Source organism: Electrophorus electricus, chromosome 1, assembly GCF_041902795.1.
Source record: "Electrophorus electricus isolate QZ-2024a chromosome 1, ASM4190279v1, whole genome shotgun sequence".
In the NCBI taxonomy this organism is placed as follows: domain Eukaryota; kingdom Metazoa; phylum Chordata; class Actinopteri; order Gymnotiformes; family Gymnotidae; genus Electrophorus; species Electrophorus electricus.
This window is the reverse complement of record NC_137497.1, coordinates 24,976,649-25,048,737: the sequence shown is the minus strand read 5'-3', so window position 1 is coordinate 25,048,737 and position 72,089 is coordinate 24,976,649. Positions and strand designations below refer to the sequence as shown.

The window sequence follows — 72,089 nt, the reverse complement described above, 5'->3', positions numbered from 1 at the left end:
CACACATAGGTGAGAATTGCTGTCACTCCAAGACAATGGCCCTGCAATGGCCAATAGAAATCAATATAAAATAGAAAAGGGGGGTCTAATGCTCTCATCAGGAACACTTTTACATCACTAACATGCATTTTGAGTTAACCAAAGGCTTGCATATTTTGGGTTTGCTTATGAGAACTGAATGTGTGTTTTTACGCAAAGAAGTGAGCACGCAATTAAAGAACTTTACTAACACTCCATATACCATTTAAACATGTCACAGTTGTTTTAATGGTAACTGAATTTTCTATGACAAAATCTGAACTTATCTTATACCGGAGGAATGTTTTAAAAGGTAACTTAAAAAGGCAGGCATCGTAATTTCTTATTTGTGAACCTTTATACATTTAATGTAATTTTATTTATCATTTAAATTTTTTATTACTTCTCATTTGTAGATATGAGAAGACCAAAAACAGTTCCTATGCTGAATGAATTGTTACAAGGTAATCTTTTCTAGAGTGTGTCTACCATATGTTAAAAGAGCTGCTTTATTTCTAAATAAATGCAGTGTGTTAATTTGTCACACAGAGGCAGAAGGGGTGAATCCGATATACCTCTCAACTGTCGTCAACTATTCGAGTCCTCTGGTGGAGCTCACAGGTTTTGCAGCAGACCTTGTACAACTAAAGAAATGCATACAGTCCATATAAACACACTCTGGTGGAGGGTAGCTCCATCACAGGGTGAAAGGTTTCACTTCACTCTGGCACTGGAGCTAAAATGCTAACAGCTCCCCTGAGGTGTTCAGACCATGGCTCAGAGACAAAAGATAAAAACAGACCAGCTGAACTGGTTTCTGGTAATGAAAACTGCCATGTACAAACTCCAAAAAAAATTCCAAATTCAGAATTAAACTGAAGCCAAATCATCTGAATACCTAGATCTGCAGGAAAGTCCACATACCTGGACTACTGGATTTGAACCTTTCCTGTACAAAGTGTTGCAACAAGACCAACCTCAAATAAGGAAAATATTCTTTATTAATTCTAATGTATCCTACAAGATATTTGATTGTGTGGACTATGAAGCCACAGTTTCCCTCAGTGAATGTAACAGGTTCCGCAACCTGAACAGTTCTGAGAGTCCCTCTTTAGAAATTTATGTGAACTTTCCATATGTCTTTGAAATGTTCTGAGCGCAAGCGGAGACAGAGTCACAGTATGGGGAATGCAGTTTATTAGAGAACACACGTAGTCCATAGATGTAATTCAAAGTACAAGCCATATATCCAGAAAATCATGTATGTTTATACAGTATATGACATACAGCTGTCTTTACTGTCTGTAAATATATTCTGTATATGACATACAGCTGTCTTTATTGTCTGTTTATTATCCACATCTGACCCCGTTTCATTGAATTTCCACCACAGTATGCATGTATATACTGTATATGATATACACCTGTCTTTATTGTCTGTCTACATATATACTGTATTTGACATACAGCTGTATTTACTGTCTGTGTATATAATGCATATGACATACAGCTGTCTTTAGTGTCTGTATGTGTGGATATACTGTGACAAAGCTGTCTTTACTGTCTATATGTATGATGTATATTCTGTATATGACATACAGCTGTCTTTATTGTCTATATGTATGTATATACTGTATATGACATACAGCTGTCTTCTATTGTCTGTATATGTTTATATACAGTATATAACATACAACTGTCTTTATTGTCAGGATGTGTGATGTATATACTGTATATGACATAGAGCTACCATTACTGTCTGTTTATACTGTATATTGCATAGCTGTCTTTACAGTCTGTATGTATATACTGTATATGACATACGGCTGTCTTTATTGTCTTTATGTATATTTATACAGTATTCGACATACAGCTGTCTTTACTGTCTGTATGTATATACTGTATATGACATACAGCTGTGTTTATTGTCTGTGTGTATATATTGTATATGACACTCAGCTGTCTTTATTGTCCGTATGTATAATGTATGGCCTACAGGTACCAATACTGTCGGTTTGTGTGTGTATACATTATGACATAGAGCTGTCTTTATTGTCTGTTTGTGTGTATATACTGTATAAGACATACGGCTGTCTTTACTGTCTGTATGTATGTACTGTATGTGACATACAGCTGTCATTATAGTCTTTATGTATGTTTATACTGTATATGACACTCAGCTGTCTTTATTGTCCATATGTATAATGTATGGCCTACAGCTGTTTATTGTCTGTATGTATGTTTATACTGTATATGACATAGCTGTCTTTACTGTCTGCATGTATATAATGTATATGACATACAGCTGTCTTCTATTGTCTGTATATGTTTATATACAGTATGTCTTTATTGTCTGGATGTGTGATGTATATATTGTATATGATATACCACTGTCTTTATAGTCTGTATGTATATTTATATGTAATGTTGAGCGATAAGGAGGCGGACTATGTGCGGAGAGGAGCGAGATTTATTATGCGCAAATCCAAAATCAGAGTTGTTATCGTAGTCCAGGCTCAGAGAACCAACACGGAGAGCACGGGGATACATAAGTAAACAAAATAAACACACGAAGGCAAACTGGGAAGCAGGCTATAACTAAGGCTAGGGAAAACTCATGGCTAAGAAACACGGAGTACAAACCAACAAAACCATAAAAATAAACATGCAAACATTCAATGAACTAAACACATACACAAATCATTCAAACAATGAACAGCAACAACCAAGGCACACAACAGGGCTTAAATGCATGAACTTCACCAAAACTAGAAACGAGGGACAGGTGTAAGCAATCAAACAAGGTGAGCAAAAAAACGAAACTATGGAACGGAACTAAACACAAGACAAGGAAAACACGGAACACGGAAAATGGAAGGGACTGAACGTGACATTACACATTATTTGACATACTGTATTTACTGTCTGTATGTATATACTGTAAATGACATACAGCTGTATTTACTGTCTGTGTGTATATACTGTATAAGACACAGCTGTCTACTGTCTGTATGTATGTACTGTATGTGACATACAGCTGTCATTATAGTCTTTATGTATGTTTATACTGTATATGACATACACCTGTCTTTATTGTCTGTGTGTTTATATGTATGTGTATCTGACTTACAGCTGTCTTTACTGTCTGTATGTACATACTGCATATTACATTCCGCTGTCTTTACTGTCTGTATGTATATACTTGTATTTGATGTACAGCTGTCTTTATTGTCTGTATGTGTGTATATATACTGTATATGACATACATGTATCTTTACTGTCTGTATGTATATTCTGGAAATGACTTACAACTGTCTTTACTGTCTGTATGTGTGTATATACTGTATATGATATATAACTGTCTTTACTGTCTGTATGTGTGTATATACTGGATATAACATACAGTCTTTTGCTCCCCCTCAAGACACTAACACTTTCTGAAATCTTCATACAGATTTTCTCTGTTGTTTTCTACAGGTCTGCAAAGATACACCATAACAGATAAACTAAGACATTTACCAAGACTCTGCTGGTTGTGTGGTCTCCTGTAACTCAGGTAAGGCTCTGACCTTAAGTAAAGAAATTAGGGTGCTAGTAACACCTACATCTTGCATTTGATTCACAGGGTGCACATGTACTGTCACACTGATACACATGTAAGCCACTCTGGAGAAGCGTGTCTGTAAATGTGTGTGAACAAATGAATCCTTATTAAATCCTCGATAAATCAGTTTTCTTACTGGGTAACTCCATCACAATTGTCAGATTTTCATAACTATTGTACCAAGGGTCGATTTCACACAGACACCTATAACAGAGCCACAAACATTTTCATTACATGTTTACATACTTCCTCACATATTTGTTTCTGGGTTAAATTTCCTGTGTTCAAGATCAACATTTTTTACTTGTAACTACTACTTCTTTTTGATAAACACATGCAACCTCTGAAATAATGTGGATGAACCTGTTTATTGCTGCTGTGTTTCGTTGAATGTTGCTTAAGATTGGTCAAGGACAACCAAGAGAAAACAACAGTCAGGAGAACAATTCCAATGTTTGAAAGTAATCACTAGGGGGCACTGTTTCACATTTTCATTAAACTGTCTCATTGAATTTGTGGTGAATTTGAGTAAGAATACATAATTTTTATATATATTTTTTGTTGAGCCTGTTTGAGTGTCACTGGGCTGTCAGACCCACAGGCTGTTGTGTTGTGTATTGTGAATCTAGCCCATGGGCTATGTGTTGTGTATTGGGTGGGCTGTGTGCTGTGTGTCTGCACCAGAACAGTGTAAATGCACTGTAAGGCTCATCCATTAGTATTGTGCAGGTCATACCTCAGTCTACAGTACTACACATACAGTCTGATTACACATACACATACACATAAACATACAGTCTGGTCCTCCATGTTGATTGGGTGTAGGGGTGCAGTGCCTGTATCCCTGTCACATCTGGTCCTCCATGTTGATTGGGTATAGGGGTGGATGGTGTCTGTACCCCTGTCACATCTGGTCTTCCATGTTGATTGGTTCTCCTTCCAGCAGCAGTCTGTGGGTCGCCATCTCGCCCTCACAGGTCTGTTCTCTGATCACTCCCATCTCACCCTCACAGGCCTGTTCTCTGATCACTCCCATCTCACCCTCCCAGGTCTGTTCTCTGATCACTCCCATCTCACCCTCACAGGCCTGTTCTCTGATCACTCTCATCTCACCCTCACAGGCCTGTTCTCTGATCACTCCCATCTCACCCTCACAGGTCTGTTCTCTGATCACTCCCATCTCACCCTCACAGGCCTGTTCTCTGATCACTCCCATCTGTTCTCTGATCACTCCCATCTCACCCTCACAGGCCTGTTCTCTGATCACTCTCATCTCACCCTCACAGGCCTGTTCTCTGATCACTCCCATCTCACCCTCACAGGCCTGTTCTCTGATAACTGAATATAAAGTTTGATTTTGTGTATCACACAACTTTGAAAATCATCTCATTGTATCACCCGGGATTTCACATCTTATTCAGTAACATTCCAAATGTTTTTTCTTAATTGTGAAAGCCTATTAACTCCTTCCCTACCAGTAAGGCTGTTTCATAATCAATGTTTTTCTGTCTGTAAATGTGTTTTTATACTGCCATCTTTTGGTCACTGATGGACATTTCAATGTCCATGGTGCCATTTGTGTAAAAATAAATAATCTATTATAGTTATGTGACATTAGTGATGGGCAGATCATCAATAACTGCCCCACTAATTTAAATGTGAATTTAAATATGTGTATTCAGAGTAAAACAAGCAGACTGTATGACCTCAGACTATCAGTGTTTTCATAACAGACCCACACAGTGGTAGTGAGAGATGACAAACAGGTAAAACCCAGTGAACACACATCAACACTTTACTCAGTCCTCTCCACATCCCTCACACAGCACACTTCACCCAACACACTCTCATTCACTCCTCTCTACATCACACACACAGTATACTTCACCCAACACACTCACATTCACTCCTCTCTCCATCAATCACACAACACTTCTCCCAACACAATCACATTCACTCCTCTCTGTCACTCACACAGCACACTTCACCCAACACACATTCACTCCTCTGTCACTCACACAGCACACTTCACCCAACACACTCACATTCACTCCTCTCCACATCCCTCACACAGCAAACTTCACCCAACATGCTCTCATTCACTCCTCTCTGTCACTCACACAGCACACTTCACCCAACACACTCTCATTCACTCCTCTCTACATCACACACACAGTATACTTCACCCAACACACTCACATTCACTCCTCTGTCCATCAGTCACACAACACACTTCACCCAACACACTCACATTCACTCCTCTGTCCATCCGTCACACAGCACACTTCACCCAACACACTTGCATTCACTCCTCTGTCCATCACTCACACAGCACACTTCACCCGACACACTCACATTCACCTTTCTCTACATCCCTGCACTGTGAACATAAAATGTTTGTGAACCTTCAGTAAACCAGACTGTTGCCCTTCTTCACATTGCAGGATGGACAAAGAAAAGCTTCTCTTCACTTTAAATGACCTGGAGACAGAAGACCTGAAGTTATTCCAGTGGCATCTGAAAAATGGAGTGGATGGTTTCCTGTGTATCCCAAAGTCTCAGCTGGAGAAATCTAACAGACCTGACACTGTGGACAAGATGGTGCAGAAATATGGCCCAAATGGAGCTGTGGAGATCACACTGATCATCCTGAAGAAGATGAACCACAACCAACTGGCTGAGACCCTGAGAATCAAACACAGTGAAAATAAAGCAGGTGAAATCATGTTCACTTTAAACTCACTATTTCAGGATTTTATATGCTCATAGCATTTGGTTTTGTTTTGTTTTGTTAGAATGAAGAGGAAAACAATGCTTAGCTAATTTACAAAGTAGAATGAGACAAAATTCAAAATAATTTGGTATATTAATAAACAAACATTGCAAACAATATGTTTTGAATAACAAATGTTCATTAGCAACAATGAGAAAAGTGTCAGTGTCAGTGTCAATCACAAATGTAGTCCAGTAATGATAAACAATGTGTTTGGCACAGACTGTATAACTTACAAAATGCATAATAACAAATGTGCAGTGTCTTTTCAAACATAGCAGTCACAACCAAAAAATGCACACAGGACTCACAATTAATAAAGTAGGTTTTGTGTTTTATATTTTCTGCTCTTTACTCTGATGTCTTCTCTCACAGGTGGAGACAAATTTGAAGTGTCGACTGCTAAAACTCCAGCAGGTAAATTCAACCCAGTCACACCTTTAGGCATGAGATTATATTACAACTTTAAACAACATGAATATCACATATACTACTGCTATCATTCATATACACACATCACATACACTACTGTCATCATTCATATACATCACATACACTACTATCATCATTCACATACACACACCACATACACTACTGTCATCATTCATATATATCACATACACTACTATCATCATTCACATACTCACATCACATACACTACTATCATCATTCACATACTCACATCACATACACTACTGTCGTCATTCATATACATCACATACACTACTGTCATCATTCATATACATCACATACACTACTATCATCATTCACATACACAGACCACATACACTACTGTCATCATTCATATACATCACATACACTACTATCATCATTCACATACTCACATCACATACACTACTATCATCATTCACATACTCACATCACATACACTACTGTCGTCATTCATATACATCACATACACTACTGTCATCATTCATATACATCACATACACTACTATCATCATTCACATACACAGACCACATACACTACTGTCATCATTCACATACACATGTCACATACATTACATACACTTCTGTCAGCCTGCAGTTATTAAACAGTCCCTCAGATACTGCACAACATTATAGTTCAGGTAATAATTAAATCTCAAAATTATTGCACAGCTTCAATGTTGTTACACCTGTTAATATAATCACATAGTCTAAAAGAATTGGAGTTTCCTAGATCTAGCTACTTAAATCTTTATTGAAGAAGGCACAAACTATTTTTTTTTTTTAAATAATTCTATTACATACCAGAACTGTGAAGGTTAAAGTACGTTAGTAGTGATAAATCTCTCCCCAGCCTAAACGCATCATGTTCATTTATGCTCTTTTCATAACAAATCTCATTCAGGGGAGACAAACCAAATAATAGGAGGAGTCCTTCTCTAGTTGACATCCAGCACAGCAGAAACAATACAAACAATAAAGAACAAAATACCTCTTCATTAACACACTGAGCACTGGTAGACACGCCACCTCTACCTTAGTGTTTCAGTACCTCTTCATTAACACACTGAGCACTGGTAGACACATCACCTCTCCCTTAGTGTTTCAGTACTTCTTAATTAACACACTGAGCACGGGTAGACCCAACACCTCTCCCTGAGTGTTTCAGCACCTCTTCATTAACACACTGAGCACTGGTAGACACGTCACCTCTCCCTTAGTGTTTCAGTACCTCTTCATTAACACACTGAGCACTGGCAGACACATCACCTCTCCCTTAGTGTTTCAGCACCTCTTCATTAACACACTGAACACTGGTAGACATATATAACCTGTTACAGCCCAGCATACATAAGACAGTTAGTGCACAAGTAAAGCCCTGCACACACTCCGTGGTTATAAACTAATGGAGGTAGCACTGACCAAAGAGAGAAGGCAAAGCAGAGCTGCAGAAAGTAAGAACTAAGATCCAGCTTGATTCAGTTAAGGACTCACTGAGCCATTACAGAATGTTCCATCTCATAACAATAATCAAATCTTTGATTCTCATTTGGAGTCTTTTTGATGTCTCCTTATTTGTTACTACTACTGATAGTTATTCTACTCTACAGTGGTAAACAAACTTCAGAGAGAACATGATATAAAGTTAACATTTTGAAACTACACTAAACAGGCACTTTTCTTATTCACAGGTTATATGAATCACAACTTTTTCTTCCCACTTTTTAACAGGTGGAAGAAAAAGTGATCTCAGTAGTAGGAGAATGAAAATAAAATATAAGGAAAAATTTGAGAAGTTGTATGAGGAGGCTACAATAGAATGTGATCGTGTGCCTATAAAAGACACTTACACTGAAGTTTACATGATCAAAGGATGCACAGGAGGAGTGAACACAAAGCATGAAGTGAGACAGGTGGAGGACTTTTACCCCAAAACAGAAGAAACACCAATCACACTCAGTGACCTCTTCAAAGTGCAGTCTACTGAAAACAAGCATGGTACTAAAGTCCTGACATTGGGAATAGCTGGAGTGGGAAAAACAGTCTCTGTACACTGTACTCTGTAAGAAGTTCATTCTTGACTGGGCTGAACAGAAGTGCAACCAGGACATAGATTTCATCATATACCTCCCATTTCGAGAGCTGAACTTGATCAAGGATGAAATGTACAGTGCTCTTTGTGTATGTGTGTCCAGTGATGGTTGGTGCTTTGCGTATGTATGTATGTCTAGTGATGGTTGTTGCTTTATGTGCATGTATGTCCAGTGATGGTTGGTGCTCTTTGTGTGTGTGTGTGTGTGTGTGTATGTATGTCCAGTGATGGTTGGTGCTCTGTGTGTGTGTGTGTGTGTGAGGCAGAGAGAGACAGAGCTCTCATCTGTGTGTGTGTGTGTGTGTGTGTGTGTGTGTGTGTGTGTGTGTGTGAGGCAGAGAGAGACAGAGGTATTATCTCTGTGTGTGTGTGTGTGTGTGTGTGGAATAGAGAAAAGCAGACAGAACTATTATGTATGTGTGTGTGTCTGTGAGAGACAGAGAGAAAGGGAGAGAGACAGAACTAGTGTGTGTGTGTGTGTATGTGTGTAAAAGAGAGATGGAGAGAGAGAGACAGACAGATCTATTAGTTGTGTGTGTGAGAGAGACAGAAGTAGTGTGTGTGTGAGAGAGGGAGAGAGAGAGAGAGACCTTATCCTTGTGTGTGTGAGAGAGAGTCAGAACTGTTATCTGTGTGTTTGTGTGTCTGAAATAAAGAGAGAGACAGAGAGAGAGAGACAGACAGATCTGTTATTTGTGTGTGAGATAGAACTATTGTCTGTGTGTGTGTGTGTGAGAGAGAGACAGAAGTTGTTATATGTCTGTGTGTGTGTGTGTGTGTGTGTGTGTGTGTGTGTGTGTGTGTGTGTGTGTGTGTGTGTGTGTGTGTGTGTGTGTGTTTGTGTGTGTGTGTGTGTGTGTGTGTGTGTGTGTGTGTGTGTGTGTGTGTGTGTGAAACAGAGTGAGGAAGAGCTAGAGCAGCCTGACTGACTGGGGTCAGCCTCTCACACACATAACTGACTGATGGGGTCTGCCTCACACACACCTGACTGACTGATGGTGTCTACCTCAAACAAACACCTGACTGACTCATGGGGTCTGCCTCACACACACCTGACTGACTGATGGGGTCTGCCTCACACACACTTGACTGACTGATGGTGTCTGCCTCACACACACCTGACTGACTGATTGGGGTCCGCCTCACACACATCTGACTGACTGATGGGGTCCCTGACTCAGCTATTGAGCCTCCAGAATTCTTGGTGCACCACACAGACAGAACTCGGGACCTCACTGGGAAAAGCAAAGGCAGAGGAGAATGTTTCATGATCAGTGACTCAGTGTGAGCACAGGAATGTAAACACTAGTAAAAGATTCTGCTCTCTGCATTCTGTCCATTCCTCCATAATCACTACTGCAGTGTTCATCCCACCATCATTACTATTGCAGTGTTCATCCCACCATCATTAGTACTGCAGTGTTCATACACTAATATTCACTACTGCAATGTTCATTCCTCAATAATAAATACTACAGTGTTCATTACTCCATAGTCACTACTGCAGTGTTTATTCCCCCAGTAATCACTATTGCAGTGTTTATTCCTCCATAAGAAATACTAAAGTGATTTATTCCTCTAAAATCACTACTGCAGTGTTTATTTCTACATAATCACTACTGCAGTGTTTATTTCTCCATTAATCACCATTGCAGTGTTTATTCCTCCATAATAAATACTACAGTTATTTATTCCTCTGAAATCACTACTGTGGTGTTCATGCCAACATAATCAATACTGCAGTGTTTATTTCTCCATGATAAACACTACAGTGATTATTCCACCATAATCAATACTGTGGTGTTTATTCCTCCATAATCAATACTGCAATGTTCATTCCAACATAATCAATACTGCAGTGTTTATTCCTCCATAATCACTACTGCATTGTTTATTCCTCCATAATCACTACTCTGCATGTTTTCCAACAATATTTTCTGTTTGTATATTAGTGTATTTGTATTTGTGAAACATTGAATGAGATCTATGTTGTTCTGTTTCCTGTTATGGTGTTAGGGGTGGGATATTTTGATATTTGGACTCTGATTATGGTAACTGCCATTCACTGGCTTATGAACCAACCATCCATTATTTGGTCATCCGTCTTAGGTTGCTAATGTATATTATTTGTCATGTCTTTGTCCATTTTATCTTTGATGAAGACTTGGTAATGTTGAAATGTTAGTGTGTTTTGTAAAATTAAAAGGCTGAAAATGTATCAGTGTGTTCCAGACCTTTCAAGCTCTTCTTAAAATTTTTATTAGCAGTTCAGATCTTTTAATTCATCATCCTCTGACTGAACTACATTATTTACTGTATTTACTCATTTACAGACTATCTGGCTGTGGTCTCAATGAAGAGTCATGCAAATCCCTCACATCAGTTCTACAAACAGAAAACTCACTGAAAGAGCTGGAGATGAATAATAATGACCTGCAGAATTCAGGAGTGGAGCAGCTCTGTGCTGGAATGAAGAGTTCACACTGTAAACTGGAGATTCTCTGGTGAGCTTCTGTGACTATTTTTGAATGTAAATAAAGAGTCGTTTTAAAAAGGTCAGTGTCAACTCCCTTATAGTACAGTATTAAACAAACATTGCCAGGCAAAACAATGCAAGGAAATTTACACTTTTATATTATATTATAAAGTTGTCTTCCTTAAATATTTCTAAATATCGTTTTATGTTGAAACCTTGCTGCATTTCATTAAATGACCATACTGTGGAGACAAAGAGTTATATTTGTGATGCATGAACAGATTTTCAAGTTTAGAAGAGAAATATAACATTGTAAAGAGAAGACACAGATGAGTCCTTGTCCACATGTACAGGTGTATTTATTATAATGCTGCTTCAACTAGGCACTTTGGCATTTTGTCCACAAGCTGCATTTTTGGTCACCTGAGAGCAGAAATTTTGCAAAATGTCTTACAGGATGAATATATTCAGAAACTCCAACAACAGTGTTGTAACATGAAGTTTTCTAATGTAAGATTTTCACTGAGTGATTTTATCTAGTTTATGTATGGAAACAATGTAAACATCAGTCATTCTAATCTCTCTGCAAATAAAAGCCCTTAAAATGTTAATTAAAATATTTAAATCTGAACCATTGAGGTTCGGGGCACATTGTAGGACACTTTTACAAGCACACATGATTCCCTTGGGTTTTTGGGTGGGAGGCCCTGTTCTCATTATGATTTACACCGTGTGTAAGTGATATAAAATATTAAGTGCTGGACAGAAATGAAACCTTTCTCAGGTAATAATATTTATATTTATGTAACCCACACCCTTGATTTATTGGTGATGAATCATTCAAATTGTAATCTTATGAGTTAATTAATGACTCCCTGATTGACTTCATGTGAATGTCATAATCTGATAAGGAATTAAACAGTATGTAGTTTATTATACACTATAATAGTGGTTTTACCATTGAATTAACTTGTGTACTCTGAAATTCCTCTGTGCTGTAAGGCCATTTTAGTGTGTCACCACAAGATGTTCACTGGTCCCATCTGTCCCCCCAATAAATATGTTCTGCAGGCCTCAACTGGACATTTGGTGCTAAAATTGTTTGCCAGCCATCAAGCCAGACCTCACACTGTTTAGTTCAGGACCAATATAACTACTGTTTATACACAGTAAACCAGACCTCACACTGTTTAGTTCAGGGCCAATATGACTACTATTTGAAATCTTATTTATTATACAGATTGAGACAAGTATGTTTCATTTATTGTTTCTAATGCTTCACCTCAATTGAAACGTGTGTGTAAGAGAGAGAGACAAAACTACTGTGTGTGAGAGAGACAGAACTATTATTTGTGCGTGTGTGTGTGAGAGAGAGAGAGAGAGGCAGAACTTTTATCTGTCTGTGTGTGTGAGAGAGAGAGACAGAACTATTATCTCTGTGTGACCACCACTGATAGAATGTGCTCCTCACTGGACCCCTTGCTGTGCTCCTTGTCTTTGTGCTTCCTCCATACAGGCGAACAAACACTGACCACAGAAAATACTTAAAACCACAAGATGTCTGGAGGGCTCAGAAGTTCAGAAACAATAGTGAAGGTGTTTTGCAGGGAAATTATATAAAATACAAATAGTGGGAGATTCAAGGCACTGTTCTGTTAAAAAAAGGAAAAATGTGTAAAACTATTTTATTTAATGCATTGTTCATAGCAACACTCTAATACAATGGTCATGCTACAGTTTTAATATGTTACACATTAATGTGTCCAGGCTACATCCCACACAATATAGTATCAGGGTCGTCTTTAGGGTTCACAAATTAAGAAGAACATTATCTTATGGTGTTTGATAAATGGTAAAGGAGTGTTGGAGGCAGCCATCTTCAGTTGCTGGTTATTTCAGTTACAGATGATTAGAGAGAGATACCAACCTTTATACATCTCTGTTATGTGCCAGTGTAGGGGGAGAGACCACAATAGACACTTTATTCTGAGCACAAACCATTATTACAAAAAAGTAATAGAGATCTACAAACATGCCATCTGTCTCTATGGGGAGTATAAGCCAGGATAAAAACCAAACCCAACACATGCTCCACCCCAAACCTGTCTTCATTAAACATAAACCAGAAGAGGGAAAAGAAAATACAGTAGTAGATGCAACAAGTTCAAATCCACTCAGTGAATGTACAGTAATCTTCTACACCCACGATATTTTATGTTGATACACACAACCACACAATAGACTACACTACCCAACACTGGCACAATGACCTGGGGGAGTTGTTCTAGGACAGAGCCAACTCTGGAAACTGAAGGTACAAATCTGTGTTCTATTAGCATGCCTGTATTCAGTCTGTCTATTAAATCTTATCAGGCTTTAGCTATGGAGTGTTTGTAGTTTCACTGTAAGTGTAGTGTGGTAGCAGCAGGGTGTGTTTGGGTGTGTGTAGGGCACCAGAATGGTCAGAAACAGTATAACACCATTATATGTAGTGAAGATAATGTTCCTAATATTTTTCTCAACTAAAACTGGGAGCACACAAAACAGCAGAAAACAGTTTGGTCTAGAAATACAGTAAAAACCTTGTGATTGTTGCCCTTGTGTCTATGTTGATGTATTAAAAATGTCAATAGGTACAATAAAAACACCACAAATTCTTAAAATTGTACCATTTGAAAAGAATAAAGGTAGTAATAACATGAATATCCAAGAAGCACTTGTGTCCAGCAGTAACAGAAATATCGAGTGACAAGGTTTTCAGTTTGAGTGACAGTAATTGTATCCAATCACATATGTGGTAGGACGGGCCGTGCAAGCAGAATATTGAATGATGTCAATACAGTGGCCAATAACATCAGGGGAGCTGTTTTAACTTACTGAGGTGAAGAGAACTGTAGTGGATCATGAAAATGACAGAAAATCTCAAACTGGAATTGGAGGATATTTGCTGCTATGTTGATTTCCAAGAGAAAAGGAAAATACCAGAAAGGGACAGACAAAAAGTAAAAGTAGATGGACTAAGACAGACAGACAAAGCCTGTATGAGTTTTTCACTGAATCTCTGATCGTCATTCATGGCTAACAGCTAACAGCTAACTAGCTAATGTTAGCAAAGACAATCTAACTGTGTTGATTTGTTTAGTTGTTTACTGTTCAGCACAGATTTCTAACCAGCTAACAGTCTCAACAATTTGACCAAACCGTCAATAAGCAAGATTGGACTTCTTGTCCTTGCAACAATCAAGTTACAGTCTTTAGGAGAAATGCGGTTGGATCTTCACGTAATTAAGAGCAGGAGGGTGGAGGGTGAGGGTGTGACGGGAGATTTGACGGGGATGTGATTTATAACATCTGGTGTTCATGAAGTACAGCTGTGTATTAATCATGTGTATCAGTCATGTCCCCTACATCAGTTTAAACACATTTAAAGCTTGTAGCTAGGTTACAGGTGGTTACTAGGTTACAATCACGCTATCCGCGCTTTAGCGATTCACGGTCAAGTCATCCGCGGCTTAAATTCTAAAGCGCCTATATGCGTGATTTTACGGTATTTCGCTGCTCACCGCAATCTAACTCATCCTAAGCAAAGAAACAGACTTGCATATTTTTAAGAACTTTGAGGACATGCACGTTTACTACATTTAAAAGTACAAAATACAGTTTACTTGATTGAACTAGTTTAATTGCATAATTAGATTAAACACAATTGGTAATATATTTACACAGCTTAATAAGCATTGTGGAAAATGCTTTTTCTACATAATGTTTCTCAGAAGGTTATTATAGATTTTGACTGCCAGCTGATACAGGGGTTATCACTAGTGAAATGTGGCAAACGTGCAGGGCAGGGGAACTCCAGGGCTGAAATATTCCACTGCCAATTGAATGGTGGCCCTTGGCCATCACCAGATCATTAATAAATCTATATTGAAGTTTTGCATACTTTTCAGAATTTTAACAAAATGCAAAAACAGTTCCACTACCACATGTGAGTAGAAGCCCTTGACTATTAGCAGAGTAAGTTTGGACACATTTCACTGTACAATGTCTTCATAAATGCATATTAAAGTCAAACTACCTTTAGGTGAAATAATGCACTAATTTTGTATAGACTGAATTTGCAGAGTAATCAGAAGAGTAAGTTTGGACAGATTTCACTCTACCATTTTTCATAAACTCCTATTAAAATAATAATACCTTTAGGTGAATTCATGTACTCATTTCATTCAGGTTGATTTTGGATATCTATTTCTCAGAAATGTCCCATAAAGCCAAGACAGTTCCATGACCACATAATCTCTTATGTGGTCATGGAACTGTCTTGGCTTTATGGGACATTTCTGAGAAATAGATATCCAAAATCAACCTGAATGAAATGAGTACATGAATTCACCTAAAGGTATTATTATTTTAATAGGAGTTTATGAAAAATGGTAGAGTGAAATCTGTCCAAACTTACTCTTCTGATTACTCTGCAAATTCAGTCTATACAAAATTAGTGCATTATATTTATATTTACTTTTACAGCATTTGGCAGATGTTCTTATCTAGAGCGACTTACATTGTAATATTTGTTGTATCTACTGTAGACTATATTGTATTGTCTGTTGTATCTGCTGTAGAGTATATTGTAATGTCTGTTCTATCTACTGTAGGGTATATTGTATTGTCTGTTGTATCTACTGTAGGCTATATTGTATTGTCTGTTGTATCTGCTGTATGGTATATTGTGATGTCTGTGGTATCTGCTGTAGGGTATATTGTAATGTCTGTTCTATCTACTGTAGGGTATATTGTGATATCTGTTGTATCTACTGTAAGGTATATTGTAATGTCTGTTGTATCTTCTTGTGAAAGAAAACACTTGTGAAAATCTGGCATCAGCTTTGCAACTTCCAAAAAAAAAGTATGCATGGCTTAGGATTCAGAAATGTGACAGTGTTTTTACTCCTGTTATCACAGCCAGATATAGAATTCTGCCAAGATTTTACTGGCATCATCTCATACAGTTTGACATGTAACAGTCTTATAATACCACTGAAATCACACAGTGTAAGTCCAGCTTTAGGGTTCTTCTGATGTAGGTAGTGCACTAGAGTTCTGAAGGGCTGAATAAAATAAGAGCTAAAATAAACAGACAGCAGCGATCTGGAGAAGAGTGAATAAAGCCATCTGCCATGGAGGACGTCATCTTGGAGATGAGAGTGGAGGAACCTCCCTCTAGCTGCCCCATGCAGGCTGCTCTGTAAGTGCATCTCACTCTCTGTCTCTCTCTACCTGTTTCCCTCCTTTCTGCAGACTGTCTGGTTGTTTGGTCACAGAGAAAGGCTGTTCTTCTCTGGCTTCAGCTCTGAGGTCAAACCCCTCCCACCTGATAGAACTGGATCTGACGTACAACCACCCAGGAGAGTCAGGAGTGAAGCTGCTCTCTTCTAGACTGGAGGATCCCCACTGCAAACTGGACACACTCAGGTATGTAGAAATCCCCTTAAACACACTGTGTTTGGTGTGAACACACACTCCAAATTTGAGAAGCACAAATCCAAGTGAAACATCATGAATTTGGGTGTGCATATATGTCAAATAATCACCCATAACAGCAGACACAGATATGAGGTTCAGTCACTTTAATACTTTTCATGTATGTGAGAGGAACAGCCAGTCCTTTATACTTCTGACCCACTTCTACAAAACAGACCAATTTATACTTCAGTATTACTCGAATACATACAGTGTCATACATGACACACATGTTCTTATTCCTCAAATACATATAGTTTTATACATGAGACACACACACGATCTTATTCCTCAAATACATAGTGTCATACATGACACACACGATCTTATTCCTCAAATACATACAGTGTCATATATGACACACATATGGTCTTATTTCTCAAATACATACAGTGTCATACTGTCATACAGTGTGCTGTTATTGTGAGTGTGTTATAATGAATTGTACACTGTGCTGTTATTGTGCGCGTGTTATAGTGAATTCTAGTACAGTGTGTGCTGTTATTGTGAGCGTGTTTATAGTGAATTGTAGTAGTGATGTAAGCCATCGCAATACATGTAAAGGTGTAATCAAATATCAGAATACATATAAATGTATTACGTAATGAAAACTGATGCACAGTTCAGTCCATATAAATCACTACAGTTCAAACTGTGTGATGGGTTCTGAAAAGGTGAATCCAGAATTGACAAATGTTTGTTAACAACTGTAGAAATCTGTAAAACAATCATGATGAATCTTGACAGTGAGTGTTCAGGTTCAGTGTTAGTGATGATGTACAATAACACTGCCCTCTAGTGGTGATGTGCAGTAACACTGCCCTCTAGTGGTGATGTGCAGTAATACTGCCCTCTAGTGGTGATGTACAGTAACACTGCCCTCTAGTGGTGATGTATAGTATTCCTGCCCTCTAGTGGTGATGTATAGTATTACTGCCCTCTAGTGGCGCTGTACCGTGATACTGCCGTCTAGTGGTGATGTACAGTAATACGGCCCTCTAGTTGTGATGTGCAGTAATAAGGCCCTCTAGTGGCGATGTACCGTAATACTGTCCTCTAGTGGTAATATGCAGTAACTGCTGTACTGCAGTATATCATAACTTCCAGCCCCAAAAACACCTTCATCCCTTTAATTGATAAATTTGAACTGAAATTCCAGTCTGATCTAAATAATTTTTGAACTTTCAATCTATGATTTAAATACTTTATACACACACACAGAGTGAGAGAAATACAGAGCACTAATAGCTTAGAGTATTAAAACGTTTCCTTGTCTGTTTTTGACACACACAGATAATACATTATATTGCCAAAAGTATTCGCTCACCATCCAAATCATTGAATGCAGGTGTTCCAATCTCTTCCATGGCCACAGGTGTATAAAGCCAAGCACCCAGGCATCCAGACTGCTTCTACTAACATTTGTGAAAGAATAGGTCACTCTTAGGAGCTCAGTGCATTCCAGCGTGGTAGCGTGATAGGATGCCACCTGTGCAACAAGTCCAGACCTTTCAGAGGAGAGACAGAGTCAGAGAACCCTATTTCTGTGTGTGGGTGTGAGTGTGTGTGAGAGAGAGAGACGGAACTGTATGTGTGTTTGAGAGAGAGAAAACAGATTTTTCAGAATATTTAAATGACTTATCCTAAGATATGATCTCGATCTCTCTCTCTCTCTCTCTCTCTCTCTCTCTCTCTCTCTCTTCTATTCAGTGAGCCTTACTGGCATGACCAAATGCAGTAACAGAACTGGCAGTATATAAACAGTATTACAATAAACATGAATGAACCTTTAATTAAGGAAATTAAGAATTCTGTTATTATAAAGAACTTGAAAAGAACTGAATTTGGTATTAAATAATAATATAAAGATGTGAAAAGAAAGGAAAATAAATAATAATAATAAGGATGGCAAAATATAAATAATTAGATAAATACATAAAGGTATTAAACTGGGAAGTATAGTGTGTGTGTGTGTGTGTGTGTGTGAGAGAGAGAGACAGCACTATTATCTGCGTGAGAGAGGGAGAGAGAGAGAGAGACAGAACTATTATCTGTGTGTGAGACAGAGAGAGAGACAGCACTATTATCTGTGAGAGAGAGAGAGACAGAATTATTATCTGTGTGTGAGACAGAGAGAGAGACAGAACTATTATCTGTGTGAGAGAGAGAGAGAGACAGAATTATTATCTGTGTGTGTGAGACAGAGAGACAGAACTATTATCTGTGTGAAAGAGAGAGAGACAGAACTATTATCTGTATGAGACAGAGAGAGACACAGAACTATTATCTGTGTGTGTGAGACAGAGAGAGAGAGAGACAGAACTATTATTTGTGCGTGAGACAGAGAGAGAGAGACAGAACTATTATCTGTGCATGAGACATAGAGAGAGACAGAACTATTATGTGTGAGACCGAGAGAGAGAGAGACAGAGAGAGAGAGAGAGAGAGAGACAGAACTATTATCTGTGTGTGAGACAGAGAGAGAGAGACAGAACTATTATCTGTGTGTTTGTGTGAGAGAGAGAAAGAGAGAGAGACAGAACTATTATCTGTGTGTTTGTGAAAGAGAGAGAGAACTATTATCTGTCAGAAAGAGAGAGAGACAGAACTATTATCTGTGTGTGAGAGAGACAGAGCTATTATCTGTGTGTGTTTGTGTGTGAGAGAGAGAGAGACAGAACTATTATCTTTGTGAGAAAGAGAGAGAGAACTATTGTCTGTGTGTGAGACAGAGAGAGAGAGAGAACTATTATCTGTGTGTGTGAGAGAGACAACTATTATCTGTGTGAGAGAGAGAGAGACAGAACTATTATGTGAGAAAGAGAGAGAGACAACTATTATCTGTGTGAGACAGAGAGAGAGAGAACTATTATCTGTGTGTGAGAGAGAGAGACAGAACTATTATCTGTGTGAGAGAGAGAGAGACAGAACTATTATCTATGTGTGAGGGAGAGAGAGACAGAACTATTATCTGTGCGAGTCAGAGAAAGCGACAGAACTATTATCTGTGTGTGTGAGAGAGAGAGAGAGAGAGAGAGAGAGAACTATTATCTGTGTGTGAGAGAGAGAAAGAGAGAGAGAGACAGAACTATTTTCTGTGTGAGACAGAGAGAGAGAGAGACAGAACTATTATCTGTGTGTGTGTGTGTGTGTGTGTGTGTGTGTGTGTGTGTGTGTGTTTCTTTAGGGTGGCGCACTCAGGGGAGATCAGAATCAAACCAGGACTAAGAAAATGTAAGAAGTAAATGTACACACACACACACACACACACACACACACTCACACACACACACACACACTCACACACACACTCACATACACACACACACACACACACACACACACACACACACACACACACACACACACACACACACAGTATTTGTGATCTCTCCTCTAATGTCTCTTCTTGTGTACAGATGTGTGTGATCTCACACTGGACCCAAACACAGCACACACACGTCTCTCTCTGTCTGAGGGGAACAGAAAGGTGATGCGTGTGAAGCAGCAGCAGTCGTATCCTGATCATCTAGAGAGATTTGATGTCTTTCCGCAGATTGTGTGTAGAGAGAGTCTGACTGGACGCTGTTACTGGGAGGTTGAGTAGAGTGGGGGAGGGGCTGTTATAGCAGTGACATATAAAGGAATCAGGAGGAAAGGAGACAGTGATGACTGTTTGTTTGGACGTAATGTAAAGTCCTGGAGTCTGTACTGCTATGACAACAGTTACTCTGTCTGGCACAATAATAAGAACACTGTCATCTCTGCCCCCTCCAGCTGCAACAGAGTAGGAGTGTATCTGGACTGGCCCGCCGGCACTCTGTCCTTCTACAGCGTCTCCTCTCACACCCACACACTCACACACTTACACACACTCCACTCCACATTCACTGAGCCCCTCTGCAGGATTTTGGGTTTGGGATTCTGACTCCTCAGTGTGTGTGTGTGAGGTAGAATAGCCTCCTGTGTCCTGGAGGAACACCTGAGTCTGCAGGCAAACACACAACTGGTGAACATCATAATACACACATGCCTGCTGAGTATAAAATACACACACACACACACACCTCTGTCACATACACACACACACTTTGCTCTTTCTCTCACACACACACACACGCACTTGTGGAATTTTGAACAAACAGCAAGTCAGACGTGATTAAGAGAGTAATTTAATAAAGAAAATAGGACACACAAAACACAGCTGTGTGAGAGCTAATGCTCTGAAGCAAAAGCTCTAAAGGGGTAGACTGACTCTACTCCTTATATCTAAACTTCAACCCCCTCCCCAGGGAGGGGTGCTCTGTGATCTTGTTTACGCATTCCCTGCTCCATTTGGTGATGAACATTCCTGCATATGCCAGAACACTTCAAAGGACAGACACCATTTGTATGACAACAAAAGCCTAATCCCTCTTTACGACCCCTGCAGGTCATAACACATGCAGGTCAAAAAGCAACATTCCAACAGTCGTTTGTTCACACAATATACAGAGACAGAGTATGCAGACTAAACCATTCATATAGGATTATATGATGGAAAGGATTAACATGATTATATATGAATCATTACATATGAATCACATGATAATACATGATCGAATAATATTTTCCATCACACACTCTACACCTTTCTTGCATGCAGTCTTGCACGCTTGCATGCTTTCACACACACACACAGACACACACACACACACAAAATACACCCCTATCTCTCACACACACTCCTCTACACACATAACTAGTGGACATCATAATACACACATTTCCTTACACACGCACACACACCTCTCTCTTTCTCTCTGCCACACACACACACACACACTTTGCTCTTTCTTTCACACACACAAACACACTATACACTATACACTCTCTTCACACATGCGCACACACACACACACACTACACCCTTGTGTGTGTGTCTCTTTCTCTCTCACACACACACAAAGACACACACGAACACACACACAAAACACCTTTCTCTCGCGCTCTCTCACACACACACACACACACACACACAAAATACCCTAAAATACACCTGTATCTTTCTCTCACACACATACAGACACACCTCTCTCACACTTTACTTCTTTCTCACACATGCACGCTACACACCTCTCTCTGTCATACACGCTATGCCACTCACTCACAAACACACAGTACATCTTTCTGTAACACACACATAATGACACACACACACACACACACACACTCACACACACTACAAGTCTCTTACGCAAATGTATGCACACACACACACACACACCACCTCTCTCTTGGCTCCTAATAGTCTGTGAACCCCAGTTAAAATAATTAAAAAGTGTAGCCATACAAATGATTTGTTAAACAGTAACAAACAGCAGCTGTAGTTTATAAATTATTTACATTCCATATATAAATTATCTGTAGTATTTTTGCAGCCAATAAACTAAAATGTTCAAACTATTTAATATACACGAATATCTATAAATGTCTACAGGTCATTTACAAACTGTCACGGTATGACCCCTCCCCTCAAACATCTCCCGTGTGTGTGTGTGTTCATCAGTGTGGCCACACTTTTCCTGTGTTCCACACCTGCTCCTTGTTGTTTCATTAGTATGCGTGTATATAAGTCTATGTGTCATGTTTTGTCAGTGCTTGGATATGTTAGCCTGCGAGCTATGTGGTGTCTGTATATGTACAAATAAATGTATGTTTCTGTTTAAAACGACTCGTCCCCACATTCTGCTAAGCCTCCTTGTAACAAAAAAAGACACACTTTCAAGTAAACTTATCATTTTAAGTTGTCTGTTAAGAAATGTATAATGCTCACTAGAAAACATATACTTCATGTCCATTACCATATATATATTTAGTAAACAGATACTTCATGTTTCTTACCATAAATATTTAGTAAACATACTTATTTCACAAAGCCACTCTGCCTGTTGTGGATAATTTTGACCTTGCCAAAAATTCCCGTTAGCAGATGTTTTAATTGCAAATATCTTTACATTTGTGATCTGGGCAAGTTCATTATCTGCACCATCTGGTTGAAAGATTTTAATGAGACTTTATATATCATACATATCTTCTATCTTAGATATATATATCTAATTTACCACAATCAACGCACTCCTTTCACATAACGGGATTTTGCAATACATAACCTTGGGTGTAGCCAAATGTTAGAGGATTCAAATAGGGATTATATTTAAATATATGGCTTTATTCCACATCTTTATTCCACACGTTTTGCAAATCTGAAACCACAGGGTTTGAACTACTGTACCATAATCATTTTATTGAGAAACAGTGTAAAGGTGGCAGTGGGGCTGATAGTAAATTCCATACCATGGGGGAGACCTTTAAGACTGGAGCATCCAGTGAGCCAAATGTCTAAAGCTAAAAGTGTAATAATAAAATAAAGGTTTTAGTAGACCACCACTCACAACAGCTTGCTGTAATTTTCCCAAAAGCATACAGGGAATTTTCCCATTTCAAATGAATGTCTTACACAGAACATCAAACTGTTTAAAATATATCAGAGTGGAAGTGACTGTAGAAGATAATTACATTTGCATACAGTTCATTTTAAGAATATTAATCTTCCTCTAAACAGATTGATTTAGGGATGACCATCTTCCAATATCTGCTTTTATTTTCTGGAGTACCAGACCAAACTTTTCTTTTTGTAATGACTTCTACCAGCCCACTAGTCTTACCACACCAGGCCCAGATCACCCTCTCCTGAGTACTGATAGGAAACACCTGTTTATCTCCATCTGCTTCCTGTAAAGCCTCCTGTTCTCCCAGTCCACTTTGTGAAGTATTGCCATCCCAGTGTGCATACTGAGCGTTTTCTTCCCGTTGTTTCTTCTGGTTAATGACCTCTGCGTCCTCCTTAGACTACGCCTCACTCCTAGCCCTTTGGCTCTCTCTGGACTTTGCCTACCCTGGAATGGATTGACTACTCCCTGCATTGAGATCTCCTGGTGACTGACGTAGACTCTATCAACTCCTCACACAGCCCCTACCCATATTGCGATCCTAAAAAAGTCTTTTGCGTTTGGATCCAAACTCACCTGTGTCCTGGCAATCCTGATACTTTTACAATATCCGGAAAAGAAGGAAAAGGATACCCAAGTATTGTATACCTTGCTTGGGTCACTAGAAGCAGCCTGCTTGAAAAAATGAGAGAGGACAATATTGTGTTAAGGAAAGGCCTTCTGATTTTGACCAATTTACAGTTTAGTAAAAGATTCAATAATTATAAGAAGCACAGGTACTGAATTAACTGGGTCAGTTACAAATAAAGTATCACCCAAATAAAGCATCAACTTATGAATTTATATTCACACTGTGATACCAGGAAAGAATGTGAGAGTGGAGATCCCTGTGAAGTTCCTCTGGAGAGCTTAAAGTAAACTGAAATATATCCATTAGTGTGTCCTGCTGCGTCAGGTTTAATATAAAGTACTTTAATCCACTTAAGTTTCACCAAATTCAAAAGTCTCCAGCACCTTAAACAAGTACCCCCACTACACACAATCAAATGCCTTTTCAGCATCAAAAGAGATCTCAGCCACAGGAATACTGGCATCAGATACCGCCCACATTATAGTAATAACATACCCAATATTATCAGAGGAATTTCTGTTTTGAATAAAACTGACCTGGTCCTTATGGATCAATGACACAATTACTCCATCTAATCTATCTGCCAAAATCTTGGACACTATTTTAGAATCAAGAGTTATTAAGGCGATTGGCCTACAATTACCAGGGTCTTTGTCTTTCTTTAATATTAAGGTAATTAGGGACTGAAACTCTGCTTTTCTAAATTAAAATCACACGTATAAATAGTTTGTCTTCATTTTTGAATTTTGAAAGATTCAGCTGGGAAATATTGTAACATTAGAAATGAAAAAAGATGAAGATGAAGGTTAGAACAGGGGAAGTTGGGTTGGTTCCTAATTTTCAGGATCAGTTTGCTTTGCGTATATCATGGTCACTGACAGGTTTTCTTTTGGTGGGTCTTACCAATCACAGGGCCCACATCACTGAGTGAAGTGTCTGTGTGACGCAGGTGTCTGGTGTGTGTGCTCACCATGGCTGGCACATCCCTGCCCTGCAGGTATCGGTCATGGTTAAGGTCAACAACCAGACTCAGTACCATTACAGCCAGGACTCGCCGGTGGTGTTTGTGGGTGGGCTGCCCCACTCTGGCACCACATTGCTGTGGGACATGCTCATGATATGTAACACTGTTAATGAGTGTGTGTGTGTACAGTTGGTTATGTGCTGTGAGTGATGTGTAACACTGTTACTGAATGTGTGTGTGTGTGTAGGGTTGGTCATGCGCTGTGAGTGATATGTAACACTGTCCATACAATCTCAGGTCTCTCCTGTTTCACACCTTGTTTGTGATGGATTTGATCTTGTTTTCTCAGCCATAATCTGAGAAACATTTATCACTTCTTTGGTTCTGCAATACAATAATTGAGTTTTAAATCAAAACTTTACATTTTTAAAGCAACATTACATATTTATTTAGTTTGTCCTCTAACATAAATCCACTGATCAATTTTTTTTTCTTTCAATGTGTTGTTTTTACTTGCTAAAAATTAAAAATAATAATTATTTCACATAGACACCCCCAAATTATCAAACACTTAAAACACCTCAAACATCATTAAGCAAAGTATTCATTTTGTGTCTGTTGTTACTGTAATGAATTGTGTTCAAACTGAGACTTAACATTTCCTTATTCAAAATATAAAAAATATCAAATCAGACTGTAATCGACAGTTTCAAGATAAACAGACCATAGATGTATGTAAAAGATTATATTTTGGTAACAATGTAACAGATATCAAAATACAGTAATAAATTTAAACAAAAAGTTCCATAAAACATGATTTCTTCTTGTATTTCAAAATAAACAGCATGACATCTTATATGCCAGAGATAAAAAAGACATGACAGGTCTTTACCCATAAGGCACTGCAAGGGAAGCGTTTGGATTTACAGAGGCACAGAGAATAAACACCTCATTAATATTCATGAGAAAAGTTTAAAACATGTTTGTAGTACTGACAGAGGAATGAAAAATAAATTTTGTAAAGACAAACATTAAGCAACTCCTGGCAGCCAATTCCATTTTGTACTGACAACATTTGTTTATCTACCCCTTCCAAGCTTTCATTAATTTTAATCACACTCATGTATGCAATCCTTCTATCAAATTTTCATCCCTCCATCATTACTCAGAAATGAATGCACTGATATTTTATATCTCCCTGAATTTTAAGGCTACAGCCACCAGGCTTGGCAGAGAGACACAACAGTGGACCTCAAGCACCAAACTGCATATTATACCAACAGCACTTGTCTGTTTACTCCTCCTCTCCTCTCCTTTCATTAATCCCTTTATCAAATGTCCATCTTATTACTCATAAAATAAATGTAGTTAAGTACATATCTGCACTTCATAAAGAAAATTATACTGATAGAAATACAACTCAGTGTTTACAATCTTTACTTTATAATTACTTAATGCCTGTTGATTCATCTTCCTTCAATATGTTTCTCAGCTCTAACTCTAGTGATCTTGTCATGAGCCAGATTACAGACACTGGTAACTAGCAGCTGCATTTAATAATAGCCAGCTGGTGAAACAATAAACACCACAGGGTCTGTCAACCTTGCTCAAAACCAAATGACATGAAGCAGACCTGTTTCCATAATACAACGCTTTGAAATGAATGCAGCATAATAGCACTGGGAAAACCAACCAAAACAACTGACCATAATCACCAAGACCACAAGGAGAAGTTTTGAAAATATAACCTGAACAATAAGGGAGACTCTTAAATAAAACATGTTGACAAATGGCAACTAAACTATTTAAACTATTCAAAAATACAGACAAAATTGCTGATTTTTTCATGAGCTGACAAAAGTATTTACATGTGCATTAAATTACATCACAGGATCTCACAGTAATACTTACATAAACATCTTTCCATTACTGTGCAGATGCTCTTATAGTGACTGATACATATTCATCAGTATGACAGCATGTGTCCTCTCTGAGGATCAAACCATGATTCTGGAGATGCTGTACCAGCTCTACCAGGTGAGTTCAGGAGTGCTAACGTCATACAACTCTGATCATGTATGACTGAACATACATTGATCTTTGACCCCTGAATGGTACAGAGAAAGGCAGTGTGGGTACATACGTGTATGTGTGTGTGTGTGTGTGTGTGTGTGTGTGTATACAAGAGAGCCAAATCATTTATCATCTCTCAGACTCTCCTGGTTATTATTGGGAGATCATCTCTGCTCTTCAACTGAGTGGTTTAGTCCATTCATATTAACTCCTCTGTTGTCATGGTTACTGTTCCATTCACTGTACTTCCTTTCTGGAGCTCCTGAATTGTTTTCCTCAGTTGCACAATCACCAGCACTGCTGCCACAAGCCCCGCCCCCGTCAGAGCCAGGAGCACTGTCAACACCGTCACTGTTGAGCTCTGATCTGGACATGGCTGGACTTCTGCAACAGACACACACACACACACACAAAGAAACAAAAATGGTCAGAAATTATGAACCACTATTTATACAGAGTTATAATTATATGTGTATGTATCAGAGTGAACATGACAGGATCGAGAGGGATTGTGGGATTAATTTACATATTAACACACAGCATAATTACTACAGTGAACAGTGGTATTGGGGGTAAAGTATTTGTAGATTTATTGAGGGTCGTATGTAAAGGGTTGAACATCAGGAGCAGACAAAACCAAACTAAAAAAAAAACATAAGCCACACTAGAATTAAAAATGATTATTTTAGTTGGTTACATTTATTTAGTGCCTTTCTCAAACTCAAGGACGCTTTGCAGGCAGACATCAGCTTTAACATTCAAATCACTCACAAACAGATGAGAAGCAGCAGCAAATTTACACACAGTGTTCTCTCTATCAGAAACCACAGACCCCTGGGGGACTGAACCAGGTGTAGGGGAAGGGGAGGAGGTTTAGACCAGGACAGAGTACCAACCATCACTGAACACACACACACACACACACACACACACACACACACACACACACACACACACACATCTATATTCATGCACAACTCACATTGATACAGGACAGTTTATAGTATCCAGTCATCCTAACCTCCATGTTTTTGGGAGGACCCCAGAGGAAATCTACACAGATTCAGGGAGAACACGGAAACTCCACCCAGAGAGGGACTCGGAGGCTGAGAGGCAAACATGCCAACCATCAAGCCCTGCTGCCCAAAACAACCAACTGTCCCAACTGAACACAAACAAAATTAAGCACAATAACCCTCCCTACTCCCAAAAAAAAAAAAAACAGAAGTAAAGAACTGAGCAAATAAAAAAGGTGTCAAACTCCAAACTTCCCAACTACGATCCACACAGGACTACTACAATACACTATACACAGAATAATATTTACAACAGTGAACACGACCAGAAAAAGGGGAAGCGATAAGTCAGAATGATTCAACAAGCAGAGGCCCAAAACCACAACAATCGGCAAACAACGCTCACTGAACAAACACAAGCAGCCACAGCAACAGTGGATATGAATCGCAGCCTGTTGCTTCTTCCCGGGCTTCCCCTTATGCGTGCGGTAGAATGAGGCAGCAGCCCAGGACAATTCCAGCACAGGACAGAAGACTTGATCAGGTGGAGAAGGAGCATCAATGAAGGGGAGGAGCCACAGGATGTAACATAAACGTAAACAAACACAAATAACCCTACCCATAACACAAACAGGGTTGTAACACCTTCAAATACCAACACTTCAATTTTCCTGACTCATCACTCAATAACTCATGATTGTTTTGGTATGAGTAAGCAGGTATCACACCAAGTGCCATAAAACATCAGTGGCTGGATCCAAGAGTGTCCATGTGAGAATCCACCACAAAGAGTCCAGTGAAAATCAATCGGGTCCACATGCTCTTATTGGGGATATGCTTAGATAAACAGGACCTCAACTAAGACCAAGACCTCAAACTATGACACTCAGTCCACGCTGTTTACACGATCCTAGCATTCATAGTCAAACTAATACTGAACCACTGATGTGCATGTAAACATAGTTACTGATAATATGCACAACCCCCTCCCCAACATAGTAATTCTAGGCGACATTAAAATCACAGTAACCACACTTACCTTCCACAGTAACTGTGTATGTCTGTATAATCTCTTCATGCTTAGTGTCTCTGATGCTGTAAACTCCACTATCAGATGGTGTGGTTCCTTGCAGCTCCACAGCAGAGATGAGCGACACTCTCCGAGTGTATTCAGGTTTACACTTCAGTGAGTGTCCAGCCACTGTGCAGATCTGTCCACTAGAGGGAGCAGCTGCACCTGTGCTGGTATAAATCACCTCCACTGACTCTGATATGAGCAAATCCAGCACCAGAGGTTCACCAAGCTTAATCTGAACTGAAGCATTACAGGCTGTGGGAAAAAAAACAATTAGAAACTTCAATGTAATATACAACTGATTTGACCATGTAACCTCAGAACTGCAAATCTGATATAAACATTTAGCTCCTTCTGTTTTTCCCCCACATATCTGATGTTTGTGAAGTTTACAATTCTATGTTCTACCTTATTTACTCCATATAAATAAAGTTCTGTCTACATTAATAATGGTTTAGTAACAATAACTGGGTAATCCATCGAGGACACTTACCCTCTATCTGTAGACTCACATCACAGATGTCTTTACCACTACAGGTGCAGGTGTACAAGGACCTTTTAGTGTAATCAGCATCAGTGATGGTGAGGGAGAGATCTCCCTTCAGGTACGGATCATGGGACATGTGAAATCCCTCCTCTGACTGGCAGGATGTCTGGTTACACTAAGCCAGAATGTCATGTGGTTTATGGGACACAGTCCATGTGAGCAGACCAGAACATGTCTGAGTGCAGGGGAGAGTAGCAGCATCATGAAGATTTACCTTTACTGAAGGAAAAGAGCCTGAAAGAGATGTTAAGAAAAGAGAGTTTAAAATGTTACACTGGTGCTTGAAAGTTTAGGAACTCTTTAGAAATTTCTATATTTCTGCATATATATGAACAAAAACTTCATCAGATTGTCAAGCAAGTCCAGAAAGTAGAAAGAAAAACAAATCAAACTAATTAAACCAAATATTAGACCCAATATTAGTCTATAATAATATTATTTATAGAGGAAAATGACCCAATGTTTCATATCAAGGCAATAAATAGTGTTTATAAGTTGATATTTATTATTTAGAATGTTATTTTTATTTTATCTGTCATATCCATGCATGATACAGCATATATAATACATCCCACACAAAAAATAATTCCCTACACAACTGAACCACAGTACCACAGTGGCTTTTAATGAAAAAATATCAGATTGGTATTGATATCAGATGACATTCAAATGCAAGACATCAGTATCAGATCAGTAAAGAGAAACTGGTATCATGCTCTCTCTATAAATACAGTAAAACTAAAATTATCAACCATTCACTCAGGCTACTTAAATATTCTTGCTTACTCAAAGATGCATTTCTAAGTAAGAGCAGAACTGACTGATACTGCTCATTAGTATGGCTGCAGGGACATCTGTGCCTTCTATGTCTGTGTCTACATGACCATTCTGGTGATCTTTTAATGAAAGGCTTCTGAAATGCAAGTCTATTAGCAAAGTGACAGGAAATCTGTCCAATTAAATTTATTAATTTTATGTTTCTCACTACGGGGGCAGGCCTATAGCAGCCTGAACCTTCTCAGTGTTCTGAAGAAAGGGTTACAACATTATTAGTAAAGGATCACTGTGTTCATGCTGCCTTAGCCAGCTGACTATGAATGGGGTCTATGAGTGAGACAGACACTGTAGTTATACAGTAGGTACGACGAGCCACATATCCACAGTGAGTTATACAGTACAGTTCTCATGAATAGCAGCAATGCAATAAATATGTTTACAATCCTTTTAAATGTTAAAAAAATTGGATGATATTGTTTATGCTGTGCTGCGCAAAATGAATTATTAAAAACAACCCTCAGGATTTATAAATTTAATTAATTTTAATAAAAATTTTATTAAATATAAAGAAGACTAAATAAAGATAAAGCTCAAGCCGGTACAATAGTCCGGTTAACACACCAAAGTCAAGGATAAAATTCTGATGACCTGAGAGAACCTGTTCTATCCACTTACCAGCTATGACTGTCAGCAGCTGTAACAGCAGAACACAGTGACACCTGCTCAGCATGACTGAGGAGACAAAACAGAACCCAGTCAGTACTGTACAGAGGAGACAGGAGGACCCAGTCAGTACTGTACAGAGGAGACAGGAGAACCCAGTCAGTACTGTACTGAGGAGACAGGAGAACCCAGTCAGTACTGTACTGAGGAGACAGGAGGACCCAGTCAGTACTGTACAGAGGAGACAGGAGAACCCAGTCAGTACTGTACAGAGGAGACAGAAGAACCCAGTCAGTACTGTACAGAGGAGACAGAAGAACCCAGTCAATACAGTACAGGTAGGATTAGTCCAGGGTCCAGAACATCACAGTCCTGCCTGCCAGTACATTGTGTCACTGTTCAGTTCCCTTATTCCCAGCAGTCATGCTGTGTTTGATATTTCTGGCAACACTAAAGTGCTAATCAGACGGGACTAATTTTTCAGTCATGTGTACGTAAAGCAACTTTACCACAAGACCTCTAGAGTGTATGACAGACTCGCACACAGGATCAGAAACCTCGGGATAAATTACAGACATGTCAGTGGCTACTGAATTTATGTATTACCGTCTCACTAAAAGATCCACGTGTGAAATGCAGCTTTAGTTGAAAGAAACCACAGAATATTTCAGACATCTTCTGCACAAATTCTGGCATTTAATGAAACTGCTTATAGTAATAATGACTTGGGTTTGAACATTAGCAGGTTAGGGAAATTTACTTAAAACCTCTGAGAAGTCATTTGCCTACTAGAGCACTTCCGTGACTGGAGAAAAAAATGCCAAAATTCTGATATGTGAACCCTGGATATTCGCCCGGGATTTAAAAACCCATGAGATTACAGCAAATAGCCGTTTATAGCAGGAAAAAGGCGCAAGAATTCTTGCTGACGCTGCAGTAGGTAAAATGACTGACATGGCGAGAGTAAAATCACTGAGGAACGAAGAAAATAATTATATTACCACACCTTGCCATGTCAAATGAATCCTGTCTGAATATTCTTAACACACATGAGGTTCTGAACCCTGGTTCTGCGGACCCACCGCCCTGCACAGTTTCCCATCTGATCCAGCTCATGAAAGACTTGATGACCCAGAAAACCTGAAACTGTCTGCCAGTGGATATACTGTTACCAGCCTTAAATGTTCATGACAAACACAGAAATAAACCTGAAACAGTTTTTCTTTTGGCTGATAAGCTGTTCCTGGCAACATGCAGAATCAATTACTCTGTAATGCACCTATAAAACAGGAGTATTGTAACGGTCAGTAATTTGCGGACTGTCCCCTTAAGTTACGTTTACGTAAAAGGCGTGTGTACGTTGCCCACGCGGAAGAGTTGGTTTTGTACTGTTCGTGACGGGCGTTGCCGGACCCAGCTCTTCATTTATCGTTATTTACTTCTTTAGCAACGCGTTATGAGCTTTGGATGTTTTTACAACTCATGTTTGAGCTGTCAACAATACTCCAGGAGCGAGCCTGTGTCACGTGGTGAATAAACCAGCAAGTTTACTACTAAACTGAGTGATTCTGGTCCGCATCTCCTCCAGGTGCTTCACAGGCTTCTCTCTACCAGTTCCAAAGATCTGCTAATCTGGGTTGGAGTATAATTTAAACAGGACTAACTCCAAGCGTTACAGTATGTACTAAAGTAGACAGTTACTGTAGGTGCAAGGCAGGTGTTCATAACTCGTTGGTGCAGAAGTGGAGAATGAAGCGTCTGAGACACACGGGGCTGGTTGGTCTGATACTCACAAGTCCATGACTCATGGAGAGGAGCCGAAGCGCCACAACAAGCAGCTACTCGCGTCTCCTCTCAGCTTCTCACACAAGCGCGATAATGTTTGTTAAGACTCTGGTCTGGTGCACGAGCTAAAGTCCCTAAATGAACACATGAACCCGTTCAACAGTCCGCGAGAACAACCAGAGTTCTTAGCAGACATGCAAACGCCTAACTGCGTTCATAAATCAGACTTTCTGGCAGCTAGCGCGCATATTTGGACGGTAATCAGAAGTACATCGACATATAAACACTTTTAAACTCACCGCTAAATGTCGAACTTGAACCTGAAACTTGGCGAGTGATTCAAACATGAAACACGTAATGTTTCATGTTTTCCTAACTATCAAAAAAAGGTTCATTACTCGAAGCTTCATGATACAGTTTACTGATGTTTCACAGCCATGCCACTGCCATGACAGTGCTAACACTTTGTTGAAAATGGTTTATAACCTAAACAAATGCCTGGTTAGCAGTGTTCAGAAACTGACCATTGATGATCTGAACTCTGTAAAATGCAGTTATAAGCTTGAACAGGTACATAACAGTACACATACAAAAATATTAACTAGCTAAAGCCTATTTGTATTTGGGTAAATGAAACAATGTCTCAGCCCTTTGTTAATATTATGCTTTTATAATCACTGCGTTAAAATAATGGTGTGTTTCTCTTTCCATAGGTTCACAGATAGAGTGAAACTTCATATTTCCTAACGTGACGGACGAGGTACATTATTTACACATTAAACATATACGTATTAACACTACTTGGATCAAACAGCGACAACTTTGACGATACAAAACGAGACTTATATACAATCATGACAACTACACACAACAAGGATCAGGTGCACAACACAAGAGGGCGTGGCAATACGAACACACAGACATACACATGCACGCAGACTTGAGGGGGGAGGGGCCGTACCGTGACACCTAAAAGTAAGATGAAGCTTTCATATTAATCTGTGACTGTTATAGTATTTAGCTATAGCTGTTAGTAGTGATATTGTAGCCTGTTAAGGTAACTTTTTGTCAAATTTCTTATTTTGTTTGTCTTTTGTTACACTGTTTGCAGGTTTAACAGCTGGTGAGACACTTGACGGTTTGTGAAAGTGCAATTTGATACAAATTCATAATTCATAACGACACGTGGGCCTAATTATGTACTGTATGGAGTGACCTTAGTATGACATGATGGAAATGAATGTGTTTCTGTTCTCATGCTTGTTTGCAGGTTGCCATTACACCTGCAGTCAGTAGATCAAGATGTAATAAATGAACTTATAGGTGTATATGGAAGCACCAGACAGCTCACTCGTTCTTTCAGTAACTGTTCAAAATACACTCTTCATATAAAGCAGGGTCATATGAGTTGAAAGAAATCACATAAAATGTTTACAAGCATTTAGTATCATTTAGTTAATAGACATTGTTTGCAAGATAAAATGTATTTTTTTAGACATTTCATAAGTTTAAATATTTCTCTTTTGTGTTTGTATGTCCATAGGTCTGTCAGTTCCATTAAAAGTAAGTAGAAAGTTTCTGCATAACTGGGGTTCCATTTCTGCATAACTAGGGTGGTTCTGAAGTTACTGAGATTGTTCATTATATGAAAATATCAGTGTACTTGAACGTGTAAATGAACACTACATATATGAAATTTAAATGCTTTTATCATATGAGCATTGTTGTGCACAGACCAATGGATCTTGACCTGTACTCAGTGCAAGACATGTTGGTTAGTCAGCTAACTTCAGAATGCATAGTCAGCTAACTTCAGAATGCATAGTCAGTTAACTTCAGAATGCAGTCTTTTTACAACTGGTCATATGTCATATTGGATTCTGTTTAAACACATGTAACTCAAGTGATCCCTAATGCATATGTATACTCAGGGTATTTGCTGCTAAGAAAAGGGTAAACACACTAAGAACATATTAATTAATAACGGTTAATGCATAACATAATTATGAAATTTTGGTCCACAGTCAAGTTCCTCTCTAGGCTAGACTTTAGCCTGAGTATTATTGACACTTACCTCTCTATTTTCACATGAGCATCTATATTTGATAGAGACTACAAAGCACTTCGTAAGTCATGTATGTATGCTGATGTCCACATTTTTATTTCTGTAGTTTCAGATTACCTCAGTTTTAAAGAATTAAATTTGTGGCTTGGCCTTTTTTTCCATCTTAAACACTTCATAAAACTGTCGTGACGTTTTACCATCTAAATGTACATGTACAGGGATAATGCAAAACCTTCAGTATTCAGCCACCAGAGCAACTGTGGCCAGTCTGAATGTAAGATGAATTAAATGAAGTAATTTGACTGAAGCATTTCTGTGAAGAATTTTGGCTCTTATACAATGATGACATAGTGTGGGGAAATTATTTGGCTCTTACACAGTGACATTAGAAAAAAGACAAATGACAAGTATAGAAACACTGAGGGTAACTGCTAACTGTCACGGAACGCTTGCCTCCGCAAGTCACGTGGTTTGGCCCGCCACGTGCAGCGGGAGGATCTGTGTTTGTGGTCACGCCTGCACCTCGTCTTGTCTAAATGTATATAAACCCATGTCAAAGTGTGCTGTGCATTGGTCATTGTTGATGTAGCATATCGATGTTTGTTTGTTAGTGTCCAAATGTGATATTAGTAACCTTGTTTGTCTAGCTTGTGTTAATGTTAAAGTCGTTAGTGTTAAGTGTGTCTATGCTGGTTGTTAATGTTATTTGTGAGTGCCACCATCGTCTTTGTTTTGTGTCATTAAATGTTTCAGAAGCCGAGAGAAGTCTGTGCTTCCTGCTCCACGCCCTTCCATGATGTTACAGTAATGAAAGGGGGCAACTTGGTGACATTAGATATAAAGCTGACTACAATATGTCTCAACAGCTAAAATATCATGTTTAAATAGCATTTATGTAGGGTAGATTTAAAAATCAATTTATTATTTTTTATATGACCTAAATCATGGACTATATTAGTATAATAAATGTGGTTGCTAAGGTGTTACGAATTTGCTTCTATAGTCTCGATAGGTGGTTGCTATGGAGTCCCTAGATGGTTGTTTTGGATGTTGCCAAGTGGTTGCTATGGAGTTGCTATGGTAAATGTTGAGGGATATTTTGTTGTGGGGGTAAATTTGGTTGAGGGTTAATTGGCTGAGTGGTAGTTGAGGATAAGGGCTTTAGTGTTTTTTAATGTTGATAACATGATAAATACTGTGAAATAATGTCAAATGCAGTTTACATAGAAAATGAAATCCTGAAATACTATTGAGCCATTCCCAGGTAGTTGCTATGTGGTTGCTGTGGAGTCCCAAGTGGTTGCTAGGTGGTTGCTATGGTTCTTGCTAGGTGTTTCCTATGGTATCCCAGGTGGTTGTTGGGGTATTACAGAGTGGTTGCTATGGTCTCACTAGGTTGTTGCTGTGGAGTGTCAAGTGTGTTGCTATGGCTGTGGGGTTAGTTGAGGATAAGTGGGTATTTACCTGTTGTGGTTGAGGGCTTTTAGTGTAATGTTGTAACTGTTGTTGAGGGGTTTTTAAGATGTGGGGGGAATTTGTTGAGGGCAATTTGGCTGATTTGGATGTTATTGAGGGACGTTGGGGGTAATTTGTGGTGATGGCTAATTGGCTGTGGGCTGAGGGGTTATTTAGCTGTTGGATAGTTGTTTTTGGATTATTTATCTGTGGAGGTACTTGTGCTTAAGTGCTATATGGAGGTGGTGGTAATTAGGATTGGGATAATTGGCTGAGGCAAAGGGGGATAATTGGGATAATTGGCTGAGGCAAAGGGGTTGTTTAACTGTTAGGGTAGTTGCTTTTGTGAGCTAATTGGCTGTGGCGTAGTTTATAATAAGGTGTCATTTACCTCTTGGGGTGGTTGTAGTTGAGGGGTTATGTTGCTGTGGGGAAATCATGCCTGAGGGCTGTTTAGCTGTGGGGTTAATTAGGGTTGATTAGTAATTGGCTGTGGAATAGTTGAGGCTGAGGGCTATTTGACTAATGGGGTAATTGTTCTTCAGGGGTATTTAACTGTTGGGGAAGTTGAGGGGTTATTAAGTTGGTGGTGAAGTTGGTGAGGGCAGTTTGGATAATGGAGTAGCTGTTAAGGGGCTGTGGGGGGCTATTTGGCAGTTGGGGATATTTAAGTTTGAGGGACATCAAAGGAAACAAAGAGGCAGCTCTGAAAGTTCTCTGAGAAAAGAAGTGGCAGAGAAAGAACAGAAAGCTTTTACCATGAAGAAAGCCTGAAGGAAGCAGATGACAGCACCCCTCTCCTCTTCTCCTCCTCTCATTCACTCTTTCTCTCTCTCTCTCACACACACACACACACACACACACACACATACATAACTTAGTGCTATTTATGATCCAGGTTATGAAGTGTTAGTTATGATCCAAGTTTTGACTTACTGGGTGTTTTTAATTAAATTTAGGTGCTGGTCCTTTATGGGGCCTGGCTGATTGAGCTTGTGAGTGTGTGGGTGCACCTCAGTGTGTGCTGTGTGTGTTTATCTGAGTGTGTGAGGACCAGAGAGATGTGAGTGCATCTAACTGTCTACTGTGTTGTTTCCCCAGTTTCACCAGTGTATGCTGTTTTGGTGTTATGGTATGAGATTTTGAGTGTTGACAGTATTTTATTGTAAAAATCCTTTAGGCATTACACTCATACTGTGTACAACATCTGCACCTTTATCAGTCCAGCACACAGAAAACAGAATGAAAAACCTTTCACAGTTTCCAAAGAGTTCCCCGTTTAATGTGTAGATTTGTACAGAGAGTTTAACACAGTGAGGTTATGATTGCATTGTGTGTGTGTGTGTGTTCATGAGGTAGTGTATACTGTGAGAGATGTGTAACGTGTGTGTGTGTGTGTGTATTTGTTTTATACTCAGTAAGCATGTGTGTATTATGATGTTCACCAGTTGTGTGTGTAGAGGAGTGTGTTTCCCTGCAGACTCTGGTGTTCGTCCAGGACACAGGAGGCTATTCTAGCTCTCTCACACACACTGAGGAATGAGACCACCAAAGTCTAAACCCTGCATAGAGGGGCTCAGTGAATGTGGAGTGGAATGTGTGTAAGTGTGTGAGTGTGTGAGAGGAGACACTGTAGAAGGACAGAGTGCCGGCAGGCCAGTCCAGATACACTCCTACTCTGTTGGAGCTGGAGGGGGGAGCAGAGATGTCAGTTCTCTTCTTATTGTGCCAGACAGTGTAACTGTTGTCATAGCAGTACAGACTCCAGGACTTTACATTGAATCCAAACACACAGTCATCTATGACTCCTTTCCTGCTGATTCCTTTATATGTCACTGCTATAGCAGCATCTTCACTCCACTCCACCTCCCAGTAACAGCGTCCAGTCAGACTCTCTCTACAGAGAACCTGATACAAGTAATCAAATCTCGCTGGATGATCAGGATATGACTGCTCCCACCCCACACGTGTCACCTTTCTGTTCCCCTCAGACAGAGAGAGAAGTGTGTGTGCTGTGTTTGGGTCCAGTGTGAGATCACACACATCTGCACACAAGAAGAGACATTAGAGGAGAGATCACAAATACTGTGTGTGTGTGTGTGTGTGTGCACGCACATGTATTTTTACATATGTGTGTACATTACACTGCACACAATGACTGCTGCTTACAGTTTCTTAGGCCTGGTTTGTTTCTCATCTTCCCTGCATGCTCCATCCTAAAGAAACAAACACACACAGAAAGGAGTTTAGAAAATTTTAAATTCTGAAAAATCTAGTCTCTCCTTCTTACTGTCTCACACAAACACACAGAGATAATAGTTCTCCCTCTCTCTCTCACATACAGAGAAAATAGTTCTGTCTCACAGACACACACTTTTTACAGTATTTAGTTTGTTCTCTCTCTCTCACACACCCACACAGACAAATAGACATGCGCACACAGACACAAGTATTGTCTATGTGATGTGTATCAAATATACATGTTTAGTTCCTTGTCTGAATTCTCATGGTTTTGTTCTGTGTTTTATCTGATCCTATAATAAACTGCAGATAAATAATCATGTAGAAGTGAACTGCAGCATGTCGGATTCATTTCTCCAACACATGTTGTACATTCTATAAAATAAGGGGAACTATTCTTTTGGAATGGAATATCGTGTGCTTGTTGAGAGAGAACCCTTGCTAGTGACCTGGTGGAATGAGTTGATTCTGAGGTGTGTATGAAGTGTTTTGGTAGTTTTAGTACATTTTGTTGGTAGGTTAACTGCTCTGCAGAGCTACATGTTGGTGTGAAGAGTATTGAAAAGTGAACTCAGTGTAATCAGCACTGTATTCTGCTACCTGTTCCAGCTGCTACCTGTGACTGCTATGTTCAGTATAGCATGTCACTGACTCCTATGCACAACCCATTTTACATATTCCCAGTACTGCGTACTGGTAAAAATAAATGCACTGTCTGTTCATTGTGTATTGGTCCTGTCCTGTATTCATTTATTGTATGGCATTATTGCACTCTATCGTGTTGCTTGCACTTGTTTTGTTTTATGCTGCACCATGGTCCGGGAGGAACATTGTTTCGATTTTACTGTGTACTTGTATATATCTGAAATGACAATAAAAGCCCTTTGAACCTTCGAAATGTGTGTAATCAACTGTAAAACAAGGACATAGTAATCACTGATGTGAAGCACATCTGTGACATATTAACACTGTTGGATTTCTTTCTAGTAGCGCCACCTTGTGGAGAATTTACTGCTTACTAACCTATGAGTGTGTGAGTTACACATTATTCTACAATTCACTATTACACACACACACACACACACACACACACACACACACACAATAACAGTACACTGTACTACAGTTCACTATAACATACTCACAATTACAGCCCACACACTGCACCACAATTCATTAAAACACACTCACAATAACACACATTGTACTACAATTTACTAAAACACTCACAATAACAACAAACATTAATAGCACACTGTAACAAACAGTAATAGCACACTACAATTCACACACCAAAGTGCTCACATCAACAAATTTGCAGTGCAGGTCATTTTGAATAACACTTAAATAAATATTATGTTTAAACTTGGTCATTGAGGAACTGATACTTCCAGACTAATGTTGAAGAACACTGAATAAACCGATTGGGCAAGAAACGGACAAAATCTGACATATATCTAGTTAAATTAACTTTCTACAAAACGGATAGCACGATATTGTTAGAAATGAATACAGACAGAAGCAAAAATAAATTATATATCTAGATATAAGTCTGTACCCTGTACCTGATCCTTTCTTATTGTATCATGCTAGTCAGCTGTTAACTGTAATAACAAGCTGATGTCTGTCAGGATTTTAAGACATATTCACAGAATATGTAGATAATTACACAATTATAAATATTGACACATATTGATGTGGACAGTGTCAGATGAATCAGTCTGACTAGAATTTCCTGTTGAGATCCTACAATGCTTGCTAGTCACCTTGGTTTTGGTAATATTAGTTAGTTACTTGATAACGATAATTTGCCAATAATGCCATTTGACAGTGTGTATGCTAATAAGATTGAACAGGACCAGAAATGTTATTTGATTAAAAGAAAATCTAGCCACAGAGCTAGATGGACATAATTGGTGTTACAAATTCACACGAATAGCTAGCTAGACTGCTGAAGGACTATACTCTAATCTGTCAGAATCGAGTCAGCTGTGAGAAAATGTTGGTATTGTCACGTTCGCCCTCCCTGGTTGCAGTTCCTATGGAAACTCTATCTATTTTGTTAACTTCCTGGTTTTGTTTCCTCATGCTTCCTCGTTTTATTCTGTTCCACCCCCTTGTTAGTATCTATAACTATTGGTTATTGTGTGTGTTAATTCTGGTTTGTTGGATTACTGCCTGTATATTTGGATTACCCTCCTTGCCTGTTCCCTGTCAGTTTTGTTTGCCTCATGGACTGCTTTGTGAATTGCGATCTTTGCATGTATACTGGACTACATTTATGAACTACCCCTGTTCTCAGTTAAACTGCATCCACTATAATGCGTTCCACTCTATCTCCGTTCGTGCTCAGAACCTGACAGATACTGACAATATATCCACATTTCTAACAAAAATGTCAGTTTTCCAGGGTATAATTATGTTATGGTAAGAAACTGTTTTGAAAAATGTCTTAGCTACCTCAGTTGAGTGACTTTCTCCTCTTGACTGAATTGAGTAAATTTCTCCTCCATGTGAATTCCTCCATGTGCATGATTCTTATAACCTGTGGATAAGGAAAGTATGTTTTAGTGTAACTTCAAAGTGTTAACTTTATCATGTTCTCTCTGCATTATTTTACCACTGCAGAGTAGAATAACTATCAGTAGTACTACCAAATAAGGAGACATCAAAAAGACTCCAAATGAGAGTCAAAGTTTTGATAATTGTTATGAGATGAAACAGTCTGTAATGACTCAACGAGTCCTTAACTGAACCAAGCTGTATATTAGTTCTTACTTTCTGCAGCTCTGCTTTGCCTTCTCTCTTTGGTCAGTGCTACCTCCATTAGTTCATAAGCACAGAGTGTGTGCAGGGTTTTACTTGTGCACTAACTGTCTTATGTATGCTGGACTATAACAGGTTATATATATCTACCAGTGTTCAGTGTGTTAATGATGAGGTACTAAATAAGGGAGAGATGATCCAACAAGTGTACAGGGAGGGAGAATGCATTTTAATGCAATTTCGACTGCCCAGTGAGTCATGCCATGAATGTGCTGAATATGGTAACCCTTTTTGGGGTGCCAAGACATATAGTTCACCACATAAGCTCAAACCAGATACAGAACCAGATACATGAAGTCTTTTAGGCTTCATCACACTACAGAGACAGTGCTGATTAAAGCATTTAATGACCTCTTGTTGGCTTCTGACCAGATTTGTCTCTTTGTTTGCATTGCTTGATCTCAGTGCAGCATTAGATACTGAAATTCACAGCATTTTATTGTGGAGTGCTGATGTTCTGGGCAACGCTCATATCTGTTCCCTTCTGGTTCCTTTTAGCTATGATGTCATAGCTAGAGCTACCATCTTTGCACATTATATTAGCCTTTCCTACACACTTTACTATTTGATCAGGCCTAAGTTACTGAGGGTCCTGCCCCTGACCCTCTCCCACAGTGGCTCCTCCTACCCTGACTCCACCTGCTGTGGCTCCTCCCATATCCCCACAATCACTTCCCCTTCTGTGGCTACAAACATAGATTAAGACTTCTAGGAACCCAGACTAGGACTTCTAGGAAGCCAGAACAGACTTTCTTTGGTTACTTATTCTGATTACTCATTTTGTTTCTTTGTTGTTTGTCTTGTTTCTGTTGTGGTGTCGGATGTCGACCAGGGGAGGATGGACCCGCCCACTGAGTCGTGGTTCTTCTCAATGGTTGTTCCTCATGCTCTTAGGGAGATTTCCCTCACTACTGTCATGAGTTCACCTTCACACTTCTGATACGTCATTGAATCGCTTAAAAAAAATTGTTCATGCCTTCTTCAATAAAGATTTAAAAGATTTAAATAGGGACCTGCAATTCTTTGTAATGATATTGATAGGTGTAACATTGAGTTGTGCAGTAATTTTGGGATTTATTTATTTATTTTCTCATCTATAAGGTTGTCCAGTATCTGAGGGACTGTGTAATAACTGCAGACTAGTTATGAGAACTGTGCTGATTGTCACATAATCCTGCACAATTATGGGGTTTTGAAACAACAGTATTGTGTAATAAGAACAGAACTGACAGTAATATGTGTATTATTATTATTATGTTGCATTTATATAGCACCTTTCTCAAATTCAAGGACTCTTAATGTATGTGTGTATCTGAATGATGGCGGTAAAGTGATGTATGCATGTGAATGTGTGATTGAATATTCTTTGTGTGTTGATTCCAAGACAAATTTACATGTTGGGACAATAAAATATATGAAAAATGTTAAAAATAGAATGGAAAACAGGTCTTGGTTGTTCTTGGTTGTTTTGGTAGAAAAACACCATAGACACTTCAGATAATACAGTAAAGCTCAACAGTGTAACTGTTTCACACAATACAGTAGAGCTCAATAGTGTAAAATAGACCTGGTGTTAGTGTGATGACTACAGTCCAATGAGAGACTGCAGTGATGTCCTGGGAGGACTGGAGGTTTCCACACTGAACATTTCCAGTGTGTTAAGCGCTTACTAAACATGTTCAACCACTAAATGCAAGAGCTTGTTTTCTCTCTCCCATGTGAGTTATTACTCCATTATAAGCATGGAGATTAGAAAATTGTAAGGTGGTCTCAAACCCAGGTTAGCTGGGTGATGATACCAACAGCCTACTGGGTGAGCAACCACGCTCTAAAAATTGTGGGCCTGTGTGCCGAACAGTTAGAGCTTGGATCAGGTAAAACAAAAGGAAAAACTAAACACCACGCCGAGCATGGAAAAAAGGGAGAACAAAGGATGTCAGGGGAAGAAATGGCAACCCCGATGCACTGGGGAAAACTCAAACTAAAACTTCCCAAACATAACCAGAAAACAGGCAGGACTTGAATGGCTAAGGGAAGCCTCCGGAGAGAGACAGACTCGAGAGGAAAAACTGGAGAGAGGAGGGGATGTGTCAAAACACAGACACCCTCGCAGGACAGAAGTGAGGTGTAGCACAAGAGCTCACAGACCTCAATACCTTAAATTACCGGCTAGGAGCTTAGCTCAGAACTTTTGCAAAAACCCAGCACTGAATGACTGGGTCACTGGTTTATATAAGGTCTAGCTCAGCTGTTGGGTGTTAAGCCTGATTATTGGTGTGGTTGACTCGAGGTCTCCCTCTGGTGGCAGGAGGGGGCCTCAGCCTGGTGCCAACCCTTACAAAAATGTTCCATATTTAATACATTTGAAGTGTGAGTATTAAGGGAAAATATGGTAAATTGATAAGAATCTAAATTTTGCAGGTTGTGTAAAGTAATATTTGTTTAAAACTAATATATTTGTATTGTTTAAACTCGTAATATATTTACATGCCTAAAGGTGTGACTGGGTTTAAATTTACTTGCTGGACTCATTGCAGTCGACTCTTCACATCTGTCTCCAACTGTGAAAGAAGACATCATTACTCTTTGATTCTACATAGTGAATACGATTTCAGCTTCATTATTCTGATTCTACATATGATTTGTTATTTGTTTGGTCCTCATTTCCTCAACTAGTTGCTTTTAATCTTCAGGATGGCTAATGCAATCTCCACAGCTCCATGTTGGCTGTAACTCTGCACCATCTTATCCACAGTATTCAGGTTTGGACTCTGATACTGCAGTGTGTCCTGACAGGAAGGTGTTCAGGTTTGGACTTCATAAACAAAACATCAGTGATGCTAAAACTTGCTTAAGTTCAATTGTGGTCTCTTCTACGGTCTTATTGTGTGACTGGGAAGAAGGTCCTCCATGGTTGTCATTGGTCATTTATGAAGTTGCTCAGGACAACACGTGGTTTTAGCCCTAATGATCTGGTGTTTACTCACAACAGCCATTTTAGTGGATGAATGGTCTACTGATAAGCTCAGTGAGGATGTACTGGACTGTGTCCATGGTGTTTGGTTTAGGTTGTATCGAGATGGTGCTGTAGCCCAAAGGAAGTTGGAGAGGTCCCAATTCAAAATGCAGCATTGTTTCAGTGGTACGGCTAAGCCTTGTAGTTTTAGGATAAAGTGGTAGCTGATACAGTGTTTATTTAATGGGACATCTAAGCCTTGGGGTTTTAGGATAATGTGGTAGCTGATACAGTGTTTATTTAACTCTGACTTTTCTTTTGTAAGTCGCTCTGGATAAGAACGTCTGCTAAATGCCATAAATGTAAAAATGTAAATGTAATGGGACAGCTGAACCTTGGAGTTGTCGGGTAATGTGGTATCTGATGCCCTTTCTAGAGTTTGTGTTAAACCTTCTCTTCCTTCTGTTTATGTTCTTCTTCTAGATCACCTAGATGCCTTTATAGGTGGCTTTAACACTGCCTTTCGTATCAATAAAACATGTAATTATTGTTCAGCCTTACTTTGTCAGATTTATCTTGCATTCTTGAAAAGAGCTGGCCATAGCAATATACATAAATCAGTGTGAAGGTGTCCGAGATGTCATTTTGATGGCCTAAACTGATTGTCTGTGCTATGTTTAGTTTTTATGCTCCATTACCGTAAAGTTTATAGTGTGCAGTGAAGAAATTAACTTGGCCTTGAAACACATTTCCATGTAGAACAGGTGCACTGACAGCGCCTCCAGTTTGAGCTGTGATGTTCTGGCATGGTCCAGTTTGACCTCCCACAACTGCTTCTGGTCAACACACCACACACCACAGAATCCATTATCACACATTGCAGTACAACATGGTAGTCTGGCTGCACCTCTGAGAAAAGGAAGTCCCCCCCCCAGTGACTCATTGCTTCCACCCTGGAAGCTCTCTACAGAACCTGCAGCATTACACAAAGCCATGAACATGCACAGAGACTCAAGCCACTCCAGCCAAAGCGTCTTACCCTCTCTGACAAATGGCAAGTGCTTCAGAGACCCGTACACTCGCCAGACCAGATTGAAGAACAGTTTCTACCCCAGTACTGTCAGATTGAAGAACAGTTTCTACCCCAGTACTGTCAGATTGAAGAACAGTTTCTACCCCAGTATTGTCAGACTGAAGAACAGTTTCTACCCCAGTACTGTCAGATTGAAGAACAGTTTCTACCCCAGTATGTGTATGTGTATGTATGTATGTATATATATATATATATATATATATATATATATATATATATATATATATATGTTTGTGTGTGTATAAATTAACAATGAATTGTTTTCCACTACACTCTTTGTCTATTGAGTTCACTAACAAAGCAAAATCATATGCTATGAACATATAAAATCCTGAAATAATAGTTCAATACCGAACATGATTTCAGCTGCCTTATTCTCACTGTGTTTGGTCCTCAAGGTCTCAGCTAGGTAGTTGAGGTTCATCTTGTTCAGGATGAACAGTGTGATCTCCACAGCTCCAACTGGGCCATATTTCTGCATCATCTTGTCCACAGTGTCATGTCTGTATGTATTCTTCAGCTGAGACTTTGGGATGCGACTGTCGTCTTCCACACTGTTGGTCAGATGCCACTGGAACTTCTTTAGGTCCTCTGCGTTCAGATCCTCTAAAATGTACAACAGCTGTTCTTTAATGTTGGTCATCCTGCATCATGAAGAAGGGCAACAGACACCAGGTTACTGAAGGTTCACAAATATGTTCAATGTTTTATGTAGAGAGGAGTGTAAGTGTGTTGGGTGAAGTGTGCTGTGTGAGGGATGTAGAAAGGAGTGAATGTGTGTTGGGTGAAGTGTGCTGTGTGAGGGATGTAGAGAGAAGTGAGTAAAGTGTTGATGTGTGTTCACTGGGTTTGACTTGTTTGTCATCTATCACTAACACTGTGTGTATCTGTTATGAAACACTCTGACAGACTGAGGCCATACAGTCTTGGGTAATGCAGTGAGATGATTTTAAAAGTTGTGTGATGCATGTTACATGAAACTTTATTTCCAGTTATCAGACAACAGCCCTGTAAATGAGACAGGAGTGAACAGATAAAAGGACTGTGAGGGTGAGAGGGGAGTGATCAGAGAACAGGACTGTGAAGGTGAGAGGCGAGTGATCAGAGAACCGGACTGTGAGGGTGAGACAGGAGTGATCAGAGAACCGGATTGTGAGGGTGAGATGGGAGTGATCAGAGAACCGGACTGTGAGGGTGAGACGGGAGTGATCAGATAACAGGACTGTGAAGGTGAGAGGGGAGTGATCAGAGAACCGGACTGTGATGGTGAGAGGGGAGTGATCAGAGAACCGGACTGTGAGGGTGAAATGGGAATGATTGTCCACCCCTACATCCAATCAACATGGAGGACCAGATGTGACAGGGATATAGACACTGTCCACCTCTACACCCAACCAACAGATGAACAGGCACAGATGAAAAGCAAACACAGATGAAAGAATGACAAATTTTGGACACAAATGACAGAAACAGATTAATTGTGCTTGTTGTAGTTTAGATTTAATTTATTTCTTATATTGTAATATGAAAAATAATGTAATGTTGCCATCCTAGATGACTTTCTGAAGATGATTTAATAAAAAAGTCAAATTGCCCCATCAAAGAGGATGTGTGAAATGATCAAGTTCATATATTCAAATCCAAACTAATAAGGTCTAGTTTTTCTGAATCTAGTTGCATGATTGTTTCCTGCATGAGGCCCATTGTATCCATTCCGATTTGAAACATTCTAATATAGCTAGATATATTATATAATAATAATAATATAATCTTCAGTGATTATAGAAAATAATCACAAATTGCTTTAATGAGGAACTCACATCTCTTCCCTTTTTCTGTCACGGAACGCTCCCCTCCCACGAGTCACGTGGTATGGCCTGCTGCGTGCAGGAGGGTTCACCATAGTTTGTCTGTCTATTTAAACCCCCACCTGTGTGTGCCTCATTGTTGATCATTGTTACTATTATTGTCATTGTTAGCATTAGTGTCATCGTTAGTGTATTGTTGCTTACATATCCACTGTTAGCATGATCCAGCGTTTAAGTGTCATGGTTATTGTCTACACTGTCTGTTGTGAGTGTCTTGAGTGTCATATATGTTTAATGTTATTAAATGTATCACCAAATCGAGGCAGTCTGTGCATCCTGCTCTATGCCCTGTGGCACTCGGGCCAACGTTACAGTTTCAGTATGAAAGCCTCTTTCTTACTGAAGGTCATAATTACTAGCAGAGAGAAACACACAAGATTATAGCAATATCTACGAAACATGGGAACAGTGTTACCTTTACCACGTTCAGTCTGCAAGTCTTCAGGAAGAATGTCTGGCTCTGTCTTCATCAGGATGTCCAGAGTTTACAGAACATCAGCAGAAAACATTAATTCATGTCAAAACACTCACTACAATCATACCTGTACACACACACACTGATCTTTACTAGAGTCCACCTGTAAACACACTCTCTGTGTTCAGATTATAATGGTGAAGAAAATCTGGTTGCACCTTTATTCTCTTTAAAAGGAACCAAACCAGTATGAGCACATTTCAGTACCATTACATCATAAGGGTAGAAGAACAAGTCTTGTGAATATCATATCTCACTCTGTGTGTGTGTCTGTGTTTATACCATATCTCCCTCTGTGTGTGTGTGTCTGTGTTTATACCATATCTCCCTCTGTGTGTGTGTGTCTGTGTTTATACCATATCTCCCTCTGTGTGTGTGTGTCTGTGTTTATACCATATCTCCCTCTGTGTGTGTGTCTGTGTTTATACCACATCTCCCTCTGTGTGTGTGTGTCTGTGTTTATACAATATCTCCCTCTGTGTGTGTGTGTTTATACCATATCTCCCTCTGTGTGTGTGTGTGTGATTATACCATATCTCCCTCTGTGTGTGTGTGTCTGTGTTTATACCATATCTCCCTCTGTGTGTGTGTGTCTGTGTTTATACCATATCTCCCTCTGTGTGTGTGTGTCTGTGTTTATACCATATCTCCCTCTGTGTGTGTGTGTCTGTGTTTATACCATATCTCCCTCTGTGTGTGTGTGTCTGTGTTTATACCATATCTCCCTCTGTGTGTGTGTCTGTGTTTATACCACATCTCCCTCTGTGTGTGTGTGTCTGTGTTTATACAATATCTCCCTCTGTGTGTGTGTGTTTATACCATATCTCCCTCTGTGTGTGTGTGTGTGATTATACCATATCTCCCTCTGTGTGTGTGTGTCTGTGTTTATACCATATCTCCCTGTGTGTGTGTGTCTGTGTTTATACCATATCTCCCTCTGTGTGTGTGTGTCTGTGTTTATACCATATCTCCCTCTGTGTGTGTGTGTCTGTGTTTATACCATATCTCCCTCTGTGTGTGTGTGTCTGTGTTTATACCATATCTCCCTCTGTGTGTGTGTCTGTGTTTATACCACATCTCCCTCTGTGTGTGTGTGTCTGTGTTTATACCATATCTCCCTCTGTGTGTGTGTGTTTATACCATATCTCCCTCTGTGTGTGTGTGTCTGTTTATACCATATCTCCCTCTGTGTGTGTGTGTCTGTGTTTATACCATATCTCCCTCTGTGTGTGTGTGTCTGTGTTTATACCATATCTCACTCTGTGTGTGTGTGTCTGTGTTTATACCATATCTCACTCTGTGTGTGTGTGTCTGTGTTTATACCATATCTCACTCTGTGTGTGTGTGTCTGTGTTTATACCATATCTCACTCTGTGTGTGTGTGTCTGTGTTTATATCATATCTCCCTCTGTGCGTGAGACTACAGGCCATTTCACCTACAGTCACATTCACTAATATCAATCAAAATGTATTTATATAGCACTTTTTAAAACAGATGTTGTCACAAAGCAGCTTTACAAATGTCCAGGTCCAAGCCCCCAGTGAGCAGCCAAGGGTGACAGTGACAAGGAAAAACTCCCTAGAGCATGAAGAAGAAACCTTGAGAGGAACCAAGACTCAAAGGGCCCACCCTCCTCTGGCCGACAACAGTCACCACAATAATAACAATTGTACGAGAAAAATAAATAAAAATGGAAAATAAAAATTAATTAATGTGTTCTAGAGGTCCTAGTCTTGTCCCGATAGTGTGCATGTCTCCGAGACTCATCCCACAAGAAAACATCCATTAAGGGCAACAGAGTAGATGGGGTGGAGGTGTGGTGGGCTACAGCAGGGGGCATCATGAGGTGGTTGGAGGAGCCATGGCAACTGAGACAGGTAGAGGCGCAGTACCATCATGACATCCCACAAGAGAATGTCCATTAAGGGCAACGGAGAGCAGCTCGCTGGGGTGGAGGCATGGTGGGCTACAGCAGGGGGCATGAGGGGACATGGCAGCTGAGACGGGTTGAGGCTCAGTACCATAATGATATCAGGGGTAAGTGAACCTCGGCAGAGAGAGAGACTAGATTATTAGGCATGTCCAGGTACAAGAGTGTGTAAATTGGGGAACTATAATGTGCAATGATAGACTCCGGCAGATCTAGCTATGACAGCACAGATAAAAAGATAGAGCCAGAAAGAAACACAGGCATGAGGGCACCCTGGAACATCAGCACTCTCAGTCAACAAACTTGAATGACAAAAGAGAGGTGAAGTGACAGTATTATCCTGTGTATTATTATTAATACTGTGTATTATTCTCTAGTGCACTAGTGTAGTTATTATACAATAATGCACTGGTAATAATACTGTGTGTTATACACTAATGCACTGGTAATTATACAGTGTATTATTATCTAATGCACCAGTAATTCTACTGTGTATTATTATACACTAATGCACTAGTAATTATACAGTGTATTATTACATACTAATGCAATGGTAATTATATTATGTAGGCTGTTGCAGTGTAGATGTGTCATATGTCTTTGTGAAAGAGATAAATGTAGAGATAGACAGAGAAGACTGACAGAGGATGAAACCACATTCTTTGGCTAGTTCAAATTCAGACTGAGAGATTGCAATTCAGATAAGATCACTTTGTACCACTTAAAACCAGTTCAGCTGTGTTACAGGAAGGACAAAACACTTTTCACAAAAATAAAATACACCTTAAAAAGTTGGGATGTGTAAGGTGGGCTCAAACCCAGGTCAGCTAGGTGATGACATGGACAGCCTACTGGGTAAGCAACCACACTCTAGTGATGGTGGGCCCATGTGCAGAACAATTAGATCTTGGTAAAACAACAAGGAAAAACTAACCACCATGCCGAGCGTGGAAAAAGGACACCTCAGGAACAATGGCAACCACGATGCACTGGAGAAAACCAAAGTAAAACTTCCCAAAGAAAACCAGAAAATGAGGAGGAACTTTAATGGCTTACGGAAGCCTCAGGAGAGAGACAGACTTGAGAGGGGAAAACTGGAGAGGGGAGGGGACGTGTAAAAACAAGGACACCCTCGCAGCACAGAAGTAAGGTGCGGCATGAGGGCTCACAGACCTCAATACCTGAAGTTACCGGCTAGGAGCTTGGCTCAGACCTTTGGCAAAGACACAGCACTGAGTGACTGGTCACTGGGCTTATATAAGGTCTAGCCCAGCTGTTGGGCATCAAGCCTGATTAGTAGTGTGGTTGACTCAAGGCCTCCCTTTGGTGGCTGGAGGCGGCCTCAGCTTGGTGCCAACCCTTACAGGATACCTTTATTGTATATACAGCGGGTGAAATAAGTATTGAATACGTTACCAATTTTCTAAGTAAATATATTCTAAAGGTGCTACTGACATGAAATTCTGACCAGATGTCGGTAACAACCCATCCAATCCACACATGCAAAGAAATCAAACCATAGATGTCCATAAATTATATATACAAACCATAATTTGTATATATAATTTATGAACATCTATGGTTTGATTTCTTTGCATGTGTGGATTGGATGGGTTGTTACCGAAATCTGGTGAGAATTTCATGTCAGTAGCACCTTTAGAAATATATTTAATACTTATTTCACCCGTTGTACATGGTCCTTGTGTTTGATCTGAAAGATCAGGTAGTGTGTGAACATCTGCGTCAGAGTCTTGGGGATCTCTCCAATCTCTGCTTCACCCAACATTCTCTCTAGAACTGTGGCTGCAATCCAACAAAAGACTGCAATGTGGCATATGATGTAGAGGCTTCTTGATGACTTCATGTGTGTGATGATTCTATTGGCCAGGCTCTGATCACTGATTGTCTTCCTGAAATATTCCTCTTTCTGTGGTTCACTGAACCCTCTTACCGCTGTTACCTGGTCAGCACATTGGGGAGGGATCTGATTGGCTGCTGCTGGTCAAGAGGTTATCCAGAGGAGAGCAGAGGGAAGCAGATTCCTCTTGATGAGGTTTGTCAGCAGCACATCCACTGAGGTTGACTCTGTTACATCCCACATTTTCCCATTATTCTGGAAATCTAGAGGAAGTCGACACTCATCCAGACCAAAGATGAACAGAATTTTGTAGTATGTATAAAGTTTTGGTTTTAATTCACGTTTCTGGGAAAAAGCAATGAAGAAGCTCCACCAGACTGAACTTTTTCTCCTTCATCAAATTCAGCCCCCTAAAAGGAAGTGGAAATATGAAGAGAACATCCTGATTTACATTTCCTTCAGACCAGTCCAGTATGAACTTTTGCACAGAGACTGTTTTACCAATTCCAGCCACTCCTTTAGTCAGCACAGTTCTGATGGCTTTGTCTTGTCCTGGTAAGGGTCTAAAGATGTCACTGCATTTGATGGGTGTCTCCTGTGTTGCTGGTCTCCTGGACGATGCCTCAATCTGTCTCACCTCATGCTCATTATTGACCTCTCCACTCCCTCCCTCTGTGATGTAGAGCTCTGTGTAGATCTCATTCAGAAGTGCTGTGGTTCCCTGCTGTGAGATTCCTTCATGAATCTTCTAACATTTTGTCCCTCAGTTTGGATTTGAGCTTTCTGTGGCAAGCAGAGAACCTGCTTTTACCAGTTCTGATAAAAGAGGAAGACAACAGAACACATGCTAATCTCTTTTAGATTCAGATTCATTCATAAAAGACCCGTTACAGGATGTACAGGAAAAGAGAGAGTTATAAATACATTGTTTGTTTATTCCCCCTACATTGGGCATGAAAATTCAGTTCTTATCTTAGAAAACTCAAGGACTGTAAGTGTTAGATTTCAGGATTATAACAGTGTGTGATGTATTAACTTGTTGTCTATTGTTGTCAATAACACTGAATGAAGTGAAGGACACGTGGGTTCATGGAGAAAGTGTCATGATGTTCAGAGCCCAGCTGGAGAGACATAGCCACTGGCAAACAGACACCACACCTGCCCCGTTACCAATCACCTGAAACACACACCATACCTGCCCCATTACCAAGCACCTAAAACACACACCACACCTGCCCTGTTCCCTGTCACCTGAATATTAGTCATGAGCGCCTGTTCCTTGTTTGCTTCTCCTCTGTCTCCTGACATCCCTGTTTGCATAGTTTCCCTCTCGTGTCTCTACTTCCAGTTCCATTCCTGGGTTTTGTTTTCTCCACCCATCATCTGTTCCTGAATTCCAGTCCTTGTTTTGGTTTTCACTGTTCTTATGTTCACCTGCATCTGTTTAGTCCTTAATTGTTTTGGTTATTTAAGCCCTGTGTTTTGTCTCCCATGTTGTCGGTTATTCTGATAAGTCAGGTTTGTTCTGTGGTGTCTAGATTATGCTCGCTATACTGTCATCACCCTTGCCTGTCCGTTTGCTCAGTTCGTGTGTTATTTTGCCTCAGTGTTTTTCCCTTGCCTCTGTTTATTTACCCCTTCTTGTTTTTGTTACCCTCGCTCAATAAACCACCTCCTGCATTTGCATTCTGCCTCTCGCCTTGTTCCTGCTGGATACATTACAGAATAACTGACCTCTAATGAGAATGCAGCAGGGGGGCCTCGTTAAGTCACGTCATGTTCCATCCGCTTTAGTTCAGCCACCTTCACGCCACACTACAAGGGACACTGGTTTATTCCCAGAAGAGGAGTTTGATTATATCAAAGCTCTGCACTCTACACTTAAGGGATGGAATGCCTTTGCATTTGCTCTCAGTTATGGTAACTCCAAGTGAGTATGATGGGGAGGACAAGTCAGCTGGGAGATCTATTATGCAGTGCTGTATATACTTTCAGCACATGACCTGCCCTAATCACCCTGAACTAGTGAAGGTGCTGTTCATGAAAACCTTTCTTTGGGGTAAAGCACTGGAGTGGGCTGAGATAATAATCCATCACAGAGCTCAGGAGGCTAGGACTGTGATAGGGTTCTTCCGGCTGTTAACAGCATGATTTGCTGCAACCCCACTGAACCCACCTTCTGTATCTACTCTCCTCTCAGCCACCCAGCCAGTCCTTGCCTCCGGCGTGGAAGACACCGCTCATCCAGTTCCTGTTCCAGGCAGGAGAGACGCCACCCGTCCTGGTCTAGTTCCTGTTCCCGGTGCGAGAGTCGCCGCCTGATGTGATCCATTTCCTGTTCCTGGCGTGAGAAACGCTGTCCATCCTGATCCAGTTCCTGGCATAGTGGATGCGACCCGTCCTGTTCCTGTTCCCAACATAATGGATGCCGTCAGTCCTGCTCCTGTTCCTGGCCTAGTGGAGGCCGCCCGGCCTGTTCTCACTGCCCGAGATGTCATTCAACCTGCTCTTGTTTCCTGTGTCAAGTCTGTTCCTGTAGCTGTGCCCCCAGACCCGCCGCTGACCACCACAGCTGCACCCCCAGACCTGCCTGCAGCTCCACTAAACCCAGAAGCTCTGCCCCCGGACCCCACTGCAGCACTGCTGACCATTGAAGCTGCACCTTTGGACCTCCCTGCAGCGTAGCCGGGTCCGTGGACCTCCTGGGCCTGTCATTGACTGAAGTAGCTGGTCCCCTGGTCCTTCCTGGCCCATTGTTTGCGACAGCTACAGGTCGAGCCCTACCAACCACAGCTGCTGTACTGCTGGAACCCTAGCCAGACTCTGTTCCTGGAGTAGAGGATGTGGCTCTGCCAGTCCCTGTTTCTGGCATGGAGATCATCGCCCTGTCAGTTCCTGTTCCTGGAGTGGATGAGGCCAAAATCATTAAAAAGTGTAGCCATACAAATGATTTGTTAAACAGTAACAAACAGCAGCTGTAGTTTATACATTACTTGTCATATATAAATTATCTGTAGCATTTTCACAGCCGCTAAAGTGAAAACTATTCAATATACATGAATACCTATAAATGTCCTAGGCCATTTATAAATGGCACCCTTTCAAGTAAACTAATAATTTTAAGTTGTCTGTTAAGAAATGTATAAATGACTTGGTAATAATTTAGAAAACATGCTGTAGCCCCTTATCTAATGTTGCAAAAAATCTCAATATATAGACATTTACAAAGGTTGATAAACATTACTACTGCAAGTATTAAGTACTAGCTGTAACACATTTTTTATTTCCCTGCCTCCATTAAATGACAAAGCTAATAACACCATCTAAAGGATTTGACCAAAATGTACCAAAAAGACAAGAAAGGAGCCACAGTATTTTGTTTTGTATAGTAACAGAAGTTCTGCATAGGAACAGAAGTTATTTACTGTTTTAATCATCACTATTTCCTGTACATTTCAAAAGAGCAAGTACTTCACCTTGAATTTCACTAATGTGACACTAATGAACAACCCTTAATTACATGACAATTCAGAATGACTATACATTATTAATCTATTTATAACACATTTGAAATTGCATCTTAACTTTATTTGAACATGTCTAACATAAACAGTAAAATGCACACATTAAAAACAGACTTAATGTCTTCAGACTAATGTGCTTGTTAATAAATATGCATAGTAGGACTTCTCATTCATGGAGTTTTCCAAGATCATGAATGAATTGTCCTGGAGGGCCATTATGGTGTTTTGTTTTGTTTTTTTGCTAGCTGTTCATACCATTCAACTGAAAGCCTCCAGTTTCCTTGTATGTTCTCCAGGCCCTCTCTATATGCTGGGTGTGAGTCACTGTAGGAGCATCCATGTATGATATACTGTGGTTAACTGTGTAATGTCTGTAGCCAAGCTGAGACAGAGCCTGCCGGTAGACATGCCACTCACCACTGAGGATAATGGATCCCCTCCTTACATGCTGAATAATAAGTGGCACTAGTTCCCTTCTGGACCTTCTCTGAACTAGGTGAAGAACTGGCTCTATTTGTTTAGTGTGGACAGCATTTTCACCCAGCATCCCAGAGACCCACTGCCTCCTCCACAACGCCCCAGCCATCCATCCTCTTCCATACGGTGTAACATAAAAAGTAAAGGATTATTACATTAATTAAGAACTATTAACAAGATGAAAAAATTAAAGGTATGAAGCATGAAGACTTGTGTGTCCATTACACATTATTAAGACTATACAAAATTCTATACCCACATAAAATATGCACCTGCATTTCTTCTATGCCTGAAGTTACTCTCATCTATGACAGTGAACTGTCTGCATCCTCCTTTCCTTCTTCTGAGTTCTTCCATCGCCACCACACAAGCCTCTCTCACTTTCTTAGACAACTTTGACAAGAAACTTGAGAAAACCTGAAGGGACATAATAGCGCTAAATTGATTAAATAATTTAATAATTGTATTTAAAACTTCCTTACTAAGACATTGAATGTACTCAGTAAAATTGTGAAGTTTATTTGTTACTTAAGTTAATTTGGTCATGTGAACTGTTCTGCTTATTTTGCTTTTTTTAATCAAACAATTTACTTGGTTTGAATGAAACCAATTAACCTGCTTGTTATACATGGATTTTTGAGGTTGCACCATTAAAATATTTTTACACTGCAGAAATTGTCTAGATGTGCTGAACAAAAATCTCCGTTATTTGATAAAGTCTACGTTAGCTAGATAGTTTAATTTAAGATAAAGTTACAGTGAAACATCTAAGTAAACTCGTTATCTTATCATTCATAGCAGTCCCAGCAGTCGCTGTTGCGTAGTTTCATTTTGTGGTGACAAAGATCGCATTTCATCTTTCTTTGTGGTACTTTCTTATTTTGCAGCCACTTTATTAATTTTAAATGTTTTCTTTTTTATTTCTTGCCCTCCATCAACTTCCTCAATTTCTTCGGCATTTTGGCCCAATTAAAACCGGATGCCTCCCTTTTACATTTGTTATACTGGAATTTATGGCATTCCAGATTATCATCGAGCAATACAATGGATAATAATAAATAATAACAATACAATGAATAATGCATATATAAAAAATTATATTGTGCATGCTTATATTCAGCAGACACATTACTATTTTCTGGACAAACAGCTCTTTGTGAATTTCGTATAAACCATCAACAGTAAAGGTGGAGCGTTCATGGACGTTGGAGTTCATTCAGGTCTGCGCCTCTAATGAGGAGACGCCGGTACAGGTGTGTTTGGAGTCGGATGACAGCACAGCACCTGACACTCGTCCTCACAGTACACAAAGAAGAAGAAGAGAGTTCACAGTTCAGAGAGAAAGCCAGGGCAAAAATCATCATCAAAAAACTAAACAAAACAGCCAAGACACTGGAGAGAAATAAAGATGGAGAGGCTGGAACAGGTCAATGCTGTACTGTAGCTACAGTGCAGCTAAACTAGCGTTAGCTAGAAATCAACATTATCAGATGTGTTTTCAGTAGCTTTCTTGAATACTAACATTAGTGGGTTATGCTTGAACAACGCCCTGGTAGTTCACAGTCTTTATGACCTTTAGTACATTTTATTCAGTATGAGTAGAATCTGAACACATCCGCTTTGTTAGATTACTCTGAAAGAAAGCTGTCGTACGTTAGCCAACTAGCTAGTAAACTAGCGCGACTGGAAAAGGTGCCGAACACCAGCTGACTGTCTCCGGATTACAGTGGAGATCAGCACAGCCGGTTTCTCCTGTTCTTTGAAGTTTAGCCCTTCGATCCGTTTTCGGTATGTTTTACGCTCTGGTTCTTTACCTGTCTTTTATTCCCCGTCTATGTACGTCAATAATGTAAAAGTGAGATTTAATGGGTGAAATTAGCAGGCACAACCGACCGACCGAGCTAGCTCGCTAAATCGGTCGCTCGTCTCGGTCATTTATGTGTAAAATACAGAGTGTCTCACTATCTGGCTAGATGACATTAAAATGGCTGATTAAATGCATCGAGTTAGCTTGCATGCGCGTCCTAAGTGGTGCTTTACAACTCGAGATCGACCGTATTGCTGTATTGTCTATCGTATGTATTGCAGACGTGCAGCGGTGTACCGCGTTCATTGTAAGTGTTCACTAAGCAAACCGCGACCGTGTCGGTACTATTCTATATGTGGCACTGATGTGTGTGTTCTTCTTTCTACAGTTTGGGTATTGACTAGGGATTCAAGTAAGTAGCCTGTCAAAGATTTATGTGTGCGCATGTCGTATTTTGTCTCCACAGTCGTGTGTGCGCACGATGTCTCTTCGTCTCGTTACCTTTTGGACAGAAATGGACTGCTCAGTGGCCCAGCGTCAGCCACCTTGTCCAGGCCGTGTGCCTGGTGCTTTGTCCACTTCACCTGGCCGGTCAGACCATCGTCGGGGTCAGGGTGAACAGGTGGGTTGTCGTCATGAGGGACTACGGTGTCATCTGTGACGTAGTCCTCGGCAGCCCCGGCCTCGTGGCCCAGACCCGTATTCAACTTTTTGAGTTGAATCAGCAGACACTGACCCAGTGCTGAGTTTACCGGGTTTTATATTGACCTTATTGGCACTGTGGACTATAAAGGCTGAGCACTAATAGACTGGGCTGCATTTTTCGTTACGGGTACAATGCCAGGAACAAAAAGCAGGAACAGGATGTTCTGCACCTGAGCATTGGCCAGTCCAACACTCCCATGTTGGCCCTGAAACCTCGCCCTCGCCCTCCCGCACTGAGTAAGCTCCCGGAGCGTCAGACTCACGGGCACCCTGCTTTTGACTTTAACATTTGGGTAGGCTTCGCAGCGTGTCCAAGGCCAGCCTCCTCTTCCTCCCAGTGAGACCCTAGCACTAATGGATATGTAGATGTCGGAGAGTGATGTCTTATTTTGGCACAAATATATTTTACCTGGTTTTTCAGTGATAGACACTTCTGACCTTTTTTTCAAAAATGCCAGTAACTCAGATACCACAGGTGCAAACTAAAATTAATTTCTTTACTCATAATGTCTTTAATCATATAGTCAATGTGTCAGCAATCCCTCTTCTGGCCAACAGAGGTCCTCCTAATCTGCAGTGCCATGGTATGAAACATTCATTGAAGTTTAGATTTTTAAGGAGTTCAGTTAACTCACTGACTCAGTAGCCACGTGTTCTTGTACTATCTTAGTGTTTTTGAAATGATCTTACATATAAAATATGCATGTTACACCATATACATAAAAGACACATTTTACATGCTTTTTATGTGTAAGACTCATCATCTAATTATAGGAGAAATATAATCTACTTGTGTGTTAATATTTTTAAGTAGCTACTAGTATAAGGCCAGAATGGGAAATGGTAAATATTATATACTTTAACAAGCTTTAATATTACTATGCTTCAGTGTAACCAAAACCATATCTCATAGCTAGAAACACTACCAACCACAATATGAAAGTCCTCTGTTGTGACAGGTGGATCCTTTTGAGTTTCTCTCTGCACTGCACTGGCCAAATCTGTCAGCTTCTTCTGTAGCAGAAAACAAACACAATACAACATCAAGTTGACAAGACATTGAGAACAGCAATTAATGACTGAGAAAACAATTTGACCATGGATGTCTAAGCATTACATAAGCCCAATTTTGTACTGATATATCAGCCCTTATTTATCTCTGACCATCTTTCAGACTGGGTCACAATCATACTTCCCTTTGTTGAGTTTTAGCCAATTAAGCCACAAAAAGTGAAGCTAAACAAAATAGAAAAAAGACCAGTTTGTTTCATACTGTTGAAAAGTTCACAGATCAGGTGCAATGTCTACAACCAGCTTAAAACGTTTGACAACTGCAGAAAAACCTATGTTGTCAAGCTCAGTGAGGCCCACAACCGAAATACATATAGAGATATGTGTGATGTGAATAACAGTACACAGGCTGATTTTTGTGAATTTTCATTGGAAGATACTGTACATAACATATATGTGACTGACAGATTCTTTAAAGAATGATTAGAACATTATTTGATGCCAGTTCTGTTGCCCCTTGTCTGGTATTCTCTGCCTTACTTCATTGTTCTCACATGTTTTTCTCATTTGTAATTGTGTATATATACCTTGTGTTTGTACTTGTGTATATATACCTTGTGTTTGTGTATATACGTATATATACTGTGTTTATATTGTGTATATACACAACCTATGTATATACTGAGGTAATAAAAAGTGTTTACAGGGAAAAGAGGTTTTTAACATTGAATTAGACATATTAATAACATAAAACATATGGGAGTATAGAGATTCTGTGTCCTCTCAGTGTAACGCGAGTGCCTAAGGGTGTGGAGCAGGATGCACAGACTCTCTCGACGTGGACAAACATTTATTTACATAAAACATAAAGACTATAGTGGCATTCCATATAACACAAACAGTGACCATAGAGACACTTAACACTAACAATTTTTAACATTAACACAAGCTAGACAAACATGGTTACGTATGTTACATTTAGACATTAACTCACGAACAACATGCTACATCAACGATGACCAACAACACTGCACACACTGATGCAGGTTTAAATACACAAAGACAAACAAGGTGCAGGCGTGTGCAGGCGTGGATACAAACAAAGATCCTGTCACTGCACGTGGCGGGCCAAGCCACATGACTCGCGAGAGGCGAGCGTTCTGTTACAGAACCCCTTCCCAAGGGGCGCGGTTCCCCACGCATTCTTCCAGTGAACACGAGTCTCAGGACACCGTGTACATGTACACACAAGCAGCCGCCTGGGAGAAAGGCAGCTTCTCTGTCTCTCTCAGGGCAGTCCGGTACGCCCCCAACAACGTTACGCCTGTAGATGTACAAAAGTTGTAAACACAAACAAACAATAGCGCCCACACACAAACATATAAGGCGCTGTGACATGGTGCCTGCTGTCTGCGCAGGCACCTTGTACGTGTCCGTGGCCTCAATGGACGTGGGGGTGCACGTCCACCTCGGTTCCAGACGTGCTACTCTAGGAGCATCCCAGCGACGGTTTGCCTCCGGGGCTTTGGGCAGACCCCTCCAGTCTCGCTGGTGAGTCCGCTGAAGGGAAGGGACACAGGCTTCAACTCTGCCCACTGGAGATCCCGATGGGTCCACCCAACCGCCCTCTTTCTGGTTGTTGTGGTGCATTTCGGTCTTCCTCGGCCCAGGCTCAAGCCCCCCCCCCCCCCCAAGAAATTCTTGGGAGTGTTCCCCTCCACTTCCGGGGTGGACACAGACACCAGTCACGGTCCTCTCCCCAATCTCCTGGGATCCATGCAGCAGGGCGGGGGTGCCTACGCATCTCCCGCTAGGAAGTCCGTCTTTAGCTGAGGTGGTTGGTCATTCTGTAACACATTGGCCCGAGTGCTGAAGGACGTAGAGCAGGATGCACAGACTCTCTCGACGTGGACAAACATTTATTTACATAAAACATAAAAGACTATAGTGGCACGCCCTTGTAACACAAACAGTGAACATAGAGACACTTAGCACTAATGATTTTTAACATTAACACAAGGTAGACAAAAATGGTTATGAATGTTACATTTAGACATTAACTCACACACCTCCTGCTAGGAAGTCTGTCATTTGCCGAGGGAGTAAGCGTCCTGTGGTGGTTTGTCATTCTGTAATGTTGCTGCTGGCCTGAGCGCTGTAAGGCATGGGCCAGGACACACAGACTCCCTTGACTTTGTGAAACATTTATTAACATTAAACACAGAAAACACAGGTGGCAATCACATACAACTATAACAGTGAACATTATTAAACATTTAACACTACCGATCTACACATAATACGGAAACAGTGAAAACAAACACAGACGTTACTTGCAATGGGTATTTTTTACACAAGAGACTCGAGACTAAGCTAGAGACAATGACCAACAACGGTGCACACACTGACAGGGGTTTAAGTAGACAGACAGTAAACCCTATGCAGGTGTGTGCCAACCATGGAAGCGTGGCTACAAAACAAACATACAAGATCCCCCCACTGCACGCGGCGGGCCAAACCACTTGACTCCTGACAGGCGAGCATTCTGTGACATTTGGCTTGTGTTGGCCCATAAATTAATCTATGAGCCCAACCCCCTTCCATCTTATAAATTAAAGAGGATCTCCATTTTTGAGATTTTTTGCTTCAGCATTACAGAGTATAAAATAAAAACATTTTAACTCTTCATCAAAGTAACATGCTGTTTTACAAGATGGAATATTTGTCCTGGAGATTCCTGAACCTTCTCATGTTGATTATCCTGCTGCTGGACATTGCTTCCCTCTGATTGTTTGCACAGACCTGAAGGTTGCTCAGTGGAATGAGTATCTAAATAAAGCAGGAAGTCTGTCTGCATTCAAGATGTCAGGGGAAAAAGTGAAAGAATTAAATGGATGAAATAAAGCCCCATCAGAGAACTGTGTCAGAGTGTCTGGACTTGCCACAAGTGAGTTGCTGGACTTTGTTGTTTCTGTTCAACAGATGGGTTGTGGGGTAAAAGGAAATGAGCAGCAACTTTAGAGAAATTGTTCAGCTATTTTGTAATTCAACAAAACAACAATAAAGAATCTTGAAAACATCTAAGCCTCATCCTACTCTTTGAACAGCTGCCCAGATTCACAACACAACAGCAACTGCAAAGCAAAAATTATGAAATTAGAGAAGACATCATTAAGTGACAACACACATTAGTGTTAAGCCACAACAAAAATGTGGCACATTGACAATCTTTAATTTTGGTTGATGTGTTTGTGCTGTGGCTGAATTAATGACTTTCCAGTGAAAAACAAGGATTTGAATCTGTCCAAATGTCTTGCTAGCTAACCTATCTAGTTAACTAGCAAGATTCCTACTAGATCATAAAGATAAGCATGAAGAGTAACTGTTAAGACAAAATTTGGAAACTATAACAATGTCCTGCCCAGCAAAATATTATAAAACTCACTTGTATAACTTTTATATAACGTTAATCTTTCCTCTCACTAGCCATTTTAGAGGTCTGCAGAAGTGAAGATGAGAAAGTTTGTACTCAGAGGCTCCTCAGTGCAGTGAGGAGTGGCTCACGGGTTCAAGGAGGACTCAGAAGCTGAAGTGAGCATTCGAGTGCAGCATGTTATGCATGTGAGCTGAACATGGCCAGGATCAGAACAGAGTCTGAACACAATCTTCAAAACCAATTTCACACTGGCTTGCAGCAAGCAGTATTCAATTTAAAGTTAGGCCTGCACTGGTTTTGCACCAGGTAGATGCAGAAACCAATTTACACACCGCAAGGCTTTAGTGGGCCATTCAATCTCAAAGCAGAGTCGCAAACAACTGGAGGATAACATCAGAAAAAGTGCCTGATGTTTTATTCTACCAGGGAAGCTGCGTCGTCCAGAGGAACTTAGTGGCCTTACCGGCAAGACAACCTAGAACAGATGTCGGCTAAGCAGTGTGACAACCATTAGCATTGCTCAAGGGAGGGCTTTTTGTCATCTGCTGGCTAGCAAAGCATTCCTGAGGGAGAAAACAGGATGACTTTCTATTTTCCTTCACTCTGCTCTAAAAAATAAAGAGGGTGTTACAATCAAGCCAACTTAGGAGGGCAGCTCAACAGCACACCAGTATGCTGCCAAGCTGAAGACCAAAATGGCTGCCTCTGAAGGATGGGCTGTAAGCTGTGAACTATCAGAAGCCATAGTTTATTAATGCTAAGCCCTCTTTAAGAATGAGTCGTATATGATGTGAACTAGCACTGCAAATGCTTCTTTGTGGGATTGACATGCCATGGTAAGGATAACTTTTTACTGCTGGTTTTGTTTTGTATTTTTTGACATGCAAAATAATTTAGAAGCAGGAAGAGAGGTTTCTGGATTGGTTACTAAAAACCCTGATGAAGCCAAATTTTTTAACTGCTTATCCTAGAGCCCAGAACAAGTACAGAGACTTTTTTCCTCAGAGCATCTATATTTGTGATCACTGAGGACTTAGAGATAATTTATTCAGTGTTCTTAAATGAACATTTCTTACAATGGCTATTAGAAAGTATTATAATTTAGTACAAAAGGTATATGCTACTTCGGTGCCACATATTTTTTTAAGTATTACCTATAAGTATTTTTAAGGATACATATTTATAATATTGCATATCGTATACATCATTCTTACTAGATTTTTAGAGACCTTTGGCATATGTGGGGGAAGCAGTGTGCATGTAGAAGGCATAGTGGGCCAGTTATATGAACATGATAAGAGCTTGCACATGATATGCTCTGCTTGTTACTGTTAATGTGGTCAGGATTTAAAACATAACTTGTATAACTTGTGGATGACGCATGCTATACTCTAACTCCCCATACTTTTTTGAACATGGAAATTGTTTGGTTTACATTTTTCTAGGAAGTGATTGTCCATAGAGCTGGTTTCTAATGACTTGTTCTCTTAGTACATCAACATGTAATTCTTTGCAGGTGATATAAAGAAACAGATGGAATCACCAGAGGGCTGAGAGGGTAGTTGCAAAAACAAATTGAAAGTGAAGGTGAAATTTTATAAATTGTAATCACCATGTTCAGATAAAGAATAGTACCAACTTGTAGCCTATTTCAATCAGTGTTTCCACTGACATCACTGAGCACCATGGACAGTGCCACTGCCATAGTGGACCTCCAACAAACTGACAAAAGACAGAAAGAGAAAGAGAGAGAGGCTCTCATGTCACTGCTGCATGACCCAGTACTCCTCAAAAAGCACAATGCTGCCTCTATATACATTCAACTTGGAGCACCCTGCTCATTGCAGTGATAGCAGGAGCTAGCTTTTTGACAGAATGTGAGTCAGGAATGGAGCTGGTAGAGATGTGGTCTGCAACCTAAAGATCAATGTTGGACCCTGCTCTTTAAGAAAATGAGCTTCAACATTTCAGTAAACAGATTGGGTTCTTGTTGGGTTAAAAACATTTTCTTTATCAAGCTGAACTCAGATGCCTTCAGATGTCTCTGCAGATTTGCTAGCTAGGCGATAAATAATGAAAATGCCTTAGAGAGAGAGAGAGAGAGAGAGAGAGATGGAACGAGAGAGAGAATGGACTCAATAAATCTCTCAGTCCATGCTTTTACTATTACTAGCTAATTACTTTTCATTTCCTACTCTAGGTCCAGTTCAGACAGTGCACCATGTGTGTATAGCATCTAGCACCAAGGGGTTATTGAGCTGGTCCTTTCTAAGTTATGAAAGCTCCATCGATGAGACTGGCTGTGTGCTGGGCTGGTGACATAGATGAAAAACCATTGTTTGTGCCATGGTTTTAAAAATGATGTTTGTAACTTTGGGATTCGCCTGTCTACTGAACTTTTGGATGAAGAAGTCACGGAGCTGCTCTCTCAGTAGGACTCAGCTCTGAGTCTCCCTCTTTAAATGTCAGATATCTTTTCTTCAGGAATTTGTGGCCTTTAGAATGACTCCCTTAATTACAGCTATAATAGTGTACATGCCAGCTGTGTTGAATCGCAAAACGATGTCAAAATCTGGCACAATTTAACTGTGAAACTAGGTGGAGAGAATCTGACTAGCAGTACATTGGTAAGGTTTGATGCATATCCCAAAATAAGTCATAAATCCTTGAATAAAGATGAAGGCTAATAGCAAAAGTTATGTAATTCTTCAAAGATGAATACTAAACGTACAATTCTGGCAAACCATGTCAATTACAGTACATTATACTGATGTGTTTATTTGATTCACTGGAAGACAACGAGTGACTTGTGTTTGGAACATAGTCTTCCTTCCCAAAGTTATACTGACTTCTTATACTGACATTTTTTAAACATGTACAGACAATTTTCTTCCCTGGAAAGTAACATATACACACACAGACAGACACACACACACACAAACACACATATATCAAGATATTTTGTCAACTTTCAAATATAAAAGGCACAGCACTAATTTCAAATATAACAGTGTACTGTTTTTATTTTAGTTCTGCACAAAGAGCATACAGCATGTTTGTGTATATACGTGTACACGTGTGTGTTCAACTGTGTTATACACAATGCTGCAGTGGCCTGCTCTGCTTCAGCTTGCTCTTTACTGTGCTACACTTGACAGAGAGCTTTTCATGCTGCCTCTTGAGAATGTCTAGTTGGCTCTGCAGGTCCTTGCATGCATCCTTCACCTTCTCACAATCCTGGAGCAGCTTCTTGTTTCTCAGCACGCAGCTTGTCTTTAGCTATCATTACCCCTGCCAGAGCTTTCCGCTTGTTGCCGATCATTGCCTTTATCTTGGCCAGATTGGCTAGTTTGGCCTGGATCTCCAGCTCCACAAAGTTGATCGTTTCTTTGAGATGTGACTGGAACTGAGAGTGGAGGTACACAATACTGAGATTATTTTCTATGCCTTCAAGACTGTACTGTACAATACATCTTCCCATCCTACTCCGTGGCAATAAATTTACTGCATTTTCAGTTTTAAATGGGGGCTCGAAATTTCCAAGTTTTGTGGTGGGATTTATAGGATGGGTCTTGTTATGTTTTCAAGTCTACTTGACAGTTCCATGGCTATCTAAAAAATCAACAGAAGTTGCACCCACATTAGTCTTAATCTACTGAGTTTAACAGGACGTAATACCTCTCTAGTGCTGGTAATTCCTTTCTTTATTGGAATAATCTCCTCTTCATACGCCAAGATCATAGTCTTATAATTCTCATTTTCAAACTTCAGTTTTTCACCCTTTGTCCTCTCCTCCAGTTCTCTTATAGCTTCTTCCCGGCTTTGTACCCTCATCTGCAGCGCAAGGTTCCGTATTTTTGCAGCAGTGAGCTTATTCTCCGTCTTCTGCTCAGCTGCAAGGAGCCGTTTCACCTCAACAAGAGCTGCCCGCTTCCCAAGCCGCCGGGCGAGAGCCACAATGACTACTTCTTGCATCATCATGATGAAGGCTTGATATTCACAGTCCCACTGCTTCTTCTTCTCCTGGCACCGGGGCCAGAGTTCTTCAACTTGCTGCTGGTAGAGCTGTGATTTGCACTGCCACTGCAACTTTAGGTCCTCTAGAATTTTCAGTTGGTCCTGGTAGCCATGGCGACTCCGCCTTGTACACACAGGCATTGGCACGTTTTCCCTTTCCAACCAGTCAGCTATTATCATCTGCTGCTCGCTGTTCAACTGGCAGAGTTCATCCCTTTCTGACAGGAGGCTTTGCATAAGCGCTTGGTGTTCCTTATACTCAGCTTCAAGGTTACATCTCTCCATCTCCAGCTGCTCTTTGGAAGCTTCAATGTCATGACATCCATCAAGACCAGTCTTCTGCAGCTGCTCATCTGAACCTAAAATTACGGGGCAGAGTTATACTAAAGAATCATCCAGTTCTATTAATTAACAGATGGCAACAGCTGATTTTGCCCTCTTGAAATTTAGCTATGTTCAGATGAGAAGGCTAAGTTTAAAAATATATTATGACTCTTCATATGAAACCATGTGTTAAAAACCAACGGGAATGAATTGCCATGTAATTTTCTCTAGAATGTATAGACTTTATAGTTCTTTACCTTTTTTTCTCTGAAATGGTAGTGGATGGCTACCATTGATTGGAGGTAGAACAAGTGGAGCGAAATGTGTGCTGTCTCTAGTTTCTGGACTGTGCACACCCACATCAAGAGCCTAAACAAAGTATACAAGGTATTTTTCACACAAGAATCTACATACTGACACACAAGCACACATAACCATACACAACCTTCCATCATAGCCAAACAACTTTTTATTAATATGTACTAAAAATGTATTTCTATTTTTTTCTTTCTTGAGGCAGCAGTACAAATATTTTTAAGGTATCCCATATAATTTAAAGATTCAAAAACACATGCTCCTTCATTTCATCGTTTAAATAAAATGTGTATACACGTACCTGAACATTGTTTGCTTTCTGAGCACTGTGGTTTGGTCTTATTGGTGGCAGCTTTGTGCAGCCACCTTTCCTCTTTTCCAAATCTTCTGACACCTCTCGTCTTTTGATGTGAATTCTAAAGGTCAATAAGCCTAACGACTGATTATAATTGGAGTGTGGACAAACACTAGCTAGCTACAAATCACTTACACAGTAGCGTGTGATTGACTGCGCCAGTACCCGCTCCTATTGTGTTAACAGCTTTATGAATATTAATGAACTTTCCGCCGCTCTCTCCACCCCCGGTATGAAAGCTTCCTTCCTATTGGCTGTGCCAGTTCTGTGTATGACGCAGAGGTGTTTTGAACATTCCTAGTGGTTTTAGAAGAAACCCTCTGATACACATAGAAATAGAATTAGAAACAGAATTTACTGCTGCGTATACACGCTCACAGCACTATATTCTAAATACCTACTGCTGTGCAGAGTGTAACGGGCAGTAATTTGTCTGCTGTCCCTTTAAGTTGTGTTTTACGTAAAATGCATGTGCATGAATGCCACACAGGAGAAGACTTTTTTTTGTACTGTACATGACAGACCTTACTGGACCCAGCGATTCTTTTGTCCTTAATTTCATTTCTCTGCTAATGTGTTTATGAGCTTTGGACGTTTCTACAGTTCATGTATGCACTGTCAACAGGATTCCAAGAGCAAGCCTCTGTCACGTAGTGAATAAACCGGCAAGATTATTGCATAACTGATTTGAGTCTGACTCGCGTCTCCTCCACATGCTTCACAGGCTTCTATCTACCAATTCCAAAGCTCTCTGCTAATCTGGGTTGGAGCATAATTTAAATAGGACTAACTCCAAGCGTTACAAGAGGCACCTTGTGGTTGCATAGTTAGAGTCCATGGTCCATTCTGCTGCCATCCACATTTCTACACATTTTCTAGCCCTTTATCAGTGGTTTGCTTCTGCCCAAATGACTGCAGTTGCCAAGATATTTTGGGTGGCTGACCACTCTGCAGTAACAGTGACATGCTGGAAAACTCCAGCCACCCTGCTGGGCACGGCACACTTGCAACACTCACTATCTCAGTGCCTCCACTGTGCCGATGCTTTGAAAGTATATGTTCCATGCTAATAACCCTGAAAAATATACAACTTATTTAATTAGTCTACTATTGCATATTGAAGATTACACAGTGCATGGGTATGCTCAAATGAAATGTGGCCAGAGATCCTCAGTGTGTTTTTGATTTATGAAGATTTATGAAGAGTAACTGACATCTCAGGAAATGTTTGAGATATCATGCTTGTCCGTGGTCTAATTCTCTCACAAACAAATATATTAATAAAGCAGAACTAAAGCAAAGGCAGAATTTTTGGAACTGTTACTGAAAGACAACAGAGAAGCATAGAAGGATAGAAGAAGAACATCACAGAAAAATAATGCACATATCACTAGCCTAAGAGCCTTTAAACACAAGAAATGCTGAGAGCTAAAACTAATATTTCCATATTTTGTTCATTTATTGCCTCATCGAGAAACAGTCCAAGACATACATTATCCTACAACACCAAGCATTATTCTCCATGACAAAGGATTTTCAGACACATGGCCATATTAACAAGGCAAAATGATGGCCAAACAGGACTAAAACAACAGCAAATTATGAATATTGTTCAGCTTGCACATATGGGACTATAAAATGCTTCTGGCACTAGGCATTTGTTTATGACCCAGAGGCTTCTGATTTGTTTAAATAATCAGCAGATTTTTGTGTCACATGACACGTGATGAAATACAAAGTCTTTGCTTCAATTATGCATTTACACACCAGTAAAAATGATAAAGGTGTCAGTATACTTCTGGTAACACAGAGACAGCCAGGAAAGAACAGCTACTATCTCTGACTCACTCACTCTCTCTTTGCTGATACTTTTGCTTGACCGGAAAACCTGACCCTCAAGTTCTGGTTTCTTTAAATCTGGTTTTGGTCCAGGTTAATTTGCTAAGTTGTTAAGTTCTCAACAAGAACAACAAAATATTTACCTGCTCACTAGGCATGTTTTTCACTTGCTCAACCCACAAAAGCTGACAGGCACATGGGAAGAATTAAAAGGAGATTGCAGACTGCCTCGTATTTCAGGCACAAGCAATATTTTTGGAGAAAATATTCAACATGTAATTTTTATAATTACAAGTAGACTTGTGGCACACTTGTGGATCTTCCAGATATCTCTGTGCTCTCAAAAGATGATGGCAAGTGGAGGCTTTTAAGAAAAACATGCTGTCGGGAGGTATGCTTTTCTCCCATATTTGTTGTTTTGCCTGAAGTCAACATGGATATTGTCTGTGGACCAAGATTTCCCCTGAGCACCATGTCCATAATATAACAAGTTCCACTGAATTGCTATTCTGGCTAATGACATTATGAACTTGTGACACCACTTTAGTCCACTTAAACTGGGACTCTCAATCACTGCCTCCTCCTCTGCCCACTGTAAGCCTTAGCTGGTGTTAGTGGGAACATGCAGTGCACTTACACTTTCACCCGCATGTGCTCACACATGTAATGGCACTGGAAATATTATGAGATAGTCCTCCAAACCAACAGTAAATGGGTTAGAATAGTTCATTTAAAGTTAAATTGTTGAGGTTAACATTGTACTTATTCTTTCCTGGACAAATTCTGAGACAAGGTGGGGGCATAAAAATGTAAACTTAACATAAATATCTAATGGTTTCATGAAAAGCAATCACAATGACTTTAACTAGGGTTTTGACATTGATCAATAATTACTAAGTAATTAATAACCAGTTTAATGTCAAAGTGAAACATCTCTACAGTGATTTAGTTATTACTGCAATAACTATTAACAATTATTAAACACAAATGAATTGATTTCAGAACGATTAACCCCTATCAACCTAGTTTTTAGCAGAGACGACTTTGGCATCAATCACAGAATTACATCTGGACACTGCAGTTTTCTCCACAGTCCTTTGTAAAATTGCTAAACCTTTATTTACTAGTTAGATGTCCAAGTTCAACACATGCAAAGACCGGAACACGTCTAAGAATGTGGAAGAGCGCAGGGAGCAGATCAGCAGCTTCTCTTTTAGAAGGAACTCCTTTAGAATTGATTTATCCTGACTACAAAAACAACTGCTCACCATGTCTGTGTAATTTCAGTCTAGTTGGTTGGGTTTATTATTTAGCCAAGAGTGAAATAATAATGAAATTTACAGTATACTTTTACATCACCATATTGCTTTTTATAAACATAGTGAACACTATACATGCAAATACAACACTATACATGCAAATACAAGAAGTATTCAGATTTCTTTTCAACGGGAGTTTATAGTGCTTAGTGCTATGTTTATTTATGAGGGATATGGGGACCCTAGCTGGGATTTTCAATATATGAAGAATTCTTGGCAGACCTGGAGTAAGGCCAAGCCAGTGTGGGACAAGGCGCATGGGGTAAAACCCAATAAGACTCCTGGGTCTGAAATATCTGCCACACAGCTGAACGGATCTCCTCCTCCGCTTGTGAAGCATGCACTGATAAGAGAGGCTGCTGCTCAGGCAGATGTTTCTGTGTCGAAGGCCACACACACATCTGAGCTGAATCAGGAAGCTGAGAGGGGGACTTCTGGAGGAGGAGCGGCCCCGGAAAGCCGCACCCGCCCTCTATACTAACCTCGCCTCCCTACAGCAGGGTGAGACTTCGGCGCATGGCTCCAGCCACCCCGTGAATATTTCTACTCCATGATGCTGGGTGAAAAACTGTGTAGAGTTATGCCTCCTAGCATGACTGATATAAAAAAAATAGGCGGCTATCACATTTTTGTAGATGATTCATGTTTTAAACCATCTGACTCTGAATTTCTCTGTGGTTATTCTGTCTGCTCTCTGCCTAACCTCATTTGGGAGGCTTACTCTCTCCCTTACAGGTCTGCTCAAGCAGCTGAGCAGATGCTGTTGACCAGGGCCTGCCATCTACTCTGGGATCAGGTTGTTATCGTCTACACTGATTCCCGTTATGCGTTTGGGGTTGCTCATGACTTGGGTAAGATTTGGCACTGCAGGGGGTTCCACACCTCTGACGGTAAGACCATTTCTAATCCAGGACTAGTGTCTGCACTTTTGTCTGCATGTACACTACCAGCTCAGCTGGCTATTGTAAAGGTCAAGGGTCATGACACAACCTCTGAGTCTGTCTGACACTGGCGATGCCTTAGCGGACGAGATCACACATTGGGCAGCTGTTAATGCCCCTTCATGCACATACGCTATGTCCTTGACCTGTGAAGCTGTCTCCATGTTTTCTCATTGCTTGGTGCCGAATAATATCGATCTGTGTTTCTTACAAACTCAGGGTACACAACAGGACTGCTCTCACTGGGTTGATTAGGGCTGTAGTCCTGATTAAAATAGTCTAATCCCTGACCTGGA

General features: G+C 40.1%; 1 protein-coding gene, 1 long non-coding RNA gene and 1 pseudogene across 8 annotated transcripts; 2 read left to right on the top strand and 1 right to left on the bottom strand.

Moving 5' to 3' along the window:
* The first annotated feature begins 17,666 nt into the window (after nt 1–17,666).
* On the top strand, nt 17,667–20,861 carry LOC145659488 (stonustoxin subunit beta pseudogene; annotated as a pseudogene).
* Nucleotides 20,862–32,552: 11,691 nt separating this feature from the next.
* On the top strand, nt 32,553–56,379 carry LOC145657551 (uncharacterized). 4 transcript variants are annotated; one of them, XR_014123336.1, is made up of 4 exons: nt 32,553–32,758; nt 33,669–33,715; nt 34,067–34,518; nt 53,924–56,379. It is a non-coding gene; the product is annotated as an uncharacterized LOC145657551 (long non-coding RNA). The 4 variants fall into 4 exon arrangements; XR_014123335.1 differs by lacking the exon at nt 53,924–56,379 and adding an exon at nt 42,375–42,548; XR_014123334.1 differs by lacking the exon at nt 53,924–56,379 and adding an exon at nt 35,774–38,035.
* LOC145657543 (stonustoxin subunit beta-like) lies at nt 37,897–48,092 on the bottom strand. 4 transcript variants are annotated; one of them, XM_081712965.1, is made up of 7 exons: nt 47,875–48,092; nt 45,943–46,197; nt 45,197–45,334; nt 44,062–44,103; nt 41,177–41,261; nt 38,645–38,691; nt 37,897–38,520 (listed from the first exon to the last, which is right to left on the bottom strand). In XM_081712965.1, the coding sequence occupies exons 1-7, from the start codon at nt 47,927–47,929 to the stop codon at nt 37,985–37,987; spliced, it is 1,158 nt and encodes a 385-aa protein (XP_081569091.1). In that variant the 5' UTR covers nt 47,930–48,092; the 3' UTR covers nt 37,897–37,984. The 4 variants fall into 4 exon arrangements, with proteins under 4 accessions (XP_081569091.1, XP_081569098.1, XP_081569101.1 ...); XM_081712972.1 differs by having other exon boundaries at nt 45,943–46,235; nt 47,875–48,088; XM_081712975.1 differs by lacking the exon at nt 44,062–44,103 and having other exon boundaries at nt 47,875–48,091.
* Nucleotides 56,380–72,089: the final 15,710 nt, after the last annotated feature.

What these genes read in the sequence shown, in the direction of transcription:
- LOC145657543 (XM_081712965.1), bottom strand. Translation starts at nt 47,929, where the DNA reads ATGAAGACAGAGCCAGACATTCTTCCTGAAGACTTGCAGACTGAACGT. An exon ending in TGCACACTATAAACTTTACG is followed by an intron (nt 44,104 to 45,196) that starts GTAATGGAGCAT and finishes CTTCTTTCACAG; the next exon opens with TTGGAGACAGATGTGAAGAG. An exon ending in CAAACCAGGCCTAAGAAACT is followed by an intron (nt 38,521 to 38,644) that starts GTAAGCAGCAGT and finishes TCTTGTGTGCAG; the next exon opens with ATGTGTGTGATCTCACACTG.